Raw genomic sequence first — 60,948 nt, 5'->3', positions numbered from 1 at the left:
AACTAAAAAACTAGTTCGGTGATGCTAGCAAGAAGGTGTGCCTGTGCTGCCTGTCCACGCGCGGTATGCAATACACGAATACAGTACTACTAGAGTACGTCTCACGAGCTTATGCGTTCGCACAGACAGTGCAGTGCATGTGTGGCGTGGAGCGAGCAAGCCAATGGCACGTGAATGCAATGCGCAGTACAGTACGATACGGCTATCGAAGAAATGTTATTCAATGAACGGGACCGACCGTCGACCAAAACAAAAGCAAAACGCTACTGTGTTCCTCGCGACTCGTGACTTCCTAGCTTTCCGGTTGGACTTTGATCATAGCTTTGAGACTCGATGATCACCCCATCTAAAGCTTCAGACGAAGGTTCTGACATTATTCAGCCGTCGGCACGCCGTGGAGACTCTGTCGAAATGGCGACGACTACCAGTTGGGTTGGGGATGTGCGTGATAAGAAACCTCTTCTTGAAGACGAGGACGGCAATGAAGACGCTGATGAAGAGGCAGCTGTTCGGGAATACGCGGACCGGTCGACATCGGGACAGCTTGTTAATGTAGGACACGTTCAAGTGAATGGCGCAACTGGGAACATTGTGCGACCTGAACATGAAGGAGGCTCAGTGACAGGTCGTGATGCTTATGACACTAGGAACTCAACAGATGAGCAAGATCAAGAATCCTCCGACGACCACGATGACAGACCAAAATGCTCGGCCTATGTCACTGTGATCGTTCTGTTTTGTGTGAATTTGCTCAATTACTCAGATAGATACACAATAGCAGGTGTGATTCTTTAACCTTCTGCAGACCTGATCATAAAGTAACGACTAACGATGTGTAACGTATCATGGCCATGCCCCCATGGGTTAACGTATAATAATAATCATATCGGGGCCTGTTTCATAAACAGTAAAGAGTTACGATTGGTATCATCCTCGATATATTGAGTTTAATTTGTTGAATTGAGCGTAAAATGAAAATTCAGTATTGAGCGCAAGTCCTGTGTCATATTGGAAAGGACACTTACATTGTACATTTGATTTCAAGAAAAATCAATTGTAACTTAGAAGATTGGACATTACTTGCAATCAGTCGCAAAGTTGTTTATGATGGGCATTACTTGCAATCAGTTGCAAAGTTGTTTATGAAACGCAATTTGAGATTGATTGCAACGTACACTCAATCTTTAGACAAACTTTCTAGTATGAAACCGGCCCCAGATTGAACTAACTCTTTGATCTGTCAATGTAGACCTAGCTAGATCAAGCTGCCCTTCATACGACCATATTTAGATCTAAGTAATTTTAATTCTGTCCAAAATGTGACCGCTGGCTATCTACATGTATGTTTTTGCATGCAGTCAAATTTTGGACGGGAGGTTGAACCTTGGTGTGGGATTTTTAAATTTACCAATCTACTGAGTCGTTGATGCCTTGGTATGTGTAAACACATTAGGCAGTGTTTAAAGATAATAAAAAGTTTTGGAACCTCAAAAGCTTCCCTGAATTTCCTTGTCTTGGTTTGTGTTTCAGGTTAAAGTACGTTGTCTGTGAGAATTACTCGCCCCACAGTGCTCTCATGTCTTAGTAATCATGCAATAATGGTTTCGTACCAGAGCCGACGCTGTACAGCGTCGATAAATATTGTACGAAACCACTGACTGCGACCAGCAGCGTGCAGCCCATTGTACGCGTAGCTAACTGCGACCAGCAGCCCCATACGCATAGCGTAATGGGGCTTCGCATTGTAGCATTCAGGATCATGACAGAATTAGTATCGCGGGTAAATGTCAACTTAAAATCCAAAAATTTCTTCGATTTGAAGACTTACTAATTAAGTTGAAGTATTGAAAACAGGCTTCGAACATCGTTTGGTTCTGCCAATAGTCCCTTTCTGTTCGAATTGATGACTGAATGTGACTCGGTCGAGAGGACCTTGGGAGAGCTACATACACTGGATACCATGGCCAGCGCATGCGCACACAAACATCTTATCCGTTCATGGATTTGAAATCTGTGTGCATGTGATGTGTTCGCATGCAGTGGCCTTAGTATTCAGTGTACTGTATGTAGCTCTCCTAAGGTCCTGTCGACCGAGTCACATTCAGTCATCAATTCGAACAGAAAGGGACTATAGGCAGAACCAAACGTTGCCCGAAGCCTGTTTTCAATACTTCAACTTAATTGGTAAGTCTTCAAATTGACAAATTTATGGGATTTTAAGTTGACATTTACCGTACGATACTAAATCTGTCATGATCCTGAATGCTACAATGCGAAGCCCGATTACGCTATGCGTATGGGACTGCTGGTCGCTATGCGTATGGGGCTGCTGATCGCAGTTAATTGCATGATTACTAAGACATGAGAGCACTTTGGGGCGAGTAAGTCTCACAGTGTTAGTTATATGAAAGGTACTTTAACCTGAAACACAAACTAAGACAAGGAAATTCAAGGACACTTTTGAGGTACCAAAACTTTTTATTATCTTTAAGAGATGAAGCTCCAACTGGCTGTACTCATATATTGTAGGCTACCGGTAATGAATATTCAAACGGTTGTCAGTTTTCTGTTGATGTACAACTTAGGAATTCCACAGGTGCATTTGCACCTTTGATGATCGATGTTCAATGCTACCATCTTAAAGGGATGGTACAGTATTGTTGGAGATGAGAATTGGGCTTTTAACTTTTTGTGAGATATCAAGAAAACTCTTATGATATAGTACAGAGCATACCATTTTAGGAGGAATTCAAAGTTTATTTGATGGAAAGCGGGTTTGGAATTATTGAAACATTCAAAAAACAAAGTAAAACAAAGAGATCGTAATAAAGTGTGGGTCCCACACTTTATTAGAATCGCTCTTTTTGGATATCTCAGCCATTTCAAAAGCAATTTTCATCAAATAAATGTTGAATTCCTCATAGAAGTACATGCTCTTTCATATTTTATAAGAGGTTTCTCATTATCTCACCAAAAAATGTTAGAAACCTGAAATTAGGTCTCAACCAAAACTATACGATCCCTTTAATGAGCAGTCTGAGGATTCATTTTGAATGTTAATATAAATGTTGCCTATAGATATTTTGCTTATTCATTTATTATGACCTATTTTTTAAGTTGGGATGGTGGAAAGTATTTTATTTATTTATTTATGCTTATTAATTTATTTGTTTGTTTTGTTTCAGTAGGGTAGCTCTTTCAGTGGCTACAAACATTGTTATTCTCAGAGGCCCTACACATACAATGATTTAACAACCATCACAGAGACATACAGTACATCTGTGCCACAGATCCAGTGTGGCACATGCTTCAAATATTTTTGAGTGGTGGCATCGAACATGGGTTCAAAGGAAATACATTTTGTAAGACAGTTGTAACTCCATTCTCTTGAATCTCGGTGGTATAATTGTGGTGGCTGTCCCAAAAGGAACTTTTTCCATTGTACATGGCCAATGAATGGTTCTCGATAAATGTTTGTAAACAAGCAATCTGAGGACCAAGTCTTGCCTAAATTCCTTTCTAACTTAAGTACCAGACAATGAAATGCCATGCCTAGGGTACACCTACACTACATTATTATACAGATGTAAGTATAAAAATAGTAAAGCCAGAAGGGCTCAACTGGTGGCTGACATACTGCTGCCAGAGTATAAAATGACTTGAACCAGGGACCATCCCCCATAGTCTTTTAGTCTGTGATGTTTTGTACTGAGCTTAGCCACAACAAGTCCTACATGTACAAATGTATTATATAAGTAGTGCTCATGTGTTTGCCGCTTGCTCTGGTAATGAGCCCTAAAACTTCATGATTTGCATTTGGCTTGTTCCCTTGCTTGGCCTGCACAAGTAATTGTATGAAAGGATTTACAGTCAACCTCACTGAAATCAAATTCAAAGAGACCACAGAAAGGCCTGTGACATCTGTGAACTTTAGTTTGACTTTCACTATTGAATTATAATGCACGTTTATGCTTATCCGGTGTACAGTTTTTTTCTTTGACTTTACCAGTAACCAATTTGTTGGCTTGTGCGAGGTTGACTTAAGAGAGGATGGCTGTATACATGTATTAGTTACCTAAACTTTGCCAAATCTTCCTCTGGTGGTATTCTAATGTTCCTGTTCTTTTCTGCTCAATTACAAATTACAAAGTACTGACATTTCTAGTACACGTCTATGCTTCCTCACCCATCAGTTAATACTTGATTGATCAGTCATTACATGCAATGTATACTTTCTTACAGTAGTAACAGAATGTAGGATGAGTGAAACTTTGAATGAAATTTGAAAGAGTGCCATGGCTGTTGTTTAGGCTAAATGTTGATAAATCATGATATTCAAATTCATATGTTGTACTGATTAGGCTCCATTTGTTAAATCATGATATACATGTATTCTGTGCTACAGTGCACTGATGTCTGTATGGCACTTAGCGGTATCTTATTAATTACATACAATGTTCACGTATCCAGCGACAAGACCTCGTATCTACAAAATGTCAAATGTTCAGGAGAGCCAAAAAACATGGCGGCCAAAGCACTATACCGAATGGGACAGCTGTTCCTTTGACGTGCCATGGTGGCTTCATTTTTGGGGTAAGACAGCTAGGATTCGGACAGGACATCACTTAACAGATTATTTGACCATAAATGCAAAAAAGTCATTTTCACCCAAATTGCAGATACAAGGTCTTGTCACCCCAACGACGATATGCTGTTCTTTCTCTTAGGTTCCATGGTATGTAACATACACATTTGCTTTTAAAGAATATGAATCTGCATAGATTTGCATGGAATTCAAGTAAATGTCAGTGCAACATTCAAGTATGAATATTGAAGACTTGTTCAAGGGCTTGAGGCTTGCCATGTAAATTAATTTATGAAATTATAGCTTTATTATAAAGACTTTGGTGCTACAACCAGAGTTTTCATGCATTGTTTTACTCTTTTTCTCTTGCCCAATTAGCCAATCTGCCCGCCATCCAACAATATTTCAACATTGAAGACAATAACAGCGCAGCTGGTCTTCTGCAGACCATCTTCATAGTTGGGTACATGCTCACCTCGCCAATATTTGGTTACCTGGGTGACCGGTACTCTAGGAAGATGGTGGTATCCTTTGGTATTCTCTTCTGGTCAGCTACTACCCTGGCAGGGTCGTTTATTCCCTCAGATGTGAGTTTTAGGCTCCATTTGTTTTTGCAAGCAATGCTATTTTTTTTCTTTTTATTGTTAAACCCTTTTTTTATTCACGCCCCTTTGATAGCTGTAACTAAGCAAGCCATCAGTGTATACTTAATTTCCCTAAATACTCAACTCTAAAGCATAACATCCCACTCAGGTGTGGCAGTGCCACAGGTCCACATGAAAACCATTGTGATGTATTAGGGAAAAAAGATTACAGTATGTCTCCCAAAAAATTACAATCAGATTTTCGCATTGATAATACCCAATATGATTAAACTGTGTAAATGCTACTTCAGGGTCTTGAAATATAACATCTTAGCTCTATTTTGCAGAAAACCCCATTCAGTTTGGTTAAGCAGTCACAGAGAAATGTGGATTGTTGTAAAGCATATCATGAGTCTTATTCTTCCAAGTTTAGCACTTCGATGTTCTTGTGTGTGAATACAACAGACAGAACTTGGAGGGAAGAGATTCCCGACATCCTCTACAAAATTCCTCATTTCTCTTTGACCACTGAAGCAAATCGAATGGGGTTTTCTGTAAGATGTGGGCAATGAGTTATGGTTTCATACCCTGAATTTGTATTTAGATTGATTCACTATTTGTAAAGATATCATTGCGGAGGGTCCCGTTGTATTTTTGTTGTTGACATATGGTATAATCCCATTTCATAGGGAAGTACCTGTAGTTTCAAGATACACAATGCAATACTGATCAATGACAAAAATAAGTGACAATATTTTTTGATCAGTGAGTAATGCACATTAAGGTATGATTTACTGACCAAGTTACCCAGATTACCAGGTATGCTTGGTAATGTAATTTTGCTTTCAAAGAAATATGATATGGTGAAGACCAATATTGTCAGTGTTTTTAATCCAAAAAAAAAATAAAAAAAAATTCTATCTTTGATGTAATCATTCACATGGTGTTGAAAGAAGTGAAGATCTTTGCTTTCAATGATTTTAAAAATCTATGGTTGACCTTTAAAAAGTAGCATCATCTACTCTCACAAACAAATCAAGCAGAACATAATATCGAAAGGGAGTAGCCAGTTTATTAATAATTCAGACTTTAATTCAGTCTATAAAGGCATAACTTGCATTTCTAACATTTCTTCATTCTTAACAACAATAATGAATGACAGTCATGTAAATTAGAGGATTCATTTAAAGTATGTTGTTGGATTGGGAAAAAAAGCAAAAAGCAGAACAAATGTCCTCTTCTATTTTGTATTATTACCTGCTCAATGTGCATTTGTACAGAATGAATATCGCATCATGTGAACACTAAAATCTCTTTCCTCCGCCCCCTTTCCTACCCAGCTCTTCTGGCTGTTTCTTCTACTCCGTGGCCTGGTCGGGGTTGGTGAGGCCAGCTATGTCACCATCGCTGCCACGCTGATCGGGGATCTCTTTACGGGCAACAGGAGGACTCGCATGCTGATGGTCTTCTACTTTGCCATCCCAGTCGGGAGGTGAGTAACGTGATTCCTTTACCGTATATACGCCATATATTTAGGGAGTCTAAATTTTTGCGAATCGGGACTTCCCGACGATTTTGTGAGTGGTTAGATTCGCGATCTTGGAGTACAGTACTGAATGGAGAAATATTGATGTGCATGTCAGATTCATATCGGGATCAGATTCAATATTTTCTTGTGTCTTTCAATTCGGGAATACCACCTGACTAGCGAAATTCATGAAAATAAAAACCTCACGAAATATTTGGCGTATACATTACTCTGCTGAATAGCAGCAGTGAAAACTACAAATGTATGTTTCAGTCGTTGCTGCCACCATTTTGAAATGGAGTTTGGGGGGAGAGTGAGCAGGTACTTGCTAAGGGGGGTATGTGAATAATGTCACAATTTTTCTCTTGCCCACATGCTTCACTTGTACTAACACTTCAGCCCTGCTAGTCTAGGCAGGGATGAATGCAACACAAGTGCAGCTTTAAACTAAGAGTGTTGTCTACATTACATTGTAGATGTCGCATCACATTTATAACAAGGTTGGTGAGGTGGCTCAGTTGGTAGTGTGTCTGTCTCGCAGTCGAATGGATGCAGGTTCGAGTCCCACTGAGTCTACTGTATGTAAGAGGCAAGAGCAATCTGTCTTTCGGATAGGACATTAAATAAAGTCCCTTGTGCGAGAGAGTCACAACTCATGCTTGTAGAAGATCCCACTTCTTTTCCTTGCAAAGACAAGCATACTTTTATAAACCCAGTGTATTAATCAACCCCATATATCTACACCAGAAAAAACAGGTGAATGGTGTTGACCCCTGTGATTTGCCCCAGGTGACTACTAGTCAGCAAATGATATCAACCCGGCGCTAGTGCAATACAATGAAGAAGGAGAATTATAACTACCAGCAAGTATGCTGGCAGGAAATGGCAGCGTTTGCAGGGATGCCAAGTTATAAAAATTTGTATGAGTGAGATTTTCATGACTCGGCATCGCTCGGCATCTCGACGCACAAATGTGCGCGCGAGTGAGGGTCTGGGAGGGGTTTTTCCCCCTGTGGCCTCCCATGGTAGGGAGCTTTTTCAATTTTTAGCTCTTAATGGTGCGATCGGGTGCATACTTAAGTGACCATTTTTACTTATTTTGAAAGACAAAGGGGATATATACCTTCAATTGCAACTATCACTTTAATCTTTTGAGCTGTGCTCATTATTATAGGCCCAAGTTGCAGACTTCGCCCGATGCGTGAGAAAAATGGATGCCATGTGTGAGATCGTGAGACGGCCCCTAAATGCAACTCAAGCTACATATTGTCAAAAATATCTTTGCTTGCCGACAGTGCCTCTTGGATTTGAGGTTCCATGATTGTTTTTTGTTTGTGTGTTCTTGAGAGGGGGTATTTGTTTTTGTTTGTTCTTTGAGATCATTTCAGTAATCATGCACCCCTTCTTTGTAGTTAGTGAGAAAAGTTAGTTGGTAATAAAGCTCATGATTCAGGTCATTGCCTACCTGCAATGTACAGTACAAGACCTACACATACTTTGTATTGCAGGAGTTGCATTCCATAGACATACACATGTATGCATGCAGTTCACTTGTCGGAACAGCATGCACAGTATGATATTTCCATCTAGCATGAAACACAACCTGGTAATTACTTTGGACTGCAAAATCAGATACAAAGTTATCAGATTGCATTGATCACATGATCCCATGGAATCACATGACCTGATAATGTGACTGACTTTGGTTGTTGTAGTTTGAGGCAAAATACGACAGTGTGCTGGTACCGGGGAAACTTCCATTAAACCTGTCTGATTGTGAAGTGTTACAGAATTGTTTCTTCTTTTTTTTTTTTTCTGATACATGAATAGTTGTATGAGACAATGAATATTGTATTAAATGAGAAAGTCTATATTACAGTGTGTCCTTTTTCAATTGGTGAATGTAATCATTGCATTTCAGTTTGTTCTATTCATGTGCAATGTAGATTTTCCAATATTTTTTTTTTCCTTCCAATTCTTAGGGACCTAATGTTTGATGGAGAAGAGTCATAGAAACTAGAGTTACTTGGACATATCACATATAAATATAGTGTGATGCAAGTATAATGGCTACTTGATGGAGGCCCTAATAGCTGTGTTTCTACAGTGTATATGATGATACCATATGCCATGGCTTGGTTTGTTCAAAATCCAAATTGTGTTTTGTGGTTTAAGTGGGAGAGTCCGAAGCACTCAAAATTTTCTCTGTTGAAAGCAGAAGTAGAGTCACGAGATAATGTAATAGATCCGACATGATCAAAGTAATGGCACTGTTTCACTTACAATGTACATTGTGCAGCAAGAAGAATCACATCATTAAATTGTATTTACTTGCACTGTAGTAGACCAGGAAAGTGAAAAGAAGAGCATTACCCCAACGAGACTCAACTGCACATATCAATTACGTGCCAGTACAGTACTCTCCACTTAATTAGGTAAAGCTTGTAAAATTGGCTTACAAAGTGAAAAACAGTTCTGATGCGTGTTTCATTTACCGGATAATTGTGTAGGCATTCCAAAATAAATGGGTAGGAATTTTCAAGATTAACCTGATCTCTTTCCATGATGGTTTCCAGCAGAAATCCATTAAAATTTGTCTTTTAATAATATGAACTGAAGAAACTGAGGTGGTGAAAATGAATAGAGAGCTTGAAGTTGATGTTTTAGCATGTTAAATGTGCAGTGTATGACTGATTTGCTGTACAGCTGTATGACTGGTACAAGTAGATGCCTCTTTGCATGCCATACTCAATGAACCCGTGCACAGCATCACACACACACACACACAGACACACAGACACACACACAGTGACACACACATACACACACACACAGTGACACACATTAACCCGTTGAGGACGGGTTTGATTTTGCTATAACATGCATTTCCCATAAGCATCTGCCTGAGTATACTTGGGACTCATCCTCAACGGGTTAATCACTATATACAATGCCTATTAAAGGGCTGTGGCCAGCTCTCGAGAAAAACGAAGAATAAGCTACAATTTGTAACTCCATCAAGAATTGGTTTAATTGAATTTGATTGAAAACAAAGTTAAGGTCCCTGTGAAATACACAAAGACACAGGAGAGTGCACAGCATTTGGCTGCATATGCACATACAACATCTTGTATCAAAAAGAACTTTTCAAAATGACATTGACTGGGGCTGTTGTGTAACTTTGGATGAGCTGTGTCTTTCCCCGCGTTCACATTGGTCCCCGCGATGCGAGGAAAGTCCCACACTGCGGGACTTTCTCCTCCAAAACCATAATGTGAATGCTTGCTGAGACTTGTCCCCTCGTCCCCGCAAAGCAAGTCGGGTACGGGGACAAGATTTGGAGGTGAGAGTGACCTTGGGGTGCAATTGATAGCGTCCAGCTGTTGTCATCAAATGTGCGCATGCGCTTTGCCTGGATTCAAGTGGCAGAGCTCGCTCCAAGCCCCAAAATGCCCCCACAGCTCCATGACAGATGAGATACCAGTGTGAATGGTCAGTCGTAAAAAAGATAAGATCTCTTGTGGCTGTCCCCCGCATCGCGCATCGCGGGGACCAATGTGAACGCGGGGTTTGACATACCATAACTGTGTTTGTGTTTCTGATGTAGAGAGGTGTGTGATTAGTATGTGGTATCTGCTTTGTGAACGAATTAACATGTTTTCTGGCTTATCGGGTAAAAAATGCTCTGCCAGACATCCGATTAAGCCATGTGAAAATGGGTCTACTTTATGGTCCTAAAAATATATCCATATGACAGGTATTGCAGTTTGAACAGTGCCTTGCAAGAAACTGCCAAATCATCAGCTATTATAAAACACTTCGCGAAACTTACGGAAGTTTAAGGCTCATGTTAGTGTGTACTAGTGTCTAGGTCATTTTTTACTGGATCATATTGACATCAGTATTAATCTTTTCATTGTCAGTGAAGATTACTGTAAACAGTCTTGTTATAGGAATTGAGCATCTTGCTGATGTGCTTAGGGTGTGACATTAGAAGAGACATTCTGGTTCGCTGATCAATGCAAACCCTGTATCTGTGGATGAGTGCCACTACACGCTTTTTACCCAGTATCTACTGCAACATGTGGAAATTTTTGTGTGCATGATTGCTAAGAATTAAGATTAAAAAATATTGTGGGACCAACATTTTGACAATCATGTGCAAATATCACAACAAAGCCAGGAATTCAGTAGGTAGAATCCTGCAATGTGTTTTCAAATGCTCATCTCGACATCAGAAGTCTTTTTAGAAAGAAGGCCTAGGGCAAGCTTTTTGTGACCCCATTTGGTTTCTGATGGGTCACACATTCCACTCATGGACAGGAGTCTGTACCAACTGCGCACATTTTGCAAGGTGTCCCTTTACATAGATACATTTACTGATGTGCCGTTTACTGCTGATTACATACTGTAATGTGGAGACTTTGCACTGTTTCATATGAAAAATTTGTTCGGAGACCAAGTATTGCTTACAATTAGCTAGCAGTAACAATAACAACTTGATATACTTGATATGGGTGTGATGATGCAGTACAATCTTGAAACTGTATCAGGCTTCAACTCTAACTTCTGTTTTACATTAGACAGCAAGAAGTTCTCAAGGAAAAGATATGAATTTAATTACATGTGTGTTCAATACCTAGATACTAGATATGTTATTATTCTAATTCCACAATTGTACATGTTCATATGTTTAATTCATATAATAGTTCCTATAGTGTCTTTTGTAGAAATGAAACTATTCTTGTTCTTTTCTGACACCATTTTGCAGCGGATTTGGTTACATCTCTGGCAAGTTGATAGCAGAATTGGCCCACAATTGGAAATGGGCGCTCAGGGTAAGTCTTCCACCCCCTAGCGGTAATCATTTATATACACTAGTACAGTGAGGGGGAGGGACAGGGTCCATTAAAGTGATATGCACCTCTGTATTGAAAGTGACTTTGGTGTAAATGGAGCAATGTAAAACAACTTGAGTGGTATAAAAAGTTTCATGAAAATTGGATGTAAAATAAGAATGTTGTGGACTTTGAAAGTTTCACTGTTCCCCTCCCCCTTTTTTTTTTTGTTTTGTAAACAGTGATATAAATCACAACATATGCAAATTAGATGAGACAGAGGCATCATTGCTAAACAACTATTTTTAGATATAAACATAACCCTTTGAGATAAAAATCATGCTCGTTTCTGTTGGCATCAACCCCCCCCCCCCCCCCCCCGACAACGTTCGGTCTTCATCACTGAGCTGCTACCACTCTGAACAATGACTTGATGCAAAAGATGTGATTTGTTTCTAAAATTATTGACTTCCCTTCGCAGCAGGAGGTGTTGTGCAAATTTGTGTCTCCGCTGATTGAAGACAGTTTAGGTGATGACATCATCGCCATGATTAGATTGTGGCCTGTATCACTTTTAACTCTCTTTGATGTATATTTGATTCCATGTACTACAATGTGGTTGTGACTTGTATCTATTTGTATTGTTCTGCTCCTATGTCTTTGAGCCTACTTGAATGTGGAGAAGCGTTTTACTTTCATGACGGTGGAAGCATTGTGCTATTATTATATTGGGCAGGCTCGAGCGTGAACATATTTTTTCTTTTTTTCATCTCCTTGGTGTAACAGTTGCCGGGGTGGGGGGGGGGGGGGGGGGAGAAGATTGCTCGAGCTTTTAAAGGTAATAATGAATGTGCAAATGTCAGAAACATTAATGCAGCATCATCTGGGAAGTAAATCTATCACTGGCAACAGCTGCCTCCAGGAGGGGAAACATTTAAAAAAGAGGAAGTGTTAATCTATCATTTTGGTTCATGGTAGGTGCAAGAAGGCAGTATGGATATACTTGGTATAGTGCATTATGCATGTGTAGAGCAAGCGTTCCAAGGCCAGATGGGTAGAAATCAATCTACTTCCTGACTTGAATACAGACTGGAGATACTAGGTAGCATACTCTGTAAAACTTTATCCCTTGTAATGGTGCCAAAAATAAAAAAGACTAAATGTGCAGAATAAGTTACGGCATAGTAACTGTGGATGAATGACGTCACCAAAAAAAAAAAAAAAAAAGTCTTGCAAGAGAGCAGCCAAGTTCCCCAGACTTTGCAGGAGGCTTGCCAAAAATGTCAATATTTCTTCATGTCTGGATGAGAGATACCATATAAAAATCTCCCTGATTTTCAGAGATGCTGATTGTTACTTTTTGCAGTTTATCTTATACCTTTTTTTTTTTGGTCAAAAATACTGCATGTTTAAAGGAAAAATACTGTTTTTCCCAAATTGTACTACATATGAACTGTTTTTTTCAACAAAAATATGCCTTCTCAACACTCATCAGAATACGGCAATGCTACTACAAGGTTGGCATCTTGAGATTTTGTAATTATATTTGCCCATCCAAGGTTACGTGTAACACACAAGTTTCTCCATGACAGTGATTGCCCCGTGAGACTTCCTTGATTTGATAGATTAAATTTTGGCAGCCCTTCTACAGGAGCCAAAGGTCTCATTCTACACTGTATGTCAGCCTTGTCCCTGTGTGATTTAAAGTGTATCTGCACCCTGAAATTTATTTTTCTGACATTGTAGGTTGTTGTACTGGTAATATCCCTATCAAATATAAGAGTGCAAAGTTACTCACATACATTGTACAGAGATCCAAAGAGAAATAGAGCAATCTCTAAAATGCCAAAAATTACATGCGCCTTGATCTAAGAGTAGTCGCCTGGTGTAATTGACTGCATTCGATTGCGTAATTCGATCATTTTTTATGCGATCAGTGTACTACGATAGGCCTACTAGTGCTCTTAAACACGCAAACGCATGCAAATGTTCACGTACGCAGCTAGGTTGATGCTGCCTCGCTACGCCGCCGGGCCACCAGGCAGCCAGCCGTGGCAGCATCTACTCAATACGGATGCATATCCGGCTCGAGAGAGAGAGCCAGCGCGTGAGGCCATTGCGGCATGCATGCAGTGGACCGGCCCAGAGTCTATGCACAGACTCCCGAAGCTGTAGTCTCGTAGTACTACCTAGTAACTGTGCACTCTCGAAATAAAATTGCAAGATGCTCCGACGATGGAAAATGTGATACTGAACACAGTCCCGGTCATAAATTTTGATTCAGTACGCTTCTAACACATATTTTAAACAGGGTGGCCTTATTCGAGCCCCAGGCGAGGTGCGGGCACCTCACTACTGTTAGACGTCTGACGTTATAGTAACTATACACAGCCCAGTCGCTGTTGCACATCGTTCAATAGGGGTCTAACGTTAGACACCCAGATCTAATCATTGATAGGTCTAGTACCTAGGCCTAACCTTGTTACTTAATTAAGTACCAGGTGCTAGATCTACTAGACCTCTAGACCACAACAGAGTACATCTAACATTATAGTTAGACCTGACGTTATCTAGATCTTCATGGGTTAGTGACAGTTAGTGAGTGTTTCTGAAAAAAAAAAAGCCACCTTCGTTTAATACGACTAATTACTAATTTCGCGCCCTCTCTCCCCGCTGCACCATACCACCAGGTCCAGCAGTGTATTGATCCAGATCCAGATATGTAACTATTCTAGTGAATATCACTTAAAGTCTCAATTTCAAATTGTCATCATTCATCAATCATGAGTTACGGCTGTCCACCTCAGTAACTTTCTGTTGAGTTGACTCACAAGACAAACAGATTAATGAAAACTGAGGGAATAGCTTACAAATTCAGCCTGGATCTGGTGTTCTGAAGATGATGTTCTGTACAGTCCAATAAATGTCGACGATGTGTGATGGCGGAATGGCTGTCGAAAGTCTGCTGGCTTGAAGTGGTCTTCACACAACCTTGCGTTGTTTTACAAGCCGGTCCCGGTCCACTGTCATACCAGCAGAACAATATGCCGTTTCAAGTTTGTCATACCATTTTTGGAACAGCTCAGGGCATTTCCTCTGATCCGGAAATTTGAACGTCGAAAAGTTCGGGGTGGTGTTCCGGCAAAGCGGTGCAACGCAGATAAGAGGCATCTTAAACGTATTAAACCAAGAGTCGATCGAGTCGTGATCGCCAAACGCTAACTGGTTAGTTTTACCGCGCGCATCATCCGGTGGGCGGGCTGGCCAGTCCGGGCTAGCACTGCTACGATGCTGTCTAGTTCGGTACATGTCACGCTATAAGGCATTAAGGCACACGATACCGATAGACAGTATTTGATAATGCTGTGTGCAGACGGAGGCAAACGAAGGAAATGTGCACACACCGATGGTCGACGTGCGGCTAATATTTTCAGATTTGGCTACTATTGCAGCGCGCACTAGTGTGTGCTGATTTATTAAAATTAATATTTCACAATTTTGGGCATTTTTTGTGATGGGATATAGTTTTCTCTAGAGTTCTTAAAGGGAAGATAAACCCCAAGAGCAATGTGGATTGAGTGAAAGCAGCAACATTAGTGGAACACATCAGTGAAAGTTTGAAGAAAATCGGACAATCGATGCAAAAGTTATGAATTTTCTAAGTTTTGGTGTTGGAACCGCTGGACGAGGAGACTACTAGAGGTTATGACGTATGAGTGGACAACAATACCAAGAAAATATAAAGAAAATTCTACAAAAATCCATTTTTCACGAAAATTACAAATTCCATCAACTTGATATTGACATATGTTAGGGGTAGCAATTATTCCCCCTGCTTTCTGAAAGAGGTTGGTCCATTGCTCTTTCATAATTCTAGAAAAGTGAATTTTTGTTGAATTTCCTTTATATTTTCTTTGTATTGTTGCCCACTCATACGTCATATCCTCTAGTAGTCTCCTCATCCAGCGGTTTCAACACCAAAACTTTAAAAATTCATAACTTTTGCATCGATTGTCCGATTTTCCTCAAACTTTCACTGATGTGTTCTACTAATGTTGCTGCTTTCACTCAATCCACATTGCTTTTTGGGTTTACCTTCCCTTTAAGACATGCTCTCACTCCTCTCAAAAATAAATTTCAGGGTGCAGGTACACTTTAATCTGTCCCTTCAGTGACGACTGAAGAGAGGTTTCACTTTGTGCACTTGAAACCCTGCCCCTGTGATATAAAGTAGAGGTTAAAATGCACATTGCATTTCACTTTTCACCTTCAGAAAGGTATACTTGTCCTTACAATGGCCACAGGGCAAAAGTGAGAGCGAGAGAAAAGAGTAATTTTCTGTCAATGGGGTATCTGTAAGTCAGCAGGTCACTCCATGTATGCAATAGTCTCACCTTGAAACTCCTTGAGAAAGGCTGAGGTTGTGATCAATGTCAAATCTAAGAGCTCAGTGTGAGGGGAAGAAAGGTGTGCTTCTGTGTCTTGTCGATTGTTTGTCGCATTGTGTCTCTGAAAATAGCGTCAGAGAGTGATTAATAGCATAGTCTTGATAATACTTATCATGCCCTAGGTTGTAATGATAATGATTATCAATGATATTTTTTTATGATACTTACACTGAAATTGAAAGTCATAGAAAATATAGCAGAACAATGAAGTAGCAGTACTGATGTCATGACAGAGATCATAATAACGTTGACACCATAAATCACAAGAAGCTGATGATGCTAATGGTTTAATGATATACAATACAACAACTACTAATGATCACTGTTAATGATTTTAAAAAAAGTTTTATGATAATAGCAACATTAAAGAAAACGATGTCGCAAGAGGAACGATATCTGTAAGAAGAAAGATAAGTAAGACGATAATCAAATCTGTAATATACTTTGTAACTGAAGAATCTTAGTTGCCCCCTTCTCCCATATTTTTTTTTTTTTTGACTGAAATTTACCAACCTTGAGAGTGATCATGATCCATAGTAAAGAAAGACAAAGTGGTTCCAGGTATATTTGTACCCTGTAAATACTTGTTTGTTTCCCATGAAATTAGCTTAAATGCCTAACTAGTGTAAATCTAATTTATCCACTACTTGAAATTAAAGTGAAAAATCACAGCATTATGATTTAAAGTCACATTAGAAAATATGTGTGGAGCATTATAATCAAATAAAATGTATCAAAATCAGATGTAAAATTGAGGAACTTTTAAAGTGGACTTTCATTAGAACTGTAGTAACTGTTGTTTTACAAACTTTTGTACATATCTGTAGTTTGATGAAATAATATCAGTCATATCAATTACAAACTTAAACGAGGTCATGAAATCATCTTTTCACAGCTATCATTTTATGTAAGAAGGAATTATGAAAATCATATTTGCAGTCGATATTCGAATGTCTTCGAGTCTTAACTGTTACAATGTATATTGTTCATCAATAGTAGGGATGATGAAAAGTAATTGCCATCATAAAGACATGTAGTACATGTATCTTCCTTAGAGAGTAGCTGGTCAATATAAAGTGGCACGTGAATCAGTTATCTTTGTATCTGTGAGGCAGATCTCATTTGGCACATACAATGTGCTTCAAATATTTTTGAGTGGCAGCATCAAACTTGGGTTTAAAGGACAAGTTCACCTTTACAGACATGTGGGTTGAGTGGATGGAGCAATATTAGTAGAACACATCAATGAGAGTTTGAGGAAAATCGGACAATCCGTTCAAAAGTTATGAATTTTTGAAGTTTCTGCTCACTCAAGGCTGGATGAGAAGACTACTATAGCTTGTGATGTCACATGTGTACAACGATACAAAGAAAGAATAAAGAAAATTCAACATATTTTCACTTTTCTCGCATAACAAAAGAACACTTGACCTCTCTCTTTCAGAAGGCAGGGGGAATATATTACCCATAACATATCTCAGTTACAAGTCAAAGAAATGTGCACTTTATTAAAAAAGAGAAGTTTTGTGAAATTCTCTTTTTATTTTCTTTATATCGTTGTATGCATATGACATCATACACTGTAGTAATCTTATCATCCAGCAGTGACTGCGCAGATTCTTTAAAAATTCATAACTTTTAAACGGATTGTCCGATTTCCCCCAAACTTTCACTAATGTGTTCTACTAATATTGTTGCATTCACACAATCCACATTTCTATGACGGTGGACTTGTCCTTTAAAGGGATAATTGATAGACGTGTTATGACTCCGTGCAGCTCTCAAACCTCCTTGATAAAATATGTTATCATTGCCCACATGTTTAGCAAAGAGTTGTACAATGTACAATATGCATAACAGTGGAAGATTCGTGGTACAATATCACTGTCATCTTATTAACTTAATAGTTCAGATTGACTGCGACCAATATCACGAGTTAATGAGAATATGTGAAACTTCACAATTCCGTACGAGCGTAATTTCATTGTCTAATGTTCGACTGCAAGTGAAACTGGGACCATTCTGTTCTGCAATCTGTGATATTATTTTTCTTTCCCAGTTGACTGGAATATGGAGTAGACATCCGCCTTGACTTAAGTCTCTTCCCTTTGAGTTAACCAAAAATTTCAAAGGATGAATGTATGAATCAAGGCTTGTTCTGGAAGAGATGCAATATCTTAATGCCAATATTAGCTAGTATTGGTTTCAACCTGAAATGAAACTTGTAAGAAAACCACAGCTACGATGTATTCATCTCCAAGAAGCAAATCTGTATGTTTGTCTTGTAATTTAATACTTTGCAACAGTTGGTGTAAAATCACTTAAAGAGCTTAATGTATAGTTTTGGTTGAGACCTAACTTCAGGTTTTTAACATTTTTGGGTGAGATAATGAGAAACCTCTTATGAAATATGAAAGAGCATGTAATTCCAAGAGGAATTCAACGTTTATTTGATGAAAATAGGTTATGAAATGGCTGAGATACCCAAAACAGAGCAATGCTAAGAAAATTTGGGACCCACATTTTATTATGATCGCTTTGTTTTACTTTGTTTTCTGAGGTCTCAGCCGTTCCAAAACCAATTTTCATCAAATAAACTTTGAATTCCTCGTAGAATGGCATGCTCTGTACCATTTTATAAGTGGTTTCTTGGTATCTCGCAAAAAGTTAAAAGCCAAATCCTCAGCTCCACTAATACTGTACCATCCCTTTAACTACCTCTTATGAAAGACAAGTATTGAATTGTTTCTCTATTCTTTGTGTTTCTTTTTCCATGTGTCCTACAGTTCACCCCACCCCTAGGCTTTGTGTGTGTGTTCCTGATCTTGGTCCTCATCAAGGAACCCAAGAGAGGCCAAGCAGAGACTGGACACCACACCATGACAAATACCAGCTATATTGCAGACATCAAGGCACTCTGTAAAAAGTGAGTCCAGTCTTCAGTCTGTTTTTGATGTCAAAAAAAAGAAAAAGTTGACCATAGTCAGGAAGTGGCAGCGATATGTTTTATAATTTTCAGTGTGGAATGTACGTGCTCACTGTAGTCCATTAAGTACCTGTCATACTGTTTGACAACTACCGCTCAAGGGAAACACAAAATGTGTTTTTTTGTAGACAGCTTTAATATGCAGTGACTTTTGTGATAGATATTTCCAATGTCTCATGTTACATGTATACATCATGTAAAGTCATTTGGGTTGAGTAATCAAATTGCCCCTCAGGTAGGCGGTTGCTCTGCACAGGTTCTTAACTACACACTTTGTCTGTGTGGGATATTCATTTGGTTGCTATATAGGCTGGTGGTCACTATACGCAGCTGGTCACTAGAGTAGGTTTGACTGTACATTTATGCAGCATGCTTCCTAAAGGTTGTGTGAAACAGCCAAGTGGTACCACACAGCTTTATGTTGGTGTCAGGTACTACCATTTTGGGCAGCCAGCTCCTGTGTTGCCATGGTTACTTACTGTATCATTGGCCATGTGGGCAGCTCCATCTGAAAGAAAAAGAACCCCTGTATTGTGTTGATGGAATCTAAAGTGATCTTAAAAGAGCCTGGACGTGGTCAGAGGGACAGCCATCAGTGGTAGATACTGGGACACACGTAGCACCATGCTGCTCATCATGTGATCCCTGTGGAATAGTCCAATGTCCATATTAACCCCTTGCCTACCACGTTCTCAAATTACCATAGGCTTTGTACAGGGCCAATAGGGTTCCTTGAGGCATTGCATTCAGTCATATTTACGTCAGCAGACAGACTTGTGCAGAGACTCCAACTCTCCCGTTTTCGACGGGAGATCTCCCGCCGAAAACCCATTTTTGCAAAATCTCCCGTTCTCCCGCTTATGATTTAATTTCTCCCGCCCTGGCTCTGTGTCTCCCGTTGGAAAGGATTTCTTACTTATTGCTATCGTATGTTGAAAAAAATAAGCCTTAGATAACACTAGAGAGCATCTAGAACCTGGGAATTTCACGCTTCGCACACATCAACTTGGAATCTCCCGTTTGCTAGGGGTTTCAGGCGGGAGAATCTCCAGATCAGAAGGTGCTTTGGGTTGGAGTCTCTGCTTGTGTACAGTATGATTTCAAATATATGAATAGTTCTACTCTCCCTATTACTTTGTGGGTGTAATCACATTTAGGTGAAGCAGTGTGAACAAGTAGAAATGAATGGAACAGATGAAACGTTGCACTCCTCACTTTGTTTCTACATCTGGAATGTGTGCGAGCAAGTTGATAGTGCTGCCTCGGTTTGCCGTATGGGACATCACATGTTTACTCACATGATTAACTTGGCTGTGACGTTATGACCATGAGTCCAAGGGAATACACATAGTTGTAGTCTCAAGTTGGGCTGGATGCCAGTATGATGCACAGCTAAGTGTTTAAGTATAGTAGCATGTTATTTGTCCACCTTGAAGATGGTACTTCCTGGAAGTTTTATTGATAGAGGATTTTAGACACCCGAAACTTGATAGAGTTGGGAAAAAATTGAAGGAGGAACTTTAATGACCTTAGGAGGAAGTTCAAGGCTTATTTTGAAGCTGTTTTGTTTTATCGGTTCTTTGTTGTTTTGTATGGAAGTTATCAAACATGTACCGTATGTTCTCTGTACACAAACTATACACTTTTAGCCAGAATGATGTCAGTTTAATCCTTTCACGACTAATGGGCTTTGTGGCGCGTTCCAGCCCAACAACGAGTTAACTCGCTGAAATACACGACTGTCTTTGATTGTGAATAAAAGTTCTGTATGCTGCCCTCGTGTGGTGAAATTTCACCTTCACATGTTTGCTGCATTCACTTTATGTAGATACCAAATATACAATAGGGGGTGATATTGAAAATTCTTGAGAAAACTTTCATAAAGCTCTCCAGTGCATCGCTGCTTCACAAGTGTAGCGTAGTTTATTTAGCGAGTCTGCCTACACGACAATTTCGTGAGTGGTTAGATTCGCGATTGTGAAGTACAGCGTGTACAGAACACAGAACGTATGCGTGCACGTCTCATCCAATATTTTCACGTGTTAGCACCCGATTCGCTAAATTTGCGATATTGGAAACATCATGAAATATTCAGCGTAGTACAGGGAAATCATGTGTAAGTCTGTGGGAGTGCTGAAGTATCGTAAAGTTAGATTGCATCAATTCTGATTTTCTAGATTGATATTTATTTGTCTATTGTCTCCGGAGGAAAATAATGTTGATAGCGTCTTAGCGTACCCGGAATGGAATTCATTGCTTCTTTTGTGTTTCTGTCTTTAGTGGAGGTTGATAGAAAATGGAGGTTTTGCAAGTCATTGCAATTGTTACAGCTTTCTTAGCAGAGTTGAGAGATGATTTACTATCAAAGGTTCCGTAAAAGAATTCTTTCATCCAAGAGGAAAACGATAGCCACAACACTCAAGCTGTTGGCAATGTTGTGATGAAGCTCTAGATGCTTCTCAAAAAAAAAAAAAACAAACAAAAAAAAAAAACGGAGAACAACTTCCTTTCCTAGCCAGGTGTGAAGTGCTCCTCAGTATTTCACGGTACAATGTTGTGACAAAATATGAAGATAAGAGCATATTGGATAGAAGACCAACCCCAATAGCATGTACAAGAGTCCTGCAATGTAAATACCCGTTTCCTCCACATAGGAAGGTGTAAATTACAAGTTTGCATTGGCCTTACAGTACAGATCAATTGAGCATTTAATGGCTGGGATATTCTCTCACATATTCAAATCAAAGTATGTATGAAATGTACATTCATATTTGAGAGGATACAATTGGGTCATCTGACTCAGGCAATGTATGGGATAGGAGTAGAGATTTATCAAAGCCAAACCTAATCTATTCGTGGTAGTTCTCAGAAGGGATCAAAAGTTAATAAAGTAAAAGTTTTAAATGATTATTACATTTATATCAGAATGTCATTTGATCAAGTCTGTTACATGTACATGAAACACTGAGCAAAATCAGAAAGGAAAGAAAAAAAAAGGAACACTCACTCAAAGAATAATTTTTACACATTGTTATGAACCTGCACACAGACACACATACACACACACACATATGTATAAGTGTCCATGGACAATTGTAGTGCTCTTAGGGTTAATGGTAGAACATCTGCTATTGTGATTTGTTCGATATGTAGTATTAAGTAGAAGGAGGGTTTATACTATATGAGATGCATTATTAAACACCATCTGTAATTGTCGACAGAGGGGTCGAAGTGCAAGCCGATTTGCAGCAGTGCTCATTGCAGCTCATGTTAGCAACTAAAATAGAACCAGACATCTGTACCAGGAAGTGGGAATTTGTAAAGAACAGTTTGCGGGTATTGTGACGAACTCATCATTGCATACAATCATGTAGTCCCTTTAATTTAGATTAGGGCAAGGACGTACGATAACAAGCTGAGGGTCGCAGAGGAATTCAAACTTTTCTTGTAGATTGGGATGATGCACCCACCATCTTACAAGACAAACAAGCGGGAGGTTGTGAAAAAGCTGACACTGGCTCTGTCTCTGGAAACAACTGGATTTTTTTTTTTGCCACCAATCAGCGTCTTTCGGCACAGAAATAGATAACAATGCGCACAGATCATGTTTGCGATTGCAGTCAACTTTTTGCTAGGTTCATTTCAAGTGTGTTCACCTTAGAGCTGCATAGAAAAGTTCACAGCCACATCACAGAGTGAGAATCTTCACATAGAAATCACATGGTTCTCTATTCTAAAAATACAATATGCGACATTTCCCAAATGTCCATCAAAGGAAATATAGTAAAATCTAAATTATGATAAAATGTCCTGACCAGGGGGGCGTTTCATGAAGGAACTTGCCGGATAAAATGTCCGACAAGTCAATTATATCCGACAAGTTCAGAGAAATCAGCCAATCAGACTAAAGAATTTCTCAAAACTTGTCGGATATAATTGACTTGTCAGATATTTTATCCGACAAGTTCCTTCATGAAATGCCCCCCTGATGCAAGGATCTCAGTAGCTTGTAACAGTTTGTCAGAAAAATATCCGACCAAACTGCTTCATTAAATGCCCCCCTGATTTGTCATCAACATGCAAGCTACAGTGGATTTCAAGATGAAAAGGGTTAGAAGAAATCTTTTGGCTCAGCAAGTCAGCCTCTTCTCTACTACTACTACTCTTCTCTTCTCTACTTTTCTAGATTACACAACTTTTACTCATTATATTATGAAGTCAAAGCAAAGAATAACAAGAGGACCTAACTTTCAGCCAATCAATGCACACGCATGTAAAGTCGGCGCTATGCAAATTGTGTTTCTTTCTCTCTGCCTGGCTAGTGTTCAAAGCACTACAACAGGAAATATCTTCTGGCATATCACCATCCCAACGGGGCTCATCATTATGACATTTTGTTTTATGCAAATGAGTAGCTGATCTCTGCTGCCTCAGCGGGCAATATACAGATGTACCATCAGTGGATCAAAGCACATACAACTAGGCTCTCAAACTTTCTCTGTGAACTTGGTCATACCTGGCACATGCCCAGGGCAAAGTGGCATGAAATCCAAAGCATTCTGATGAACCATGTGTGCATGTCGTACTGTAGAAATCACTGTTTGTCGATGATGCTACAGTACGTTTACAACCTTGTCTGCTACCCTATGCAAATACCATCATTGTATGGCCCTATTTTGCCATGACCTCATTTGGGTACAAAGCTAGGTCAGTATTTAATTATGTCAAGAGGACGCTATTGTTTGTCAATCAAATCTTTTTTATTGATGTTTTGTGGATTGGTGGGGGGGGGGGGGGAATAGTTGAAGTGAATGTTCTCTTGTTCGTTTGATGCATCATCTCACAGCTACAGTTGTATCTTTCTTTATGTTTGCCAGACTTTGAATCTTAATCATTTTTTGTTTATTTACTGTCTACATGTGTCTTATGGTATGATGAGTAGATCTACATATAAATGCATTTAAGTACTGTGAGCTATCATCAAGTGTGATTGTGAAGCAGGTTGAGCAAATGTTTATGTTCGTCGCCTCATAGGGCAAAGTACGTAATTAGTCTGTGTACTTTCTTTTCCATTTAAGTTCACTTCATGGTTGATTTGTGCAACCATGATTTGAGTCCATTTTCATTGAGATCGATAAATAAACATCCATTTCACCGTCTATAGCTGCCATAATTATATTCCACATACCAAGAATCTTGCTATACTGTAGGATTGGTCAATCACATCACCTGAGAAGAAAAGTTTGTTACACTCTATGTTGATAGTCCCTTTTGTTTCGCTGATCTCTTCAGTCCATACAGTCCTAACGAGAGATGAGTACACGCGAAATAAAAGTGCGTTGCACTGTGGACTATCATTTAACTAGGTCACTTGATAGTCCACAGTGCAACGCACTTTCACTTCGGTGCCGCGCAGTGCGCACAGCAAATTCATTGTTTTGTCATAAGTACGCGCACACATCTAAAGTAAGCTACGTAGCCAAAGCCTTAAGTATACCTAAAGACAGCTGAAACGGTTTCAGATGTGGAATAAAATGGGAATTTCTAGGACCCTAGATTTGGAATATAAAGCAAATAATCAACTTTTAGTTTCAGGCAATGAGACAAACTATCACTTCCTCGGCGATCTGAATGTGTACGCTATCTTTCCTCAGCTGCGCTTCGGAAAGATAGCTACATCCAAACTGCCTGGGAAGTGATAGTTTGTCCCATCACCTTCACCAACGTTGATTATTTGCTTACTGTCTATAGCGGCCACCTGCCATATGCAACCACTAAACTCAATTCCCCCCAAGTGAAGAGCCATGTTAACGATCCTGTCTATAGTGGCCACCTGTCTACAATGGCCAAATTTTTTCCGTCTCCCTTGGAGTGGCCGCTTAAGACAGGTGTGGCTGTATTTGGTTGGTATTAGGAAAGTCAGCATAGCACAGCTCAAAATTTTCAGTGAATAATGCTGATGACCAATTAGTATGAAAATTTGTTTAGTCACTGTTGCTATTTTAATTATTTTCATCATTATTACCATCATATATTGTCATTTTCATTATCGTTGTAATTGCAACTATTTTTTTTAAATTTTTTTATTAAGAATGGCAAGTAGAGTAGTTGTACTGGTAGTAGAATTATCATTATCATCACAGCTGTGGTTTTTTGTTCACGGATGCTGCACATACAGGAGAAATATATCTCAGCTGTGTACAAAGTACAGATACTATTAATTGGTATTAAAATTATCCATCATTCTGAATTCTGTGTGTCTCTCGTGTTCTGCAGCAAGAGTTACATTACCTCCACCTTTGGACTGACGACAGTGTGTTGGGTGACAGGCGCCCTTGCCCTGTGGGCAGTGGAAGCAGTGGAAGATGCCTACAGGCTGCAAGGAGAAAATCCAAATAGGCAAGTTGTAGTCTGACTACAAGACTGCCAGCTGTTTTTGTTTATTCCCATGGCGATGACAATGATTTAGAGGAGATCTGCTATAACGTGAAGTATTGTGAATAATTCAGTGGATTGATTTCTAAATTTTGAAATTTTGAAATTGAGCCAACAAGGAAGCAGATATATCATTCAGAATGACAGTTAGTGATCAAGAAAAGCATGTTGGAACTTTCTTGTAGCCAATTTCTTCAAGTGATGTGATGTCATTTGGCAATACTCCAAATTTATTTTGTTCAAGAAAGGAAAAAATAATTTTAGTGATTAAGTTTAAAGGCATGACCTTCCTTTGTCTGCAGGGTTTACAAGAACATGATATCTCTGCTATTCAGTTTACTTAGACTGTCAGACAGAGGAATTGATTGTTATTTATTAAGTAAATCTATTTACATTCCATTGACAAAGATTACACTGTGTTGCATGCTGGAGTTGAGGGACTGAGACATTTTTTAATGTTTTTTATTATTTTTTTCAAAAGGACACCATGGTTGATGGCAATCTCAATATTGGTATTCATTATTGAGGACAAGCTTAAAATTTAGGACCTCTAATTACACTATCTCAACAAAAACAAGATATTTCTGTACTGTCCACAGGAAAAAGAATCAACAGATGTCTAAGAGGGGAGAAAGAACGGGTTTAGAATGAAGAGGGGGAAAAAAGACTAGAGGAGAAGTAGGGAAGAAAAAAAAAAAACGGAGGGAGAGAAGAATTCCTTTTCAATGATATGACAGTAGAGTAAAAGTACAATATTGAATGTGCAGTGAACACACAGCTAAGTAGAGCAGCTTTACATATCGTCTGTTGAGAATGAGAAGGGCTTTAAGTGTTCTCGAACACTATGGGTTTTGTGGTCACTTAACGCCCTTATCATTCTCAACCGACGATATATTCAGTTGGAAGTACATGTATCAGTGTATCTTATACAATGAAAAGCATAAAGCATAACGTCGCTGGGGCGACAAGACCTCGTATCTCAAAAATGTCAAATGTTCAGGAGAGCCAAAAAACATGGCGGCCAAAGCACTATACTGAATGGGATAGCCGTTCCTTTGACATGCCGTGGTGGCTTCATTTTTGGGGTAAGACAGCTGGGATTTGGACAGGACATCACTTAACCGATTATTTGACCATTAATGCAAAAAAGTCATTTTCACCAAAATTTGAGATACAAGGTCTTGTGACCCCAGCGACAATAACATATTCATCTTTCTTGTCATGTGTCTGTTTGTCTCTGTCTGTCTGTGTGTCTATGTGTGTCTCTTTTTGTTTGTGTTTGCATGTATCTCTTACTTCTACAGTGTTAGCATTATCTTTGGGGTCATCACCGTGGCGGCGGGCTTCATCGGTGTTGCCTCGGGAACGACGCTGGCTCAGTTGCTGCGCCGGAGGACCCGTCAGGCCGACCCCCTGGTCTGTGCAGTAGGAATGTTTGTTGGTGCTCCATTCCTCTTCATCGCTCTAGAGTTGTCCGATATATCCGTCGGTATTACGTGGGTAAGGCTGGGGAGCAACGTTGTTCAGTGTCTGTGCATTGTATGCACAAGTTTGATTCCCTTGTAATCTTGGAATTGATATGTTGAAAATTGTGTTGAGCACAATGATGTTGGGGAAAACAGGTAAACATACTGTAAAAGTTTTTATTTTCATGATGGGGTAAATTTTTTGAGAATTTTGGAAATCACTGTAGGGCCATGAATTGAACAACAATTTAACAATCTCTGCGCACTTAGTCATATACAATTAAAGTACATAGTGTACATGTACAGTAAAGTGACAGAGTGAATGAACAGGCATTGAGTGCACTTACGATAGGCTCAGTGGTAAATTTCTCAAAAATAGAATCTTGAAAACTGTCCGTGACCACCTCATTCGCTTTAACGATATTTATGATAATAGTCAATATTTTTATAGCACCTTTTCCACTGGATACAAAGTGGCCGATAGTTACATTTCATAATATGTTTACCATTGTTTGAATTTACTGTGCTCATATTGGTACTATGAGTTAAGTGTCTATCAGCACCCTTACATTGTTTGAACATTGTACAGAAGAGCATATAGTGATACTTTTATTTTTTGTGTATGTGTGTGTGTATGTGTGTGTTTGAAATTTTGTTAATTTTCGTTGATTCCATTAACATGTTGTGTTTGAAATGTGTTAGGGATTCCATTTTGTCTCTTGAAGAAGAGCTTTTCAAGGAAACTTTGAGGGCTGTTTTTACTGGTGGCAGTGAACTACATTTCTGTGCAGTGTGAGAAGATCCTTTGGACATTTTGTTTTGATTTGTATCTTTTGTTATTTTGTTTGACACATTTTTGTTTTCTTTGTTTCTATTTGTATTTCCTTTCCAGACCTTTGTATTTATTGCAGAGACCTTAATTTGCCTAAACTGGGCGCTGGTTCCAGATATTCTTCTGGTGAGTAATCCCCTGCAATTATCAGTGTGTCTCTAGGTCTGTGTCAGTTTTACCTCGTAGTAATCAATCTTTGATAAAGTGATGAATTGATATTGGTTGTGATGCTAATCACTGGAGAAGAAGGAGGAGAAGAAGAAGAAAAATATGTTGGAAAAGAAGGAGATGAAGAGTGTAAAAGGAAAATAGGGAAAGGGAATGGGAAGAAGACATATACACATTTGTAGCTGTCCCCCCTTCAAAAAAAAAAAAAAAAAAAAGAGACAAAAATCACAGAGAAGTAAAAAACTAATTGGTGATATAGGCGTGACCTTTTGATAGTTGTAAAATGCATGGCAAAAGGGTTTTATTACATTGTAAACAGAGACATGGACACCAAATGTACTGTGGCATGAAAGTTTTAGAAACCACCCCGTCCAAAGTCTGTCTATTACCTTTTGATGTGTGAGTCAGTTCGTGATGCTTTGAAGAGGTCACGGTGCGATATTTCACTCTTGATGTGTGAAGTGTGATACATCTGACATGATATGACTAGTTTCTCTGTGCTTTACTCAACATGAGACGTGTTTCAAACAGCATGCTTAAAGGAACTTCTAGATTTTTCTGGATTTTGATGTCTTGTTTCATGGATTCTCTTTTTTGTTGAAATACATGATGTCAGAGGGTGTTTTTTTTTTAAAATCTATTATACCAGCATGAGTAGTGGCTGTTGTTGATGTCAGCTTGTGATGAAAAAGACGTTCATATATCTTGTCATGCACAGGAAGTGAAATTAAAGGCACTCTTAAAATGGTGCAATGTTACGAGTGTTTGCCACAGCAGAACTGATGAATTAGTGCAAGGATTATTTTCATGTTAATGATAATGGAGTTGTACAATCATTGTGCCATTGCCAATTTGAGTAACAAGAGACCTACACAATACAAGAGAATACACAATGGGAAAAATTAAGGTAGAGTGGTGGTAATTTTTTTTAAAGACTTTAAAAAGATTCAATTCTTACTATTTTTCCTTTCTTCCCAAAGGCGGTGCTGATACCTACGAGACGCTCCACAGGCAATGCCATCCAGATGTTAATTTCTCATCTCTGTGGAGACGCTCTCAGTCCGTGGCTTGTGGGAGCAGTGAGTCAAGTTACAGTGTTTGCAATATATTGGATATCTTGTATTGAGGGGGGATAGTTGACTCTCTCTCTCTTTCTCTCTCTCTCTGTCTCTGTCTATCTCTTTTTAACTTGATACCTTTATGGAAACAGTGCATAAGATTAAATTTTAAAGAAATGATTTAATTTTCTGAAGTATATATCATTTGTTTGTTTGGTTTATTTTTGCATTTTCTTTCTCCAAATACAATTGCAAATGAAAACAGAATGATACAGATAACATACAAATCAATACAAAAAAAAATATCATTTGCGTAACAACATTAGTCTGAAGTGACATATGAATCAAAATAACATATCATCGGTTGAGAATGAGAAGGGCGTTAAGTTGCCGCTAAACCCATAGTGTTCAAGACCACTTAACGCCCTTCTCATTCTCAACAGACGATATTAAGGCATACTGTATCTATTGACAAAGGAGAAATCAATACAGGGGACCGTCATCATAAGCAGAGCTTGACGTGGATGAGGCCCTATCTGAATATGTGATACCAAATGAATATAATACAACACCAATTATATATGTACTCATAAAACTCTTAATCTTAATACTCTTAATCTTAATCTTAATAATTTGTAAGTAAGAAAATAAACAAACAATTTCATATCAATATCAGTTGTAGTTGGAGGAAAGTCAGAAGTTCCGTAGCAAAAAAAAAAAAATTACAAGAGCAAGAAGAATTTAAAGGTGGTTTTGGGACAAGAAAAAAAAATGCCAAAGTGACTTATAAGACTTAAGAATGATAACAGTTAGAATGATTATGAAGGACAGAAGTTAGAAACTGCCAAAGTGACCAAGTGTAATTAAAAATGATAAAGACATTTGAAATGTGGCTGAGGCATTAAAAGTAGCAAAATATTTCTGAATGAATTTGCAGGTCACTGGGGCAGCATTTTTTGATTGGAAGTAATGAGAACAAATGTGACCATGCATCACAAAACCAACAAAAAGTTGCCAGACATGGATTTTTAGTTAAGTGCAGGTTCTGAAAGGGCAGACTCTCAGCTTTAAAATGATGTATTACTCAATTCAAATGGACTCCCCTAACTTATCCAAATATTGGAAAGAAAGCACATACTCTGGAAAAGTGTGAACTGAGAAAAGAGGATCTGATGTACAAGGTCTATGCAAGCACTTCATCTTGTATAAGCTGTGCTAGCTGTGCGATGAAAGGGACAAAACACAGGATGTAAACCAGTGGAGCAACGACTTTGAAGAGATTATCAGATTTAGCTGAAATTGAGCACGTACTATGAACACATTCTACTCATGATTAATGCCAACTTTCAAAGCAGTAGCATTATCCTTTCAAAAGTTATTAGACGTGAAAGTGAAGAGTGTGCAAAGGATTTCAAGGACTGACAAGGGGCTTCTATTCACATAACTGATTATTCTACTCTCCCCCAAAAAAGGGTTGTAGAAAAAGTGCTGAAAACACACTTTCCCATTCATGTTATGACCCCAAACTTCACTATAATGTAGGAGAAAAGTAGCTCTTTCAGAAAATATGGAAAACTAAATATTGACTTGATTGACCCATTTCACCCTTTTTGAGTCCTTACATAAAATCAAGGAGTGCAACTTTTTGTTTGTTTTGTGATGCACGGTGACAAATGAAGAGTGGAAATATCAATTTGACCTTCCTCCTAGACATATTAATGCAATCCTAATGATTTCTCATGTTACATTATTCTACAGTCACAGTTTTCATGGTTTTCTTCTTTGGACAATTGTGCACATATCCTTGAAGTTTGCCAAAAAAATCTTTGTGTATCGCCATATCTATTTGAGCAAAGAGCATGTCAGAGAGTGGATCTTATCTTCCTAAATGATATTATATACTAGTATGTATGTATGTATGTATGTATGTATATTGTTCAAAAATAGAAGTAATAATTGAAGTCATGGAGGTACATGTAGTTTACTTTTGTGCAGTCTCTCCATTGTAAAGCCAACAAGCTGGTTCAGAGACACAGAATGTGAACTAAATGGCAGATTTTATTTCAGCCCTGATGGACCATCCTTATGTCTTGCCTTGTGCTTGGCAATGCTTGGCTACATACTTAATCAGAGTGATGTAGCTGTATTGTCAGTCAAAATGTCAGTATACCATGGCAGATCTTCTATCACTTTGTTTCAGTTTCTATGCAATGGACTGGCAAACAAGATATTGCGAGGGAGAAATGTCTGAGAAGATGCTCCGTCTGTCAAACAACAGTAACCCATTTAAAGCCGATCACATGGTACCCAAGTCATTGAAGAGTTTGATAAAGATTTGATTTTCCTCTTCCTCTATCCCTCCCTTTCTACCCCTCCCCTCCCCCTTACCCCTCTCCTCCCCCTCCCATCCCCTCCTCCTCTCCTCCCCTCCCCCTCTCCTCCCCCTCCCCTCCCCTTTCCTTCCCCTCCTCCCCTTCCCCTCCCTCTCCTCGCCCTCCCCTCCTCTCCCTTCCCCTTCCCCTCTCCTCCCCCTCTCCTTCCCTTCCCCCTCTCCTCCCCCTGTCTTCCCCTCTTCTGCCCCTTTCCACTCTCCTCCCCCTTCCCCCTTCCCCCCTCCCCTTCTCCCTTCTCCCACCCCTCCCCCTTTCCCCTCCTCCCTTCCCCACTTTCCAGATTTCCGATCGAATCAGGGATGGTTTTGAAGACCACTCCAGCTACGAGGCGAAGTACACCAGCCTCATCTACGCCCTGTTCTCTACGTGCTTCGTGATGGTGCTAGGGGGCGGGTTCTTCCTTTTCAACGCACTCTACTACGAGCAGGATAAGAAACGAGTTGAGGACATTGTAGCAAGTGAGTGCAGCCAAAGAATAGCCACTGAGTGTTGCAGGATTTATGTTAAGTTTTCCCTTCTCCACCAATCATTACTTTTACACTGTATCATACAGTCTGTGTCTAATTATTTTGTGATTTATGCATAAAAAAGGAAGGAGAACTATTAAATGATAATCAGTGCCATATGGTGCCAAACTTTCCAAATTTACCACCAAATTTTATCTGAAGGTGGCATGGTACTGGAGATAGCGTCCAACTCTGAGCTGAAATCAAAATCACAGAATAGGAAAAACAAAACAAAGCAAAATAAAAACCCCTCAGATTTTTTTATATCATTTTTTTTTTGGGGGGGGGGGGGGTGGGAGGATGAATGATAATGGTGTCATCTGGTTGTAAAATTCTTTGAATTATCAGGCAAGCTATTTTGACCCAATGTAAGCTTTTTATTACCACATTGAGTGCTGCGAGATGATTGCGGAAGACAGTCGCTCTCTTTGAGATTGTGACACTGAGGCTGCTTTTTTCCACACACTTCTTTTGACCTATAGTATTCTATTCTTCCTTTTCTTCTGTTAGTAGTTCAGTGGACATTTATGTATTTTGCATTGGCTAGATTTCATGGATTGAGTTGAATTCTTTTCCTTTTTTTGTTGTTGTGGTTATTATCATGATATGAATAGTCCTAACCAAGCCAGCCCTGTGCTAACTGCCTTGAATGAGGTTGGGGGGGGGGGGGGGGGAGAGAGAGAAGTTGCTAGGTTTGCTTGTGAAATGAAGCTTAACCACAGTCTGATGGAGACTACAACAGTTTCCCATGCTTTTATCTCCTGTTGAATTGAGTGTCGAAACTATTTTTTCCCCACCTAGACAGACCCAACTGTTTGACAGTACAGATTATAAATGATTGAAAGTGTGACCAGAATGATGGCTACTTTATAGTGTGAGCTACATTTATCTGTGGCTGAGAAGTATGATGAGTTTTCAATAAGCTATTAGGACTTTCTAGAGTAATAATGATTCTCTCTATCTAATAAGTTTTCATGGCTGGGTTTGTGGTGCAAAAATAGTACAGAATTATGACATGGATGCAAAGATATACACAAACAAAATCAAAAGACAAGATAATCTAATTAAAAGAAATGAAATTTGCATTGAGAAATAGTTTTTTTTTTTCTTTATTTGCAATCAGTGAACTTCTCTTTTTATGACTGTATTTCCTTATTACAGCAGAGGCAAGTTAGAGGTTAGGTGTACAGATGCATTCACAGTCAAATTAAGCATAAATTTCCATATTCCTTTCTGCATGTATCCTAGTAAATTGTAATGTCTCGAGTAGACATCACTTGAATGTATTTATCATAACAGTGTACCAATTTCAGCTGTCATTTGTCATCTAGTAGCTGAAATATTGGGGAGGGTTCACATTCATACCATGACCCCCACCATCCCAGATATAAGAAAAAAAAATGTCTATGTTTTGTATCATAAAATGAAGGTATACTGTAGATTCACACGAGGCCCAATGACACACACTGTACCAAGTTTAGTATAGATCAAGTTCTTGTTTGATTAAAATGCAAAAGTGAAAATGCGAACACTTTTTTTCCCCTAGTCTGCCATGTAGGGTTGGGCCTGTTTTACTGCAAATTACACTTTTGACCATATATTTCTTTAAGTTGTAAAGGACTGTTTTGTGACTAGCCCTAGGCTCATACATTGGAGACCCAGCACTGTAGCTCTTGGTAACCAAAATATGTATAAAGCTACTCAGATGTCTTTCATTCTCTTGAATAATTGATTGGCCTGCTGTCGTAAGATAGTTTGGAGTGTGGTGTGCCAGCAATATCCCTTCCCCCCCCCCCCCCCCCCCCCCCCCCCCGGAGGAAAAAGAAAAGAACATTCATTAATCTTCTGAAAGGCACGCAGTCTGTCTATTAAACTTCTCCAAGGCTTGGATGGTTTATAAATGCACTGCGAATGAAATTGTTATCAATTTTGTGACAATGGCAATTAACATGTCATTTAGTTAATTTACCAGTATCAGGAGATGAAAGTGAAGTTTATCACACTTCACCATCATGCATGGGTTACGTGGTGTCTAGTTTGAGAGTGGTCAGGAGTACTAGAAAGGGAAACCTTGTGTTGTTAATGGAATGGTTCAAATTCAACAAGGAGGCTTGAGTTCTTAAGTACCTTTCACAGAAAGCTGTTGGAAAAATTACCAGAATGGAAAACAGAACATGCGTATTCTCGAAATATGGTTTGCATAGGCGTGGAAGACCTGGAAAAGTCTGAAAAATTTGAAAGCTTCCCCCAGGCGTGGAGAAGTCGTGGAAAAAATCTGAAATCACCAAGACCATCATGGAACAAGTCATGAAAAACTTCTCTCACATTAAATTTTGCAAATTAGTCTTTGACTAGTTTGCATTGTGATAATAAAGTGTTAATTTTCGATGCTGTACTCCAGAATTTATATGTGACATTGCTGTAAACAAGAGTCAGAAATTTGTAAAATATCACTGTTTACAAGTCAGAGAGAAGTCATGGACCCTTCTGTAGAAGAAGCAGGAACCCTGTAAGAATTGGTTGCTTTGAGAAAAAAGCGTTGTCTTGTTCATCCTGGCCAACTCTGAATAGGCCTTCCTTGGGTATCTGCCCGACACATTCTACCAAAGCCAAAATTCGAGGCCCAGCTGGCCGTGAATGAAACATCGCACTGAATTGATACAAATTCCAAAGTCACAAACAAACAAACAAACAGACAAGGCAACAGCTCTACAGATGTTTTTGGGAGGCGCCATGATTCTGGCGTGAATGGTTAGAAGACGGGGGAAAAAACTTTTAAAACCATTTTAATCATGTGACCACATGTGTGTGTGTATGTGTGCAAACGACTCTGCAGGAAACGCACAGCTAGACTTGCAATTGGCGGTTATGGACCACGGAGGTCAGTACACTAGTTCACCTCACATTAATAGCATTTGTGCCGAGAATGTATTTTTGGATCTGCCGCTTGGTGTCCTGTTGTCAGTCTAGGTGGTGGTGAAATACCACGCCAAATATCTATCATTCCTTTTATTTTATGTTTTTTTGTTTTATCTTCTATAAAAGCAAAGTCTTGGCTTTTGCTGTTTTCCTTCCGTGTTGTACCCGCACCATCACTCTATGAAAATATCAGATAATCAACTATCCCAACAACCCAGATACATTGTACATAAACACATTTCCAGAGTCATGCTGATACAGGGTTCCCCATTTTTTTTTCACACATCAGCATAATGGTATCAGGTTAAGACTGAAGGGTTGTATAGAAAATGGCAAAATTGCTCTGTATTCATTTGTGTTTCATTTGTCAGAATTGGTCCATCGGGTTCAACTTTTTCTGTATATACACTGAAAAATATGTTTTGTGTATTCAGTACACTTCTCATTTCCATGATACATCCAATTTTAAAAGGATATCTTTGATTTAATGATTGGCAACATGTTAGCATTTTCTTGTATACAATGGATGAAGACTTCAACAAACAATGTAACTTTAAATTTGTGTAGCTCCATATGTTCACAAATGTTGTAGTGTAGTGTAGTATAGTGGCCTATTACAAATACACAATCTTATGAAGAGAACAACTTTGATACCTACACATTATACTTACAGCACCAAGAGTTCTTGTACTTACATGCTCTATAATTTGCCAAAAAAGATTTTGGGCAGTAGAATCAAAGCAGTAGCCATTTTACTTGAAAATCTAGGTCCATAAAAGGCACCACAGATAACTCTTGCCAAATCTACAGTTGTGCTTTAGCCAGCTCATGAAGTGCCTTTGATTTTCTTCAGAAAAATGGCAAAAAGAAGAGAAACAAACAATACACTTTGTCAGTGAAATCTCAGCATTTTTCCTTTATATCAAAGTAGTGCCCTAAAAATATCTTTTTAGTTGGTATTTTGTGGAGAAACCTATTATCTATTTGTATTTTCGTGCAAATTTGTCAGGATTTATAAGAAGTTTGACCATCATTTTGTAGCTTTAGAATTTACCTGAAGAATACTGGAGAAAGTCATGTTTTAGAGCACTTTTTTTTTTCCCATAGAAGTCCTTATATTATTTTTGAAGTGGCATTTAGCAATATTCTGTGGTTGGTCAGGCTTTATAACCAGCAGTAGAAGAATCTTATCACACTTTTCTGTAGTATTTATTTTGTGTTCAGTTTACATTCATTTGCTGGAAGATCTTCTTTTGTTTTTGTTCATGGGATGCTTTTATTATTTAGTTTGCACAGTGCTGTACCTCTTCAAAATCACCTTTGCCAGAATATTGTTTGTGTAACATCTGTACTCTATTGGCAGGTTAAACTTTTAAGTTTTATCTGCAAAAGTTGCTGTGCAAACTGGCTGGTTAATACAAGCATGTCAACTTTACTAGCACATTAATGTTTTCTTGTCAGAGGCATGAAAGAGATTACATAATCTTTTATTTGATGCAAGCGAATAACAGACTTGTGGAGTTTGACCCCCTAACCTGCATGACCTTCATAGATTAAGCAGTAGGCTGTCATTTATAGATTTAGTAAACCTTGTAAAAATGTATGGTGGCTCCAAGTAGGAAAAATAGAAGACTTTTTTGTCATCTCTCCCTTATGAATTATCAGTGAAATATTTGTGTTGTAGTAGATGTGAACCTATCAGGTCCCCAGGGGAAATCTTGTCAGTAAATTAGCACTTCTGAATTAAACTATGTTACAATGTCTTAATTTAGAGAAATATGGAATGGAAAATGTAGTGCAAAATTGAGAATCAGTTATAAATCCAAAAATTATGAGGCTTTTGCAAATTCTGCCTCAAACACGCTCTTGTAATGTGAATGATAAAGAGCTTAAATTAACCAACTGTGAAAAATTAAAAATGAATAGTAAGAATGATGATAAAGAGTTAGAGTACCAAACCATGAAAATGTGTGTAAAACTTAATTTGTAGAAGACCCCTCCCCTATGTGTCCCATACAGCTGATCTGACATTGTGTGTGAATATCACTGATTTTTTTACCAGTCTGAGAAGTAAAGTGATCCAGTTTTCCAGGTCAGGTCTCCTTTGTTCAGACCAGCCAAACTTGTATGCTTTTACCATGATAAATAAATTTCTTGTTAACCAAAACGAAAAGAAATAATTATGCTTTTAGATATGTTTAAACAAAAAATGGAAGATTATATTTTGTTTGAAATTATCTTTGGCATGCTTTGCATTAATCCATTTTCTCATTGTTCAAAAGAAAAAAAAATGTTTAGACATGATATGATTTTGAGGTTTTTTTTTTTTTTTTTAATAACCAAAATATATACCATGTATTTTGGTGTGTGTCAGTATTTATTTTTTGGTCTGCAGAAGTTGGCATTCCAGCTTAATTCATATGATTGGCAAATGGAACACCTTTGGTTCTAGGGGCCCAATATTGAATGTTCTGTGATGACCATGTGAAATTCATAAATAACATGATATCTGATTGCCAAATTACCCTACATCGACATAAATAAGCACCGTATTGATCAGTGTTTGAGTCAATGTAGTGCAATTTGTCAATCAGTTGCAATGAACACATTTGACGGAAGAATTTCATGAATTTGAACATGATACAGTACCTGTTGACAGATCCTTCAATGATGTTTTTATTTTTAGTTGCCTTTTTGAGAGAAAAACCTGTCAAATGTCAGGTATATGCAGTTGTAACTTGACTCATGTTTCTAAATGATTTTGCAAAACTTGAATGTCCTGAACATTCTCTGTAGTGTTCTGTTGCAGAGCAGAAAGCTTTTGCTTACAGGTGTTACTAATGTACCTTGTCATATGAAAGCACGTTGATGTTTTTTCTTTTGTTTTGGTTTCTTTCTTTTTTTCTGGGGGGGGGGGTGTTAGAGCTAAAATACAGTTTGGGTTGCAGGTGACCAAATGCGAGAAAAAAAAGTGTTTCAGTCCATAACAACACCAAGAAGAAAAACAACTGATCAGGAACTTGTGTTATGAGCACTGTTATGCATGTCTGTTGCCATCATCAAATTGGCAGCTTGTGGAGAACTAACTGATAATCTCTGACTAGGTTCAGTAGAGCCATCACTCAAAGAGTTTGTGTGTGCACATTGTCATGTACTTTGTAAATGTACCCTGAACAGTCCACTCCCATTACAACAATGGCTATGACAAAATTTCGTTACTACAAAGTCAGAATTCAGGTCCAATCTTTACACCTGTACATATTTTACTTTTTCGACTATATTGAAATATTGATAAAGTGAAAAAAAAAACAAAAACCTGCTGGTCTTGGAGACTTCGTTGTAACGGGAGTCGTCTGTATAATGCTGTCAAGCATCTATGTTATGTACCATTTACATGTACATTGTTTTTGTGTATCCAGCATCTTTGTATTATGTTAATGACATTGCATGTGAAAACTTTTGCCTCCCTTCTCGCGCTTCCCTCAGAAATGAATGCTCGTGATGAACCCCAAACCAGTGCGTCATGATTCGTGCATAGTTTTATCGGTACCGTTCATTGGTTTGTATCAGTTCTGCTGTTTTTGTTTTGTTTTGTTTTGTTGTGTTGTGTTGCGTTGTGTTGTGTTTTGTTTTGAGAATGCATGCACATATTGTATGTGAAGGTACGTGGGTGTGTAGCCCAGGTACTGTACCAAATGTATATCACACCAATGGGAAAAAGATATTGGCATCAGTCAATTTGTGTTCATGACATACTGACTCTGAATGAATTCAGCAAGAATTTCTCTTTCTTTACCCAAAAAGAAAACTATATCGTGCAATGCTACTTTCATGCATAATTTGCACATGACAGCATAGAACTTCTATCATTTTCAAAGTCACTTTTTATACACACCTTCTGCCTGGGCAGGAAAACTTATTATTATCTGAGAACACTTTTTTTCTCTCTCTCTTTCTCATTCTCTTTGCAATTTTTGTTCTTTATTCCTGCAAAGAATTATTTTGAGTGATTACTTAATTCCACATGGAGGCGATTCTGTCCATGAAATGGAATGAATTGAGCTCTCTGTCGTATCATCACTGCTGTGTGTATGTCAGATATCAGTGCTCTGAATGCAGTGTGCACATCATATTCAAACGTGAATCCTACCATGTAGCTCGAATGAAACTAGAGTCTGTGATGTCATGAACACAACATGGTAGCCCATTACAATTTCCTCTGCCTTTTTTTTTTTGAAGTGTATCAATACTCTGAAAATTAAATTTGTGACTCGTACATGCTTTGTTTTGATTAGGGTTTCTGAAAAAAATCAGAGTGTGAAGACCTTTCTGAGTACAAATACAGTGTAATAAGAATATTCCAAATCACGGTCAAAAGCAGTCTTAAATTGAAGGGAATGGCTAGTACCTGATCAGTGGGAATTAGTGGGAATGCTGGGGGATGATTGTTCCAATCCTTGTGGGATTCATGTAAGAGTACATTATATATCTATTGTTGTGTGAAAATTATTTGCTTCAGAATGGTCTCATATTCAAGTAATGTGCAGTTTAATGTTTCCAGGTTAGCATGCCTGTACAGTTACGGGGCATTAAACTGCACATTACTTGAATATGAAACCGTTCTGAAGCAAATAATTTTCACACAACAATAGATATATAATGTACTCTTAAATGAATCCCACAAGAATTGGAACAATCATCCCCCAGCATTCCCACTAATTCCCACTGATTAGTTACTAGCCATCCCCTTTAAGACTAGTCGGCAAGCACTATTGTATACTGTAAAACGAGGAATGTTTGCGTGCATTTTGATTGAGTGAATTTCACGAGAGCCAAGATTCGCGAAATTAAAATGTACGCGAAAGTTTTCGTCTACACTATATGCATTGAATGTTAGAGGCAACTCGTGAAAATTTCATGCCGCGAAAATATTGTGTTTTACAGTATGCAAGTGCCGATTGCAGAGATTGGATTTTTTCGTATTCATCTTTACATAGAGTAATACATATGTATGTATGCTTCAGCTTGGCCAGCTGTACATGTAGCTATGTATCATATACGTACTCGCTTGATTGGCTGAGGGTGGGTTCCGGAGTGCGATGCATTATAAGTTGCATAGCATCCTCTTACGCATTTGGTACACAACTTCGAAAGTTTCACAATTTCACAGCTTTGATAATTTCGCTCTCTCTGAACTTTGTAGGCCCTGAGTGTTAGGTATAGATCTAATTTCTGTAAATCCTGGAGGATATTGGCAAACAATGAGGAGCACATTTGGGGTTCCTCATAGGTGTTCTTCCCTGTCGCAAAGTTGATTTTCAGAGTATTGCTACACTTTCAAGAAAACCATGTGTGTTTTTCTTTTTTTTTTTCTTTTGTAATGATGCACGCTTGTGTCTCTCTCGTGGTATCCAAAGTTTGGTCATAAATTTCACTCACTGCATATTCATGATGGTCATTGTGCATACAATGTATGTGTGTGTGTGTTTGTTTGTGAATTACCTTGTGTATCGGTGAGGGCGCATGTAAGTTGAGTGCAGTGTGTCCTATTTACTCTGCTTGCAATGTCACTCAGTTCTTCTGCAAATCAAGTATTTTACGCTCATGGCAAACTAGGACAAGGTTCAGTACTTCAAAAGCACTTCCTACGTACATCCTCCGCTATACAAACACTGTACATACAACTCATTCTCTGGTGAATGAGCAGCAATTGAATGCCTTGTACTAGTATCATGATCCACCTGAATGATCTACTAGTTCTGTAAAAGTGAACATTTTCACAGTTTTCGTGCAAAATGAAAATACTGCAAAGACAAATATAGAATTTGTTTTTTGCTTGTTATATGTACATACTCTCATTTTATATCTTTCATTTCCAGGTAAGCATATTGTACGGGTATAAGTATAAACATGTTAGATTTAGTATTTTTGACTCACTACTCCTGTAGCATGAGTGAATTTACTGTTGTAATGCAGACAGTTAAATTTTACCGTTGTTTGTGCAACCAAAGCCCTTAACTACCATGGTAATGGTGAGCTGTTTGAAGTGCTTGCTCAATTGTCGTAGCCATCTCTGAAATAAGAAACGCGCAGTATTCATCCAACATATGGCTGAGCGGGAAAAATTATGTAAACGTTTCCACTTTAACTTTTGCCAAAATGCATCTGTGCTTACTGCTTCCCATTTCTGCCACATTGTAGTATCTACATGTAGAAATAGCTGCAATTTAACACTTGAAAGAGCAAAGACAACTTGTGGTGTTTGCTTCAACCAATTGACATCCAGCATTTAAAAGATAAGGTTGATCTCCCTTTCAGAGTGCCAGCATAACACCTTAATGCAATATACCATGCTCAAATTTTTCCTCCTGTGTAGTTAATAGTATTGTTTACAGCACATGCACTTTATCTATCACTCTGCAATAAATTTCTAAAAGCCATTCAGAGGATAAGGACATTACAGAGAAACTACCATTAGCTTTGGCCAAACAGTTTGTAATTACCAAAGGAAAAAATTATCCCCAAGGACATTTCGTCGCTGGGGCGACAAGACCTCGTATCTACAAAGTGTCAGATGTTCAGGAGAGCCGAAAAACATGGCGGCCAAAGCACTATATCAAATGGGATAGCCTTTCCTTTGACATGCTGTGGTGGCTTCATTTTTGGAGTAAGACAGTTGGGATTTGGACAGGACATCACTTAACCCATTATTTGACTATCAATCCAAAAAAGTTATTTTCACCAAAATTACAGATACAAGGTCTTGTCACCCCAGCAACGATGATGTTGTTATTTGTACATATATATAGTGATGATAAACAATCAATAGTAAAAATCTTGTAATATTAGTTTCACTACAGATCAGTGATAATCTTGTAGGAATCAGACATGTGATGAGAAAGTTGTAACGAGATTAAAAGTCAATCAGTCTCATTCCATACATTGCAATCCTATTGGCTGCTCAATAAAGTCAACATGATCGTTAGACTAGGACATCTCTCTGGCTCGTTACTCCACTGGCAATGTGTGCATATCATGTTTATTATGTCTTGAGATCATCATGTATTTATTATGGCAAATCATACTTTTCTTGAATTTTGATTAGGGTAGTAAGTATTGACTTTCCTTATCTTTGGGACTGTGCCTGTGAATTCGAATCATGTCCTGGATATATATTTTAACATTTCTGGATAGAAAAAGTGATACTAATGGCATGTCATTCATAACACACACACGCACACATATATACACACATGCAATGAAATGAATGGGGAGTACTGTACAAGCAACATTATTGTAATTGTGTAAGTTTTGTGACTGATATTAAATTTCTGCAATGCACTGTGCTAGCTTACATAGGTAATGACTGGTAGGGAATGAGCATAAAAAGTATGAGTTACATTGTAGGTCCATAGATGCCATCAAAAGACTCACAAATGTACATGTATGTGTACAACCACCCACAATCACTTGTCTGACCCCAAAGATAGAGCATTCTCTATATCCCTGAGAACAAAAGTTACCATCAGTTTAATATATCATATGGGTTTGTCGAGAGAGTAATGCATACATTACCTTCAAGCTTCTATAGGAGCTCTTGTGGTTCAGTCGACAAGAACACAGACTGTCAGTTACAAGGTCCCTGGTTCAAGTCCCCTGGCTGCAGTGGTTTTGTCTCCAGGCAAGGCACTTTATCCACTTTACCTAGCCCTTCAGAGGGATTTTCAAGCCATTCTTTCCATGGTTGCTTGATTTTGAAGCATTCATTACTACTTTAGCAATCATGTAAAGTAAATCAATTCAAATCAAGTTGATTTTTATGCCTCCGCCACGAAGTGGTGCCGGAGGCATTATGTTTTCGGGTTGTCCGTCCGTCCGTACGTCCGTACGTACGTCCGTCCGCTTTCGTTTACGCGATAACTTGAGTAATATTTACTGGAATTTTACCAAACTTGGTCCAAGTATGAAGTATGATGGGGCAATGATTTGATTAGATTTTGGGTGAAATCGGCTAAAGGTCAAAGGTCAAAGGTCAAGGTCAAATCATGAAATTGTATCCGTTTATGCGATAACTCAAGACTAGATGGAGCAAATTTCACCAAACTTTCTTGGAGGATGATGTATGATGGGACAATTACTTGATTAGTTTTTCAGTGAAATCGGACAGAGGTCAAAGGTCAAAGATCAAGGTCAAATCCTAAAATTTATCTGTTTACGTGATAACTCAAAACTGGATGAAGCAGCTTTCACCAAACTTGGTCCAAGGATGATGTATGATGGGACAATTAGTTGAGTAGATTTTAGTGACATTGGCAAGAGGTCAAAGGTCAAAAGGTCAAGGTCAAATGCAAAAAATGTTGCTATTTCCCCCATATCTGTGCAATGCCCGCAGTTATTTTCTTGAAACTTTGTGTAGACATGTACTACTGCGTAAAGATTATCCAGAGAGAGTTTCATGTCATAAGGTCAAAGGTCAAAGGTTAGGTGAAAATGTTGCAATATCACTTTTCTCGCAAATAGTTCAATGTATCTTCATGGAACTTGGTACATATGCATGTACTGACTGGCAGGGATTATATAGGGAATTTAGGGGTCATGGGTCAATAGTCAGGGGGTCAACGGTCAAGGTAAACTCCTCAAAATGTTACTATTTCCCTCATATACTAGTATATGCAATGATTGCATTATTAGTTTTAGAATTTGATATATGTACATGTATTACTTAATGGAGATTCTCTTGGAAATTTTCAGCCAGAAGGTCAAAGGTCAAACGTTAAGGGTCAAAGGTCAGGTTTAAATGCAAAAAAAAAAAAGATATATTTTGTACTGTAATTACACTCTTTCTTCATACCTTGAAAATTATACTCAATGCATAAACTTATAATAAGATCGGTCAGAAGTCAAGTAAAAATTTTCAATTCCCCAAATATGCGTACCTGCACTCTTTAATAGACAATTATAGCAAACCCAGTTCGTGGAAAGTGAACATTCAAGATATTTCTGCCAGTTATGTGAAACTGTCATCACACATTGTGAAGACATTGTACTGTACACCTATTGGGAGAATGATGCACTATGGCGGAGGCATCAGTCGCCATAGCGACATTTCTAGTTTTTTTCTTGTTTTAGCAGAAATTTGCTGCATCACAAATCAGCTCATGGCTAGCTACATGTAGCTATATACAATATCATGTCAACTATACACACCTCCAGTGTATTTGCACCTCACATGCAGTGCGTGCCAGAAGCGTGTGCCCCAAATTTGTGATGTGCTGCTTCCTTTTTGTGCCATTTGTTTACCTAAAATTGGATGTTCTACTGGGAGAACATCAAAGGGAATGTTCTGCTAGATGGGAGTCCCAAGCATTTCATATGGTCCACCTTCATGTGGTCATGTCAATCCAATTGCTGACTGGTATTTGATTTTCCAAGCCCATATGATAATATATGAATTTGTTATAGTACGGATCAGTAACTGCTATAAAGCTTTAGTCGGTAGGATGAAAAAAAATGGTAAAAAGGCGGTCTGGTTAAATATGAAATTAACACTATCATGAGAAGTAGGTTAGAGCTTAAATGATACTGTTACTTAAAAGATTAAATCTCTGAGTATTGCATGGTCCCACGTACCAATGTTTTATGATGTTCATAGACTGTACCATGGCTTATGAGAGTGTTTCATGAGACAAAAACATCTTTTCCAGTACATGCATGAATACGGTTATTTCACATACTGCAGGATTCATGCATGCCTTTGACAGTACTAGTACCATGTAGGCCCAGTGTAGATTTACTTTCTGGCTGCAATATATATATATATATATATATATATATATATATATTTTTTTTTTTTTTTTTTGTGGAATTTTGTTTTCTTTGTTTCATGTTCTGTTGTTTAGTTTGGTCATGTGAGGAAGGTGGTAGTTTGGAGAGGGTTTTCAATATGATGTCAAATAGTACCCATTCTTCCTATAATAAAATGACTTCCATATAAATGGCTCTTTGATCTGTCTGGTAATGCATTTTGGATGTGAGGTTAGAGAAATTTTCCCAGCATTCAGTCTGCTGTGTCAGGCGTGTTGGTTACAAAGCTGCAAATTATTATTCTTTCGCCATTTTTTACTCATTATTCTTTTGGAAAATGAAGATTAGTTTTTATGTACTTAAAAAAAAAAAGATGCCAAGGGCATTTCATATAAGTCTTGTGTACCCAAGGTCAGTGGTGGCAAATTCTCACCAGATGTACTCACTCAGTTATCACTAATGTGATGATTATCATTATGCTATAAATGATAGTGCAAGTAAACTCAGAAACCTCCCTAATCCTTCACAAAAATGTGCTACAAACCATCGCAGAGAAGAATCCCGCGGAATATTCTTTACTCACTTTGACCGAGTATTCAAAGGCAAAGTAGCATCTATGGGGTCCATGCCTGAGTCTTTTCCAAACCTACAAGCAAATGCCCCACAATAATGGTAAGAAAGCGTCAGATTTTCCTCGCAACGATGCCCATTCTCATCACATTACACAATGGATAGTCAGTCCAATTAGTTTTCAATCTCAAGGTAATAAACTATGCCCTCACAGAGCTGAACTTGTTTTTTTTTTATTTTTTATTATAAGTAATCAGTTTATATGTTTAAAAGCCACAAGTGATCAGGAAGTGGTAAAAGGACACAACTTTTCATCTGTAATACCCAACTTCTAGCAAGTTAACAAGGTGGCTGCCTCATGTGAGGGTTCCCTAGATATGGAGAGAGCCCTCTATAAAAGATGACGAATCTCTTGAATAACAAGATGACTTCATTCCCAAACATACTACACTGGTGCTGATGATCTCCACAGAAAGCAAATTGTCAACAAAAAAAGAAAGAAAAAAATCGAACACTAATAATCAAACATGAAATGTTATTTACTTTACCCTTTTTTTCTCTCCCTCCTTCTCCAGGTGAAAGGTATAAAGAAACAGGGCGGCCATTTCACCAACCATCGACCTCGGATAGGTCGGTCAATGCTTAGGTGTCCATGAGGGACATCGCAAACTGACCAGTCTGGCCTTGCAGGAGCTTGACTATGAAGTGCACCAGCAGAGGCACTTGATTCTGTTTACTTGTTTCTATGGAATTAGAGAATTGATCTAATTTTGTAGCCATTTTCAAAGAGTGATTTTTTTTTTCTCTCCCTATTGTACTATCGCGCTTCATGTGGCAGTGAATATGCAATGCCTTTTGGTATAAAAAGTTTTTTTATGAGTTAATGAAGTTGTATATAGTCGATGGTCCTGTCCAGATGTTTTGTAGTTTCATTGGAGTTGTATGTGTGACTCCAGCATAAAATGATGCCTCAAATGGAACATGATAGCCATGTTTCTATCATGCTATCAAAAGTGTCAGAAATGTGTGAACATATCATATTTGTGCTCCATGTTGATATGTAGTATTCATCCACAATGTACCCAGAAAAGTAAGGTTACGTGGTTGTATGTGATAAGAAAGAGCAAGATTCAAGTGGTGAAAAAAAAAGAGGAAACTGTCAGTGGAATTGACAAGTTCCGTCATCAGTGAATGAACTCTTCATTATATGTATTACGTTGCTTATCCCATGTAAGACTGCTATATGGTAAAGTGTATTGTATACAATGTACTTGGTGTGCTGTTGTAGTGTTGCCCATTTTCGACACCTCAAAGAAAATGATGTGTCCCCTCAGACTACGCAGTCTGTTATCTATCTGAGATGAGATTATGCCAAAAAAAAAAAGTGCAGTGGCATGGACTTTTGTTTATCCTGCCCATTAACTTTAGAGGTGGTTGTAAATACACGTCAGGATTATGAGTATCCCTCATCGCAACACTGCCATCTTTGCAACACATTTATCTACATGAAATGCATTCTGCCCCAAGTAAGGTAAATATTGTGCAATGACAGAAATGGAATGGCCGTTTTAAAGGGATGTGTCTCTGAGCAGAATCCTCTGAAAGAGAACAGTCAACTTTGACGAGCATCAAAAAGCCCCGGTAGTGTGGGAAAACATGAGTGGTCCGACTGAATTTGCTGCCCACTGCAGCTAGGCATTTTAAAGCAACAATCAGCGCTCATCAGCCACATGTTGGCTGGAACAGATGCTCATCGATAACAGTCAACTCTAGTTGAGATTCTGCCAACTCATTGGTGTCCTCCTCCTATATGGTTTCCACACTCTACTGAGTCATTTATTGCCCGATGTGTTGTTATTATGATTGACAAGCTGTATACAACCTCTGTGCTGGACTCATACAGTATGTAAATGGAGTCTATTCATCTCACTCAGTCTGACTTGAACATCATTCATCAGCCACGGTCTGTGGCATGTGGGTGAACCGTAGCTGGTAGTTTTCGTCTACTTGAAAATGATAGTGTGCTAGGTTTGAGTTGATGTTGTAATATGATACTGAAAGGTTTGATGGACAGTGACAATGATTTTACACATAAGTGATAGAGGTAGTCACTGTTGGAAAACAATAAAAAAAAAAAAAGCACCTACATTGTACAATAGTGGCTTGCTTGGACAGTAATGCTTGCATTGAAGCAGGGAATGCCCCTAAGGCGTGGCAGTCACACTTATTTTTTTGTCAGATGCAAATTCTCTTGATATTGTTTGGGTAGCAAAATATTAACCCTTACGTATGACCGTGACATGCTTCAGACTAAGTGTCAGCTGAACTTACATGCACAATTGTACTTGATTGGGCATTTGTGATCAGTTTAGCAAAGTACACTAAAGTGTACAATAAAAAGCATCAAACAACAAAAATCAAATTCAAAGTGTTTTGATTTTCAAGAATGGAGAAGATTATTATTTTTTTTTTTAATTCCGTTGTCATCAGAGCTCATTGTGTCGCAAGCATTGTGTTGGTAGTGCATACATGTGGATTGTGCTGAACCATTTATTTTTCTCTTGCCTATATTGTACAGCATCAGTCATCATGAGAAAGCTGCCAAAGGTTGGGGGGGGGGGGGGATGGCAAAGTTGGTGCACATAAGATGTAATGATGAATTATGCTATTATGTAATCCATCCAAGGATATCAAAGTAAAATGCATATTGATTACTGATGACAGTGAAAAAGAGGTGTGTACTGCCCATTTTCCTATCCCTTTCATGATAACCGAGATACATTTTACATGAAAAAAGGCACTTTTTCCCTCAAGGACTTTTTTTTTTCGGGGGGGGGGGGGGGGGGGGTTAAAAAATGCTCTTTATAAATATTGACTGAGATTGAAAACAATTTTACTCGGAAGTAAAAAAAAAAAAGAGAGAATAGAAATGGTCTTTCAGAGAGGATTTATTCAAGGGGGGGGGGAGGGGTGCTGTATGTAGGGATGTCATTTTGCATTTCTGTTGATACATCTGATGGAGAGTGGAGCAATACTCCCAAACTATTTGCCCTGGGGCCCGTTGCATAAAACTCCAACCGGATTTTTTTCCGGTTGAAATCACAAAATTCCGGTTGGAAGCTCCCAACCAGAGTTTTTATGCAACGGATTTTACATTCTTAGATTAGCAACCTTAAAAAATTCAGGATGGGCAAATCCCAACCAGAATTTTCTAAGGTTGCTAAAAAAGTTTTATGCAACGGGACCCTGGTATACTCAATAACCAGCCCTAAACTGTTCAAAGATTATTTCAATGGGTGCAATAATGTAACTGCCTTTGTCACTCTTTAATCCCTCAAGGCTCTTTCAAGACAACACATGAATGCTTCGTAGAATGTCCAGGTGGTGAAGGATGAGTTTCAAGCATTTTCTGAAATACATTTCTGTTGTTTGTGGCCGAAAGATGCAGAAGTGAGTTCCCTCGCCGACTGCTTTCTGCAGTGTCATGCAGTAAATGAGCTCAAGGTCAAGCTTAGGCCAAGCTGAGCTCCATCTCCTCAAATTTGCATTTCAGACGTCAAATTGTTTAGATTGGAAACATGCATCCCAAACCGAGCAAAACATGATTGGAGAATATTTGTGGGCATTATTGGGCAAACAATGATTTAAAGGAATGTGCTCAGGTGAAAAGCTAAGTCAGGTTATCACGTAGACTAAACAAAAGTGACTCAACTAGCTGTGAAGCACATTTCTTAAACCTACCTACAGACAAACTCTTTTATTACTGTAGTCTGAAACCCATCGAAGTCTCGGTATGCGATACACACTATCACCATGTGTGAACTTTCAGTTTCTAAGTGTTAATGGCATAATGAGTTAAGAAATATAACAGTGAGGCTTTCTATTTATTGACGTTTGATGTCGCAGTGGGCATTACCTGTCTGTACTGAAGTTGCTAATTAATATGTGGTGCCAGTTTGTCAGTGTTACTTTTAGGCTAAAATATCCTGAACTCGACAAAAGTTTTTTTGCATCATAGCACTGATTGTGGTCACAATTTCACATTTCTTGGAACTAGGATTGTTTTGTTGCAATTACTCACTTCAAGGCGACCACTGCGCTATTAAGCAAGATTTGTGTATCTGTCTATGCTTCAAAAAGAATAAAGAAAAAACGTGTCAATGAATTTAATCAAGCATGGCTGTGATTACTGTGAAGAGTTGATCTGTGATCCATGTATACAATTCTTCATAGAATGAAGGTAGCAAGGTTGGCTAGCAGTAATAAAAGCAGACACAAAATGTCAAGAGGCTGTTGTCTGAGTTTTAACGTGAAACAATTGCAGCCATTTCACTATGTATTTCAGCAGTTCTATTGAAAGGTAGAAGGCCTCGGGATTGTATCTACTTTGGCTTTGGCATGCTTGAAACGTCTCATGAAAAGAACTAAGGAAAATTGTCCACCAACTGAACCCTTTCCTTTAACCATCCATTTGTACATTTGACTCATTAAAGACAGACTCTGATGCGATTCTGTCGTTTGTTGGAAACTCTCTTTGCCTTCTGTCACTCCACTCGCAGTCTTATTAAACATGTCTCTGCAGTAATACATTTAATCACTTGTAGATACATTTGCCAACTCTATAGACTATGGTCTAGACGCTGTAATGGTCTTATCTCTAAGCTGCAAATACAAGACAAACGATTATATTGCATTTGCAAAATGGGCATTCAAGACCTCTGTAGTGTTGGATGCATGTGTGTTTATATCTAGGGACATTATATTGTAATTACAAAGTGTACATTCAAAAGCTCTACAGTGTAGGGTCCAGGAAAGTTTCTTTCTTCAAGTATGTAATATGTATATAGAGTCCATTTCTCTACACTGCTGAATATAAAAATTTATTTGATATTGAATAAAAATCTGACACAGAGATTCTTTGTCTTTGCATGTGGTTGTGTATCTTGTCTTGATATCACAAATTTCAGGAGTGAGTAGATATTCAAGATTGAAGCACTAACATACACTTACAATGTGCGGTCTGTTGCATTTTTCCTTTGGAAAGGTTCTTTTTATTTGACATTGATTAGACTTTGTTGATAACAAATTTATAAGTTCTCTTTATTATTGTGTTCTGCTGATTGATAGTAATGTTGGAAAATAATTATAAATTCTGCCATTTTGTACTGGAGTGTTGAAAAATGCAGAAATAATTGTAAAAGCAAACTGAAAATGAAACTCATCTACACCTGCCCTATTCAGACATAAGGATTTTCAGAATGTAAAGTGGTATCTAAATTGATGTTGGGATAGTATTACCTGTAAAGAATGCTGAAGTGCCATTGTAATGCAATTTTTTTTGTTGATATAAATCCTGAAACAACAGCTTCTGTGAATTAACTCATGAAGTGCAAGTAATGTACTTCTTAAGAGTTTGCCAAATGGCACATTACCATACAAAAGCTGCTTTTTATTAAAGAGTACTTGGTAAACAAATATCAGTTCTGTGGATAGCCACTGATCAATGCTTTATCATTACCTTCATCTACAAGTGACTTGTACATTGTATATTGAGATAAATTCACATCGTAATCCCTGACCAACAATCAGCCATTTTTCCCTCGGCATAGGCCCATGTAAAGAGTTCAAGGGATAGTATAGCATTGGTTGAGATGAGGATTCAGCTTTTAACTTTTTATGACATACATGTATGTAGAAACCACTTATAAAATGAAAAAAAAAAACAACATACAATTCTCAGAGGAATTCAAGGTTTATTTGATGAAAATTGGTTTTCAAATGGTTGAGATATCCAAAAACAGTAAAACAAAGCTATCATTATAAAAGGTGGGTCCCATGTTTTATGAAGATCACATTGTTTGGATATCTCTGCCTTTTCATAACCGTTTTTTTTTTTTTTTGGTCAAATAAACTTTGAATTCCTCTTAGAATCAATCATTATGCTCCTTTGAATTTCATAAGAGATTTCTAATCTCACACAAAAAGTTGAAAACCTGAAGCCCTGTCTCAACCAAAACTATACCATCCCTCTAACATATTTGAAATTACTGTATTATCACGAAGTACAGAAATGACTGTAAAGTAACACTCAAAAGTTGTTAATACATGTATGTTACACATGGTATTTATTCAGATGAAATGCATACTGCCCGACAGTCTGAGGGACTTTGGTGATTAAAATATACAGTACAAGTATAATAATTCTAAATTCGACCACACATCAACAATCGCAATCAAAAGGCAGGAAAATATGCTTGTGACCTAGAGATGATGAACAACTTTAAAGGTCAAAATCTAAAAAGTGAATGAAAATCAAAAGCCCTTGAGAGAGGCAAGCCTAGCAAAAATCATGTATGACTATGGCACTGCAGGATCCACAAACTGGATACTCAGTTTGACTGATTTATTTCTTTTTATCTTTTTCTTTTTTCGTCCAGATATGAAATGATGCAAATCAATATTGCATATGTTTAAGAGTAACATTGTAGAACTATAAAAACAACAAGGAGCAAATGCTGAAGGGTACAAATTAGAGAGAGAGAGAGAAAAAAAAAGAAAATATATAGCACACACATTCACACAACAGAAAGCTACAAGAAAAATAAACAGCGGGTCAAGTATTACATTCCTAAAAATTGCAATGTGGGCTCATAATTCTAATTTTCAACTAGAAAAGCAATCGGAGAGTGCAGACCTCTGCCAGACAGCTCATTTCCACCCATACACTCATACATGCTGAAAATTGCCCTGTTTTCCAATGATAAAGAAGCCTTTCTAGTGTCTCAAAGTCAGAGATTTTTCTCACTACCTACTCACTGCAAGCTTTTTGCTCAGAGTCGAGTCTACGTACCTCGGTTTCCTGCTGTGCCTAGAGCATGAACTCAGTCTGTGTATGCACATTTTCAATACACACAGTTTTAACTCCCTCGTTAGTTTTCCTATTTACTAGTGATAGAAAATCTTTCGATAAAATGCTAATAATTCTTAAAAAATCCAGGATCCATACTGTGGTCTGGATCACTACCAAAATTTAATCATGTTTCTTGTGTCGTTATCAACTTTTCCTGTAAGTTTCATCCAAAGTCATTCACAACTTTTTGAGTTATTTTGCAAACAGACAGACAGACAGACAGACAGTCAAACTAAAGTTGGCAAAACAAACTGACTTGGTAAAGGTAATTACTCCTGTAATACTAATCAGCAGGAAAATAATACATTCATGATAACCTCTGGTACAGGTGTTTGGATGTAGGTATTTTTAGGGGACAAATCTGTAAGCAAACACTTCACTTCTAATTAATGCCCCAATATTGTAGTCACAGCCTGTCTAGCAAGCGGTCATCATGAATGCCATACACAAAGTCACAGCGCTCATAAACACATACATACGCGCACAATTTGAAATCATGTGGTACATGGGTTCTTGGTACACACGAATGCAGCATGCCAGATATACAGCATTATTTTCCTGCTGTTCATTCATTAAATGTTATGGATACCTTTCTAGCCCTTTTCACTACAGATCACACAGAGAATCTACACTTACAGCATACAGCTGTGTAACTAGGCCAAGAGAGACATCATAACTATTGTACCAGTAGTAGTAAACTAGTTTGTTCAGGGGTGTTCACACTAGGCAGGCATTTCTCCATTGACGACAAGTCCCAAGTATACTTGGGTAGGTGTCTATGGAAAATGCATGTTAGAGCAAAATGAGCTCATCCTTGTTGGGCGAAGACCCGAGATCTCTGGTTTAGCTGACCAGAGCCTTTAATAATAGCTACACCACTACACTCCACAAAAAAGGTCCACTATTCAACTTTGTTTTCACTGCCCTCAAAAGGATGTAGATTGATGTTCAGTGAGTATCATTTGCCATTTCTTATCACCCCCCTCCCCATTCTTTGGCAATTGTGAGAGCATTTGCAGATAAATCTTGGCTATAAATCTTGGCTATACTGTTGCCTCTGTACATTCACTTACAAATCATCATAAATTGACACTATAATGATGTGCCGATTCCTGTCAAGATATTAAAACTGCCTTTTCACACTTTGCGGCAAAGTGGGCCCTGCTTTCGGCCACATTAGAGCTGTTTCCTCCACAGGAGCATTTTACACACATTCCACACACCAACACTTAGCTTTAATAGTACATATTGCAGCAAATTTGAATCAAGGTATTCTGAAACACAGTGGATAGAAGAGACAGAAAAGAAAAAAATAGATCGAAAAATTCTTTGATCTTGCAATGGTCCCTTGGTGTAAAAAAAAAAAATGGTCATTTCCCTGGTGAGAGAGACATGGGTACCAAGCCGTCTAGCTCCCTCTTGTGTCCCGTCTCTGCCAGCCAAATCTGTGCAAAGGAATAAGAAGATGTAGACAAAGGATTATCATGTTGCATAATTATATTGTTGAACAGTGGGTTTACTCATGCAAGAAATCAGTTGATATGGACTTTACAAGAATATGTAGTCCCTTTGTCTTAATACAATTTTGACCTCCCTTTTCAAAATATTACAGCTAAAACAATTTCATCAAGTTTATGAGGTGACTTTGCTTCGACGTTAGATGTGAAATATGAACTGTAATCAAATCCCACATCATGAAAGAAGGGAGATTTGTTAGGGGGTATTATATCTGCCAACTGTCCTAATAACAGAATGATTTAGAATCAGGAGAAGGGGCAGGTTTTGTGTTTCACAAGACATTCGCGTAGTGAACTTATATAAATCTATGGATGTTCTTTTCCTAACTGCTACTGCATGAAGAGCCTGCTCAATTCTCCTACTATATAGTATATTCATTATCGTCTATGTTAATCTGCCACTTCAAATAATTGATAGTAATACCTGTAGGACTACTTAATGCCAGGACAGGGGGCTTCAGAAAAGCAGGCTATGTGGTTACTGTGGGCAAACTTAATGAAGGAAGCATGCATGGCATTGAATAGTGTAGTGGGAATGGTTTATTATGAACAGTGTTCTCTTGTTTGATATTACAGTAAGCCTTCAGGATAGCCCCAGAACAGCCCATGGCTGTCCCTGCATATTAAAGTATATGTGTATTAGATATGTGCATGTGTGTGTGTGTGTGTGTGTGGGGGGGGGGGGTGGTGGTGTATAAAAAGAGCATACATGTTCCTCTTCCCTATTCATATTATCTCTGCACTACCCATAATCATTTCATCTGAATACATGCAACATTGTGTGAAATTTTTTGGGGCCCTATGCTGAGTCAGGATTTCTAAGCAATCCCAGAAATCTCTTGATGCCTAAAGAGTTAATGTTGAATTGGTCTCTCTTTAAGCGCGGTCAGACTGTCAATAGATCGAGAAGTTTAAGACCGCAAAGTCTTTGCGATCTTTTGTCTGGTCACACTGATATACCAACTTCTCGATCTTTGGATCGAAAAGTTTGGGTCACTAGTTAAGTGCGCGCGTGCAAGAAAGAAGAAAGAGTACACCGCCTGACAGCTAATGATTGTGATTGATGTAATAATACACTCCCATTCATCACAATGGCCGCGCCCTTCGGAGGCACTGCCCGCAAACAGGTGGTGGACTGGTCACATGACCAAAGATCGCAAAGTTTCAGTTTCTACCCGTCACACACGAGCAAAAGATCAAGAAGTTTGGCAGGGGTGGGGGGGGGGGGAATATTCCTCGTTGGAGTGGGAAGTTTCTCAAGAAGTTTTGCAGGAATTTTGCGGTCACACTGGCAAAACTTTGAGAATCTTCAACTTTTTGAGCTTTTGCCGGTCTGACCACGTCTTTTGTTTCCTACAGCATCGCCTTACCTGGAACTTGTTCTCCACCAGGGCCTGTAAATGTTTCTTCTGCTCCGCGGTGAGGCTAGTCTCCTTCACAGACTGCTGCCAATTGTTGATCTGCCGGTCCCGTTGGACCAGGGCTTTCTCGTACTGGACTGGCAACCCACCTGGAACCTCCTGTCCAGGGGACACGAAGAAAAGAGTTTAAAGGTACTGTTTAACATGGGGAGCAGTGATTTAAGAGAAATCTTCAAGTTATCACATTTGATGCATATGTGTAGGTCAGTTGTATCAAAAAACATCCTACCATATAAGAAATTTTGCAATACAGCCTAAAACATAAGGAGATATACCTATTTTTCTCCATAAACCATAACTGTAGATGATTTACTCTAGAAACAATTTTATCATAACTACTGTTCACATTTTGTATATCTAACAATACTTAGCATTGATTATACCAATCAACATTTTTACATTGGTTGTTTCTATCCCTAAGTCACATTTTAGAACTATTTTGAAGCACTAATGCTGGTTTTTTGTTTCATCTGAAAATGGTAAACAATGCCTTTAACAATTGAAACAAAACAAATTTAAAGGTGAAACATGCATCTTTGACAAATGGGTCTGCATGTCATGATTGTAGACAGTAGAAGTCTTTGTGTGACCTTTGTGGACAACAGCTCATGGCACATGAGATTTGAAAATTGACTTTTTACCTTGAAGAGCATATTTCTATCTATCACTTTTGCACAAATGTATAACACATCCCACAAAATCTGACAATGTGAACATGAAGGATACCTACACTCCACTATAGATTGTGCACATCACAAATTGTTTTTATCTTTCTAAAAAAGAAACAAACAAATGCACAAACATTTGCAGTAGTGCTATATCTGTTATAATACTGGTAACATGATATTATAGCAATGACATGACAGCAGCACTGCAAATTGTGCCTGTTTTGTTACGAGACAGTGAGGTTGTCAACACAGAACTCTATCAATGTCTTACATACAAAGATCATAAAATGACTGTCAGCGTAAGATTTTATCTTTGACTCTTGGATACTTTGTACGGAGTCTGCCTATGAAATGTTTTGGTATGAGCACTAGAGATGTGTAATCAGTGTAACTTAATGTACAAAACACTACCACAGTTTCATGACCATGACAGTAGCTGTTGGATACACAGAGAACATTATTAGGTTCTTCAAAAATATATCAACAGACAGAATTATGATTGCTTCCTAATTTGTTTGGTATTTCTGAAGTGGCTAATGATCTAAAGTATCTGTTTTTCCTGCTTGTATTTCAAAATTAATTTCTACTGAGGCCAATTTCTCTTTCCAAACACCTGCACAGCAAACTTATCACAAATACCAAGCACAAACCATGTGATTAGCTACAACATCACTCATGGCTCAATGGAATCAGTGAAAAGTACCTGGCAATGTTATGGTAAATAATGATACAAGAGCCATCAGGGAGAATAGTTCTTCCACTGACAGAAGAAGTTACCTCAGGAAGATAAAACCACAGTTGTATTACCACTCGCAAATAAACCAAATACAATGGCAGATCGTAAAACATGAGTGCTGAAGGGTACAAAAAGCTCTCTACTCACCGTTGTCGTACCATCCATCTCAAACGGGATGACGAATGTGTAAAATTCTTTGGGAGACATCAACTTGTAGACAGGATGCTCTTCCTGATGGTCTGGACCTACCCCCCCCCCCCCAAAAAAAGGTAGAGATAAAAAGGATTTGATTATTACACAGAATTCAGCTTTGACTCCTTATTTATATGTGACATCATTACGATTAAAGACAAACATACTGACAACAGAAGTACTACTCCTACAGCTGCAAATGCTGATGTTGCTAATGATGATAATGATGATGACAATTATAACTAATAGTAATGATAAAAGCAATAATTACTGCTCCCATCACTATTACTGCTCTGACAAGTACGGTTATGAGTAATGATAGTGATTAATAACAACTGGGTACACATAATCAGCATTCCTTTTTTTTCTCAATGTCATCATCTGAAAAATTACCATCATAGCAGTGATGTTACTTTTATCACAAAAATGCTGACTTGGCCCACACATTTGAAATTTTATTTGTCCGTATTATGGGAGCTTCCCTTACACATGTAACCAATACCAGTGACCTTGTCTACACAAATGACCATTTCAAGACACCAGTAATGTCAATACAGAAACGTCACCCATACAGATTACCACCTACAGACACCTTAATTACACAGACCGACAACTACAGACACCTTACCTGAATAGATTACCAACTAAAGGCATTTTACCCACACAGATGACTAAGTACTGACAGCTTATCTGAACAAATTACGAACTTACACTACAGTAAACCCAATCTATACAGACTGTCAGCTACAGACACCATACCTACACAGATGACAAAGAACAGACACCTTACCTACACAAATTACTAGCAAGACATCTTACCTACACAAATGACAAAAGTACTTCCACCTTACCTATACAGATTATCAACTACAGATACTTAACTACACAGATTGCCAAATACAGACATCTTACCTAAACAGAAAACCAACTACAGACACCTTAATACCCAGACAGATGGCAAAATACTGACACCTTTAATACCTACACTGGTTACCAAGTAAAAGACACCTTACCTATAACAGATTACCAACTACAGACATCTTAACTACACAGACTGCCAAATGCAGACACCTTACCTACACATATTACAAACTACAGACACTTCACCTACACAGCTGACCATCCATGACAACTTACCGACACAGATGGGATTGTTCCACTGGCTGGGCTTGGGGGCCAGGCCAATGCTCGCCATGTCATGCTGCAGCATGGGATAATGGGTGTGGTAGGGGGCCAGAACCAGGCTGTCGTTGCCACCCAGCAGCACAGGGCGTGTCGGGGTCAGCATGTGCAAGGTGCACAATGTTGACCCACTTGGAAAGGAAAATTGAGGTATGCCAACATTGATGTCATTTCATATTAAAGGTGAGACAGGGTGATTAACCCGTTGAGGGTGGACTGATTCTGCTATAACAAGCATTTCTCACAGACACTTGCCCGAGTATTCTCGGGACTCGTCTTCAACGGGTTAAGTTGACTCTCCGCATAATAAATTTCCTGGAGCTGCTTAGAAAATTTTATTGCATCTACACTATGTAACAGCAGATAATACATCCCCTGTCCATATGCAGCTGGTCTACATGCACATTCCTGCACCAAATTGTTTTACAAATGATTCACTTTTTTTGTTCTTTATTAGTTTTGATAGCATATTACACAGATTTCCACTGTCATAATAGCATATTTATTTGGCATCAATTTTTCTAGTTGCATTGCTTCATTGATTGATATCAATGTCTGTTTGCAAGTCATCAAATTCATTCCTGAAACAACTTGATAACAGCTGCATAATTCATGCACACTTATAACTACAAGCTGAGCACCTAAAATAGCTACTATATGTGTGGTAAATTCTAGGGTGTTTTCATTTCCCAAATTTTCATGGCAAGTTGTGATGATATTCGCAAAATTAAAAACATGCAATAACAATGCCTCCTATATCACAAATGCATTGCATATCATATCAATTGTGGAAAATTGCTAATTTTTCTACTGAAAAGTGACAACCCTTCTTTAATACTAATTCTGTCAAAGTAGTTCTAGATTGTGAATTCAACCACTTGCGAAATGATCTTCACAAGTCCCAATTCATGAATTATTATACTTTTTACTTGTGACATACATTTTTCCCACTATAAGTGAGAACCAATACATGCCTCTCCACTATGTTTCAGTCAGACAATTCAGGAAAACCAAACAATTTCTGAAAACTTCACGTAACTCAATTCTCTTCTCATGACAGCCAAATGTTTACTATAAAATCAGAGTTCTTCCTACCTCACAGTGAATCTCCCTGCAGCCGCTATTACTGTGACATGCTCGCAGCCAATCAGATGGACTGATGTCTCCACTGCTCCCAGCACCACTGTTGTGTGTCTGCATTTCTCTATGCTGGCAAATCTAAAGAAAGTGTGGTACATGAAAACAATCACGGCTTTTGATATCAACAGAGTGAAAATATTGCAACATTTGGGTCACAATCTCAAAGGATCATGAAGCCTATTTTGTACAAGGATTTGGTGTACTTGAGATCTTCTATCTGAAATTTCAAAAATTCCCAACGTCTACAAGTACATGTAAAGTTAGTTGGAAGAAGTAACTGTTTTGCCTGCAGTCAATATGGTCGCACAACTGCTGTTTCAAGCATACATTCAAGGAAGTCTTCTACCTGTAGCGTCGACACACTATCAAATAACATGGTTGATTTGAAGAAGTTTCTGACAGAATGAATTATTAGATATAGCACTGTGGAAAAGATGATTTGTCATCTGACTTGTTTTTTTCACCGGGTTATACATTTGCAAAGTAGCTAAAAGCGCAAAATTAAGGACAAGCATGTAACCTGTATCAAATAGCCTAAGAAGATAGTGATCGAATTCTTCTTCTTCGTATGGCACAATGTGCCCGGTTGATACCATTTACTGACTATTTCTAGTCACCTGGGGTGAACCACAAGGGGTTGGCATCATTTGCACGTATGCTAGAATGGCATGGTTAAGCTCGAACGAGCATACCTGACAGGGGACAGTAGGTAGATGTAGGAGTAGTGGCATCGGTGAACTTTGACCCTGGAATCCACCAGAATCTGTGAGCTCTGTGCAATACATCAATGAATACAAACCAATGGCAATATGAATATTTGTTCTGACAAAGACAACAAACGGAATGCAAGCTACATGCATGGCCTTGATGAAGCCTTAACCCTATTCTAACTGGGGGGGGGGGGGGTCAAATTGACCCCCCTCGACGTTTTGCGCCACGATTTCGCAACGCGCAAATCTTTTGCCGCGTCGTTTCATGACTTTTTTCATTGAAGTCTCCCGCATATTTTGAGACCAAATTTGCGACGTCTGGGTACACCGTTTTGAAGTTACGTAATGTTTAGCATATGCATGTCAACCAAAAAAAAGCTCAAATTCATGATATCGTGTGCAAATCCAATGCAAATTGTGTTTTTTGGTTAAATTGATATAAATTAGATTATTTCAACTTTTAACCATTGAAATTAATCAATTCTAGTGTAGATAAGCCTGAAAAAGTGCCTGCAACAAGTTTTGGCAAAAAGACAATAGAAAACAAAAGGTTGAAAAAAATACATAAGAAATTAACAAAACAATAAAAAACAAAAGAAATTAATTTCAATTGAGCTATTTTTTTACACAAAAATTGTTTGATGTGTCTTGAGAAATTCTGACACAAAAATTTAGCAATCCTCCAGTCTTTTTAATGGAGTTATAGGTGAAAATATGATTTCATGCAGAAATTAGCATAATTAATTTATTAAAAATAGAAAGGCAATATTTTTCTATTGTATGACGATGTAATCTTGTAGTTGACATCCAGCTCTATCTTCAGGCAAAATTTCGCGGTGATCGCGCGATTGGCAGCCGAGATCTGAAGTGGGGGGGGGGGGGGGTGTCAAATTGATCCCCCTCAGTAAAAACTTAGTCTCAAATAGCCCAGTTAGAATAGGGTTAAACAAAGATTGTCCTGAGACCCGGTCATAGACCTAAACCATGATGGCACTGGTCAGAGGCCTGTCTCTGAGTTTCTCAAGCCAAGGTCCGTTTAAATACACAAAGGTCAACTCGTGTTGAGAACTGCTTTCTGAATCTCATATTCATAACAGTGGGCTTGGTACAGAAGTAGTTATTGGCATGATACAGAAGTAGTTATTTGCAAGAGTGTTATTATGCAGAAGCACATAAAGTCTCTATGACAGTGTGTGTGCTAGCATCACACCAGTAGAAATGGCTTTCCCATGTCCCTTTATCAGTCACATATCATCTGCAGCAATATCTAAATCAAGACTCCAAATATATTTTCTCAACCAACTACCGGTATTCACAATTGTTCAGCATATCAAGAGCTCTTGCAGCACAGA

At 38.4% G+C, this 60,948-nt stretch overlaps 2 protein-coding genes across 2 annotated transcripts in view; one reads left to right on the top strand and one right to left on the bottom strand.

The window, feature by feature from the left end:
* Window positions 1-235: 235 nt before the first annotated feature.
* LOC140227052 (protein spinster homolog 1-like) lies at window positions 236-38,307 on the top strand. The gene is made up of 11 exons (XM_072307485.1): window positions 236-781; window positions 4,964-5,172; window positions 6,510-6,661; window positions 11,469-11,535; window positions 18,770-18,909; window positions 25,246-25,368; window positions 26,709-26,904; window positions 27,763-27,828; window positions 28,851-28,949; window positions 31,602-31,779; window positions 38,233-38,307. Exons 1-11 carry the CDS (start codon window positions 334-336, stop codon window positions 38,271-38,273), a joined length of 1,719 nt encoding a protein of 572 aa, XP_072163586.1. The 5' UTR covers window positions 236-333; the 3' UTR covers window positions 38,274-38,307.
* Window positions 38,308-53,380: 15,073 nt separating this feature from the next.
* The window catches only part of LOC140227051 (TBCC domain-containing protein 1-like), a 19,800-nt gene continuing 12,232 nt past the window's right edge, over window positions 53,381-60,948 (bottom strand). Inside the window, exons 11-16 of the mRNA XM_072307484.1 lie at window positions 59,579-59,658; window positions 58,842-58,964; window positions 57,702-57,877; window positions 56,520-56,617; window positions 54,918-55,067; window positions 53,381-53,475 (exon numbers count right to left, since the gene is read on the bottom strand). Of these exons, the coding sequence (XP_072163585.1) occupies window positions 53,401-53,475; window positions 54,918-55,067; window positions 56,520-56,617; window positions 57,702-57,877; window positions 58,842-58,964; window positions 59,579-59,658 (702 nt within the window). The 3' untranslated portion in view covers window positions 53,381-53,400. The remainder of the gene's footprint in view (window positions 53,476-54,917; window positions 55,068-56,519; window positions 56,618-57,701; window positions 57,878-58,841; window positions 58,965-59,578; window positions 59,659-60,948) is intronic.

This window comes from Diadema setosum, chromosome 4, assembly GCF_964275005.1.
Source record: "Diadema setosum chromosome 4, eeDiaSeto1, whole genome shotgun sequence".
In the NCBI taxonomy this organism is placed as follows: Eukaryota; Metazoa; Echinodermata; class Echinoidea; order Diadematoida; family Diadematidae; genus Diadema; species Diadema setosum.
The sequence above is the reverse complement of the archived record's forward strand: the minus strand, read 5'-3'. Positions and strand labels throughout refer to the sequence as shown.

Coding starts and splice junctions, on each gene's coding strand:
- LOC140227052 (XM_072307485.1), top strand. CDS start 334: ATGATCACCCCATCTAAAGCTTCAGACGAAGGTTCTGACATTATTCAG. Junction 5,173..6,509: donor GGTCGTTTATTCCCTCAGAT/GTGAGTTTTAGG, acceptor TTTCCTACCCAG/CTCTTCTGGCTGTTTCTTCT. Junction 11,536..18,769: donor ATTGGAAATGGGCGCTCAGG/GTAAGTCTTCCA, acceptor TGTGTCCTACAG/TTCACCCCACCCCTAGGCTT.